The sequence below is a fragment of the Myxocyprinus asiaticus genome, chromosome 35, assembly GCF_019703515.2.
Source record: "Myxocyprinus asiaticus isolate MX2 ecotype Aquarium Trade chromosome 35, UBuf_Myxa_2, whole genome shotgun sequence".
In the NCBI taxonomy this organism is placed as follows: Eukaryota; Metazoa; Chordata; class Actinopteri; order Cypriniformes; family Catostomidae; genus Myxocyprinus; species Myxocyprinus asiaticus.
The window spans coordinates 42,149,387-42,221,475 of NC_059378.1; the positions used below are offsets into that span (position 1 = coordinate 42,149,387).

Genomic DNA, 72,089 nt, shown 5'->3' on the forward strand with positions numbered 1-72,089 from the left:
GAGCTACGCTTTATGTCCTGGTAAGGATTAACTTCCAGGCAAGACGGAATTTCCGGAGTGGGGCATCTGGAGGATGCTTAGTATGTATTGGCAATAAACCTGGTTCTGATTGTTAAATAAGTCTCCTTTAAATTATTCAATGCAATACTGCAGTAGTGAGAGCCAAAAATAATAAAATCTTCTAGCTGGAGGGTTTCTCTTCTCAGAAATCACGTGATTTTCTCTCTTCCACTCCTGTTTTTGACCCCATGGTTCTGACCAACACACAGCCAACCAGCAAACTTCTTATAAATACCAGTGCAATTCAAAACACTTTATCAGGCAACAACTACTGCAGATTATCACATTCAGAGAGAGACAGAGACACAGAGAGACACAGAGAGAGCGACACAGAGAGACACACACACACAGAGAGAGAGAGAGAGAGAGAGACACAGAGAGACACACACACACAGAGAGAGAGAGAGAGACACAGAGACAGAGAGAGAGAGAGAGTGCAGCACATTCAATACAGGACGACACATCAACTTGTTCACCTTCAAAAGGTAAGGGTGACTATTGATTGATTTCTGTTTGTGTTCCTGGGACAAATACAGTCAAATCCTCTTAATGTCATATTAACAGTGTTCGTACAAGGTGCTTGAAGTACTTGAATTGGCTTTTTCAAATTGAAATCCTGGAAAACCCTTGAAAATAGCTAATTTTACCAAGAGGTGCTTAAAAAGTTCTTGAATTATAGGAAATCTTAAAATACATTGCTTAAGTCATTTAATAAATGAAATGTATTTATTTTCGGAAAAAAAGGATGACAGACCACTAGACCACAGACGGTGCTGTCATGTGACACCTGTTACTTTTGGCAGCGCTGTTCAGAATGGGCCAATCACAATCAAGCGTTACTGGAGGATTTATAAATATATTTTATAGATACTGCTGTTGCGGATTTAACAAGTATGAATCTTTGCAACTATCAGTTTGAATTATGAATTACTCTCCAGAGTGAAAAAATGAGATGAGATGTAAAACGTTTTGAATGATTTGAATGCAGATCAATGGAGGATTCAGTTTTGTGAGTCGTCTAGCGCCCCCTTCTGTAAAGAAAGCTTTGTGTCTCACAAAATCGATTATTTCTGACAACATTTGGGTCAAAATCTAAATATGTTGACAAACATGTCCCTTGACTTTTTAGTCATGAAAAAGCTTTCAAATAGCCCAAAAATAATAATTAAAAGGTGTAATTTTATAACCTAACCTTTAATGATATGAAAAGGCTTAAATCTGTTTTGCATTTATAATTTGGTTCAGTTCCTCTCATAAATCTGTTGTGTGACTTTAGAAAACATGAAACAGCACATGAGTCGTATGGACTTCTGTTTACAGACACAGTTATTCACTTCTGTTGGAAAGTGAAGTGTGTTTTAATGAGCACGCTACAATAACACATCAATTTCATCATGAATGAACTGTGAGAATATGTAGTTAAAGATGCTCATTGTTGTACTTGTAATGAGTGGTGTTTTATCAAAATAAATGAACTGAATGCTTAAAATATTTGTATTTAAAAAAAAGAAAAAAAAAGAAATGTGTTTTAATGACATCTCGAGCATAGTTCTTGAAAACAAATACAAATGTGCTTGAAAATTCCTTGAAAGTCCTTGAATTTCACTTTGAAGCATCTGTACGAACACTGTATTAAAGGGACTGTGCAAAAACAGTGACAATAAGAAGAGTTGACATTATCAGAAGTTAGCCAATAGGGGGCCTGTGTAGCTCAGTAGTAAAAGACGCTGGCTTCCACCCCTGGAGTTCGCTAGTTCAAATCCAGGGTGTGCCGAGTGACTCCAGCCAGGTCTCCTAAGCAAATTGGCCCAGTTGCTAGGGAGGGTAGAGTCACATGGGGTAACCTCCTTGTGGTCACTATAATGTGGTTCTTGCTCTCGGTGGGGCGCGTGGCGAGTTGTGCATAGATGCCGCGGTGGATGGCGTGGGCTTCCACACACATCATGCCTCCGTGGCAATGCACTCAACAAGCCACGTGATAAGATGCACGGATTGTCAGTCTCAGACATGGAGGCAACTGAAATTTGTCCTCTGCCACCTGGATTGAATTACTACCCCACTTAGACTTAGAGCGCATTGGGCATTCCAAATTGGGAGAAAAAGGGGAGAAAAAAAAAAGTTAGCCAAAAATGTAGTAATATGATTATGCTTCAGAAGAAAACTCCATACAGCTTTAATAAGACTTCAAGTTTACTGTGTGCAAACTTTTAAAATATATGGCATAAATATACCATACTTATTTTATTTACTTCCAATCCATATACTGTATTTAACAATGATGAAAATGCTGTTAAAATATGAATGACATAAACAGGAAAGCATGCGTAAAAGTTGCAGATCCCGACAGTGTTTTATCACTGCACTAACAAACAGCATGCACAATCCAAAACATCCATCCATCCATTATCATAACCGCTTATTACTTTTGAGGGTCACGGTGCTGGATCCTAACCTGACAGACACAGGGCAATGCAAGGCAGGACTATACCCTGAATGGGACGCTAGTCCATCACAGGGCACCATGCTTACACAGAGGGCAATTTACAGTGACCAATCAACCTGAACAGCATGTCTTTGGACTGTGGGAGGAAACCAGAGTACCCGGAGAAAACCCACAATGCAAACATGGGGAGAACATGCAAACTCCATACAGACAGACCCCCTAGGGTCTCTACAGTCTAACCTTAATATTGCAGTGCAGATGCCTATTTAAAATAAAGGTATTTTAACAACAGTATATCCTTGAAGATAATGTTACAGAAACAAACTGGTTCTGGTGAACGCTCAGAATTGAAACACTTATTTGTCCAGCAGTCGGACTGAATCCTGTGTGTACATGTGCAGCAAATCCATGGGAAGAACTTCATTTTTATTTATTTTAAACAAATCCACAGCGTCTTATTTCCCAGTTACATGATATATACGTTCAAATATGATAAAATACATGTTGTCGTATTGGCAGTTGAAAGTGATATTTAATGGATGTGAAATTAATTGTATGGCTGTTAAATTTGACTGATGTTAATCGGAGTGTGATATGGCAGCAGTGTGGAGTAGTGGTAAGGGCATGTACATGGTTTTTGGTAGGGCTGGAAATCGATTAAAAAAAAATTAACTAATTAATCACACAATTTTTTTCCCCAGGCTTGTAATCATCAATATTGAAACGTAGAATCACCTAATTAAATTAATCAACACAAAGGAAGTATATTTTAAATAACATTTTTAATTTAACTGTAAACAGACTCTCCTCAGAACTAGAGTAGTCATTCCCATCAAATATATTACATGCAGCAACATTATAAACAACAAAGTGTTTAAGTGCAAGTTGGATATTAAAACCATCAAGGTTATCAAAAAGACTGGATCAACTTAGAACTTAAGGCAGTAGGCCAAAAAAAAGGCATTTCTTCATATGCACCAACAATATCAAAAACAAAATCTTAAAGTGCAAGTTGAAATTTAAAACCATGTTGAAACACACGCACACACATATAGAGAGAACACATATGACAGATAGAGGGGGATAAAACACACACGCACAGAAGACAGAGCAATAGAGCACCTACACACACACACACACACACAATACACACACAGATAAGACATAGGAAGAGAGGAGAAACACACACACACAAGACAGAGAGCAATAGAGCACACACACACACATAGAGAGAACACAGACAGAGAGAACACAGACAACAGATAGAGGGGGATAAAACACACACACAGAGGAGACGGAGACCAACAGAGCACCCCCCCACACACACACATAATACACACACACAAGACACAGGAAGAGAGGAAACAAACACACAAACACTAGAGAGAGAAATATTAACTAACATGCAAGGTTCAAGTAATTCCTCCAGCTTTTGCAGTTTAGCGAGCTCCTGTGCGGTCCACATGGCAATTTTGCGACATTTGGCCAGAACACTGTCGAATCCACAGTCGTGAAGAGAAACCGTGACTGTTCTTTGCACACTGTGTACTGTGCAGGGCAGGTGTTCAAATGGTAGTAGTCTTGCAGCTGCCGTCATGTTCCGAGCACTGTCCGTCCCAAGTGTTGTTAACTTTTGCTCTACTTTCCAATCTTTGGCGACTTCCAAAAAATGTTCAGGGCATGCCTCCGCAAAGTGGCGCTCTGTGGTTTGACTCACAGTAAGGGCAAACAAACGCAATCGCCACTCTTCATCTATGAAGTGTGCTGTGATGCCCAAGTAGTTGTCATTGCTCACCCTTGAGCAAAACTCCACTCTTGTCCTTCTCCATCATGCCAGGATGACTTGGCTCAGCACACTCACAGTAGCCGGCGCAACAGGAAGTCATTAAAACGGAGGCTTTAGTGTTTGTGATTGAGGCAAAAAAAAGTGCTACATCAATTGCTTTATTTTTTTAATGCGTTAATCATTTCAAATAATCGCAAAGATTAACGCGTTAATTCCCCCAGCCCTAGTTTTTGGACAAACGGCCATTCAAATACATTGCCATTGGGAGCATACATGGTGCGATGGATCGTATCATGATTTTGGATTTAATTGGATGTTTTCGCTTACTGATCGAGTCAGGGCCGAAACTCTCTGTATGGACACCTGTAGGGGGCTTCGCGCTCTACCCTGTGCACTCCGGTGCCATCCCACTTACCATGGATCGTCCATGGGGACTTAGTTCCCGTATTAAGTATCCTTAGGGCTAGTATTTTGTCCCCTTACCCTATAGTCTCCCCAAACTCTTCCTCATGTCCACGAATCCTATATAGTGCCCACTTACCCAGTATTCATCATTTGTAGTCTTCCTTACGTCCACAGACACAGCATTGTGCCCACTTACCTATTAGTCTTCCTCGGTGGTCTTCCTCTTGTCCACAGACCCAGTATTTGGCCCCTTACCAAGTAAAAAGTGCTTTTACATGCCTTTGGGCTCAGAGTGCCCCCTGATGCCATACATCACCACAATTGGTACCGGGCAGCACCCAGGCATCCCACAAGGTTATCCTGAGTGCTTTAACAGACCTTCGTGGCATTTGGCATTTTTTTTTGCTCTTTTTAACTCAAATTTGCCTCGGCGCACAAGGTGGGTGCCCGCTGTGCCTGCCGAGTGCCCTTTAAATGCATTTTTTGACCATCGACCAAAATGTCACCGGAATAATTTGCCCTCCTAGTATCTTATCAAGGGCCCCTCAGGGTGCCACCCTGTCAAATTTGGGGTCTCTGTGACCTCTGGGTGTGATACGGGGGCACATCCCACGTGCAATGTATTCCATTCATTTTTATACTGGTTTAGTGGATAGTGCTCAGAAAACTCCAAATGTCCCAAAATTGACATATGTGTCTCGTGGGGGTGACAGTGTCCAGAGTTATGTGACCCTTTGGCCTTTTTTGACACGAAATTTGCCGCTTTAGGGACGGCGTCCAAAAGTGTGAAAGTTACATTGGTTTACATGGCAAGTGGGACCTCTAGGAAAGAGGGGTCAAAAGGTCATAGGACCTTGAAAATTGAGTTCCTCAATTGTAGTATTAAAGCCTCTGATGAATGTAATGGTGCACATGGGCCTACGGGACTGGTAGATCTAATTGATTTCCTATGGCAGGCAGGGAGATCTATTGAAAATAATGAAAAATACTTTTTTTGCATCCCAGGCCTTAGTCCCCTTAGTATGTTGTTGAGGGGCACTGGACATGTCACCGTGTGAAATTTGGGGTCTGTCGGACCTACGGATGCGATGCCAAGCCTACGTCCACGTGTAATGTATACCATTCATTTCTATACTCTGTTTATGGACACCACTCAGAAACCTCAAAATTACTCCAATTTGAAATCTTTACCTTCTCAGGGGACCCCTAGACAGTGCGCAAAGTCTGAAGTCTGAATGAGTTTAAGTGCTAAATTGGCCAACTTGTGAATGAAAAGTGACAGTTATTTTTCCTGATTTTTTTTTTTCAAGCACTTGTCCAGCACCAATCGGAATAAAATTTCAATATGTTCTTCACAGGGGCTCAATTGGTGAGCATTCGAAGCCCCTAGTTGTTTGCACCACATTTAAGGGTGTTTTTACTCTGTTATGCAGGAACCAGCTGCAATGTATGTAATGACTGCCAAATACATGGTCTGTTTTATGCAAATTATACATATTAATGAGTTGTAAGATACATAAATGGGTTCTAGCTAGATGCATAAGTACCCTTAAAGTGGATGTATTCACAAATATCAGTATATATGTCACATTAAAGACTCTGATGAATGTTCTGCTGCACACAGGCCTACAGGGCAGGCTTTCTCGTTGAGTAGTGTAGTAGTGTATCACAGTGTAGATCAGTGCAATGTAGATGAGTGCAGTACAGTGTAGATCAGTGCGGTACCATTCAGATCAGTGCAGTACAGTGTAGAGCAGTGCAGTACAGGTGTAGCTCCGTGCAGTAGAGGATCAGTGCAGTACAGTGTAGATCAGTGTAGATCAGTGCAGTAGGATATTAGTGCAGTACAGTGTAGATCAGTGCAATACACTGTAGATCAGTGCAGTAGAGTATCAGTGCAGTAGATATGTCACATTAAAGCCTCTGATGAATGTTCTGCTGCACACAGGCCTACAGGGCAGGCTTTCTCATTAAGCAGTGTTGTGTAGAAGTGTATCACAGTGTAGATCAGTGCAATGTAGATGAGTGCAGTACAGTGTAGATCAGTGCAGTATAGTGTAGATCAGTGCAATACACTGTAGATCAGTGCAATGTAGATGAGTGCAGTACAGTGTAGATCAGTGCGGTACAGTTCAGATCAGTGCAGTATAGTGTAGATCAGTGCAGTACAGTGTAGATCAGTGTAGTAGGGTATAAGTGTAGTACAGTGTAGCTCTGTGCAGTAGAGGATCAGTGCAGTACAGTGTAGCTCCGTGCAGTAGAGGATCAGTGCAGTACAGTGTAGATCCATACAGTAGAGTATCAGTGTAGTACAGTGCAGATCAGTGCAGTAGAGTATCAGTGTAGTACAGTGCAGATCAGTGCAGTACAGTGTAGATCAGTGCAGTACAGTGTTGATCAGTGCAGAGGGATATCAGTGCAGTACAGTGTAGATCAGTGCAATACACTGTAGATCAATGCAGTAGAGTATAAGTGTAGTACAGTGTAGATCAGTGCAGTTGGAGATCAGTACAGTACAGTGTAGATCAGTGCAGTTGGAGATCAGTGCAGTACAGTGTAGATGAGTGCAGTAGAATATCAGTGCAGTTCTGTGTATATCATTGCAGTACAGTGAAGATAAGTGCAGTAGAGTATCAGTGCAGTGCACCAACACTGAACAAAAAACTGCTTTTGTATGAATTATGGAGGGAATTCTAAACCCAAAAGTCCAAAAATCCTAAATAAAGTCACTGAAAAGATAAACTGCCAGATTCCTCAAAGACAGGCAGAAAGTAAACTAAACAAACAGCACAAAAACAAGAATGGGCATTAATAAAATATATAAGTGATCCCAATATGAAAAGGAAAAGAATGAATCTGATTTAATCCAGGGTGTTCCCGATCAGATGCTGGTTCCTTGAATCTGTTCAGCAAAAAAAAAAAAAAGTCCTGAGACAAAACAAACTGACAAAATCAAAATAATCCCATCCAAAAGGATTGCAAGGGAAAAATGGCCAAATAAATTCATCTTAAAATATGCTTGATTATTTGTAATACAAAAGTGTGATATACTTTTAAGAAATAAGATAACAAAAGAAAGTGAAGGTGAAAGCACAGCCATAAACTATGGCTTCCCTCCCTCTTCCTTCCTCACTTTTAAATAAAAAAAAACAAGAAGAAACTGAAAAATAACAAGAAACAAGTAAAGCCCTTTTAAGCAATACATCTATGTAATGAGCATTGAATATAAAATGAATATACTTCATTTTAGTTTGTTATCTTAGTAGTAGATGCCCCCTCAACATAGGTCTAACTGACACCTGTTAATACTTTTACATTCCTGTATATACCTTTGGGATTAAGCTGACTGAACCAACAACTGGCTGACAACCTGAATGTGTTATACTGCAGATTTGAAAGGCCCAATCTCACACCCCACACCCACTCTGACCTTCACTTCACACAAACACCAACACCTCCTGGAAACTCCACCCCCTTCCCCCTCCTGCTACTCAACCTGCACTTAAGATCTGTGAAGATTATGTGAGCCGCGTCTTTCAGAAACAAAAGACGAGGAAAGCTTCAGGCCCAGATGGTATCTCACCAGCGTGTCTTCGATCCTGTGCTAACCAGCTGGCCCCCATCTTCACACAGATCTTCAATAGATCACTGGAGCAGTGTGAAGTCCCATGCTGCTTCAAACGCTCAGTCATTATTCCTGTCCCAAATAAACCAAAAATCACAGGACTTAATGACTACAGACCTGTTGCCCTGACGTCTGTGGTCATGAAATCATTTGAGAGACTGGTGTTGGCCCACCTGAAGAACATCACTGGACCCTTTCTAGATCCCCTTCAATTTGCTTAGAGCAGTCAACATGGGATTGCATCATATCCTGCAACATCTGGACAGACCAGGGACATGTGCAAGGATCCTTTTTGTGGACTTCAGTTCGGCTTTCAATACCATCATCCCAGCTATTCTCCAGAATAAATTACACCAGCTTTCTGATGGACAAGGCAACAGCTTGTGAGACAGGGGAAACTCACTTCCAGCACCTGTACAATCAGCACTGGTGCCCCCCAGGGATGTGTGCTCTCCCCACTACTCTTCTCCCTCTTCACCAACGACTGCATCGCCAAGGACCCCTCTGTCAAGCTCCTGAAGTTTGCAGACGATACTACTGTCATCGGCCTCATCTGAGATGACGATGAGTCTGCATACAGAAGGGAGGTTGAACAGCTGGCTGTCTGGTGCAGTCAAAACAACCTTGAGCTGAACATGCTCAAAACGGTGGAGATGATTGTGGACTTTAGGAGGAACACCCCAACACTGACCCCCCTCACCATTCTAAACAGCACTGTGACAGCAGTGGAGACATTCAGGTTCCTGGGCACTACCATCTCACAGGACCTGAAGTGGGAGACCCACATTGACTCCATTCTGAAAAAGGCCCAGCAGAGGTTGTACTGTAAACTACACAGTTTAGTCTTTTTTATATTTATCCAACACATCCAACCTCTTCTGCCATTTCATTCCTCTGGAAAAAAAATAAATAAATAAATAAAATATTTGCACTGTACATAACAGATAACAGATTTGTATTAGAATTGTACTACGTATGTGTGCATGTATATGTGTATGTATGTATGTATGTGTATAATTATTATTTTTTATTATTATCTATGTCTTGTTGCTGATTTTGTATTGTTTTTGTATTGTTGTACACTGGAAGCTCCTGTCACCAAGACAAATTCCTTGTATGTGTAAGCATACTTGACAATAAAGCTCATTCTGATTCTGATTCTGACTGTTGCAATATGTCCTAATAAGGATTTAAGACACACAGTTCAACATGTAATGAGGTGGTGCTTTTAATGCTATTTAAGAGGACATGCATTCAGAAGTGCTTTGTCTCTCTTTTCTGATACTACATTTATTTGCTCTGAGAGATAACCTATTTACTTGTACTTGTAAGTAACCAGCACTTGTACTTTGAAATAAAAGAAGAATACTGCTATGCAAAGAAACAGTTGTTTTTGAATCCTTCCTAATTATACTCGCATTATGAAGAACCAGAATTACCTACAGCCCTGCCCCTTTTAGAAAATAACAAAGGAAAGAAAGTTTACTGGGCATCCATCCATCGCTTAATCCTTTACAGCAGGTGTCGGCAACCTTTTTGACATGGAGTGCCGTTTTTTATTTTCCTGGTTTTATTACCCCCCCCCCCCCCCCAGTGAAACTGCACAATCGATCCATTTAGTGTATAGAAACTTTCACTTAGATATTTAAACACAAACTCAAACCTGATTGCTTCATTGATAGTTTAAGCACTTTTTTAAAATTCATATATAATAATGAGGATAATAATGAGGGTAAATTTGTAATATTCATAAAGTTTTCAACATTATAATTTGAGTATTTTATTTTCCTTATTATTACAAATAGGCCTAGGCTACATTATTATTCAAACATTCATCGCTCCCCCGGTTGGTTTGAGAACCACTGTGTTATGCTATTTTATTCTCTAATTATATTATGGAATAAATAACCCATGACAGGGTGTGCGATAAGACAGTTATCACCACTCATATTAGGTGCATTGTGAGGCACAACGCCGCAGGCTTCAACCACCCAAGAAGTGCAGTAATAATCATCTCTTGGAAATAATTATACAAACCAAGAAATGTATTATGTATCCTTGCACTGAGAAGAAAATAGCCCCCAAAGACTGATTTGAACATATACTGTATATATATATATATATATATATATTTACTTGGACTAGCCACATTTAGGACCGATATTGAGGGCGGGGCTTCCTCACATGAAGCCGTGTGTGAAGTCTTTTTGTTAGAAAGGATCCTGCTCCAGGTTTTGCTGTCTTCCAGAGAAGCTGACCAGTCATTTCTGAGGCTGTTTTCACACTGATGTCTGGTAACCGACATCATTTCCCGAGACTAAACCAGCATTGGATAGTATGTGGACAGCAGTGCTGACGATTAAGTGGTTTTTGTAACACACTGAAACTAAAGCCCAACTTTCTCTGAAATGTGAGGCATTCCGAGTTAATTCCAATTAATATTTTTTTATTGATTCAACCATTAAATATATACATAGCAGAACACACATATACAGAATCAATATACAACCCCCACTACCCCCTCCCCCCAATCCCCCACCCGACCCCCAACAACACCCCAGTGGTCACACAACCATAGACACACAACAAAAATAAATTAGTTAATAAAAAAATAAAAATAAAACAAATCACACACATAAAACCCCTACACCTCTCTCTCCACTGTCCCTCCCCGAGAGCCCTCCAAAAAAGACAGATATCTGCCCCACTTCTTCTCAAACATGTCCAGACTCCCCAGTCTTCTGGATACCCCTCTTCAAGAGCTGCCACTCTGGCCATCTCTGAACACCACTCCTGAAAAGGGGGCACTCCAGCCGACTTCCAACTCCTCAAAGTGATCTGTCTGGCAATCATAACACTAGATAGGACCCAGTTTTTCACGTGCTTATTCTCCAAATTAATGACTGCCCATCTCCCAAGATACAGTGTCTGGGGCAAAATAAAATTTGAGAGGCCAAAACCTCACACATAAAACTCTGAATCCTCATCCAAAATTCCTGCATCTTAACACATCCCCAAAAGACATGGGTTGTGTCTCCATCTTCTAATTGACATCGCTAGCAGGTGGGTGTGTCTTTAAGACCAAGCCTATGCAATCTAGAGGGGGTCCAATAGACTCTATGTAAAATCTTAAATTGCATGAGGCGAACCCTTGCGTCTCTGGATGCAGATTTGACATTTTTTAGAATCCCAGCCCACTGTCCCTCCTCCAATACCAAATCTAGGTCTTTCTCCCATAATCTCTTAAGAGAAGTTGAAGTTCCGTCTCCCAGACTCTGAATTAGTAGGGAGTAATACACTGATGCCTCATAACCTTTTCCAAAAGCAGTAATCACCTCTCCCAGAGTAGCTGCCACTTTAGGAGGGTGTAAACCACTCCCAAAAACAGTACAGAGCAGGTGGTGAAGCTGTAAATACTTATAGAACTGAGATCTAGGAATCCCAAAAGGTTGAACCAAATTTTGAAAGGATCTCAACACTCCATTCTCATACAGGTCACCAAGTGTAGTAACCCCCCTCCCAATCCACTCTGACCAGCAAAAAGGGGACTTGTTGATGCATAGTTTGGGGTTCAGCCATATGCTCGAGGCAACATTTTAAAAAATGTCAGAATTAAACAGTCTGGACACTTTAGTCCATACCGAGTTCAAGTGCGAGATAACGGGATGTACTTTAGCTTCTCCGATTAATTTGATAGAAAGGCTCTGCAGTGGCGAAATATGGGCAAGAACTTCCTGTTCTATACAGAACCAGGGAGGGGCTCTCTCAGGTGGAAGCGACCAATGAGCCAAATGTCTGAGACCGAATGCATAATAATAAAATAAAATCTTGGGTAGGCCTAGCCCACCTTTGTCAATCGGCCTATGTAACTTATTGAAATGTAATTTGGGACACTTACCATTCCAACTGAAAGACTTTGCTATGCTATCAAATTGCTTGAAATAAGAGAGGGGGACATCTACAGGGAGAGACTGCAGTAAGTAATTGAATTTTGGAATACAATTAATTTTAATAACATTAAATCATAGATAAATGTAATGAAGCCCACCTGCCCACATCGCTCGAAAACCATTTTATTAAGGGGTCAAAATTAACTCTAACTAAACCACACAAATTTGCTGGAAATAAAATACCCAAATACTTAATGCCCTGTTTGGGCCACTGGAAAGCACCCGGCTGGAAAGCCGTTTCTGGGCAGAACACTGTCAGAGCCAAAGCTTCGGATTTAGACCAATTGACTCTATATCCTGAAAACTTAGAAAAGGAATTAATAATTCTGTGGAGGCAAGGCATAGATCTACTAGGGTCAGAGACAAATAATAGAATATAATTTGCGTAAAGCAAGAGTTTATGCGCCATACCTCCCGCCACCACCCCTGGAAAATCATCCTCCTTTCTTATCGCGGCTGCTAATGGTTCCAGGGCAAGACAGAACAATAATGGGAAAGAGGCAACCCTGCCGGGTGCCCCTATCCAAAGTAAAATAATCTGAAATAACCATTTGTTTGTACCGCCGCTACTGGGTGTCTATAAAGTAACTTAATCCATCCAATAAACGTACTCCCGAACCCGTATATTTCCAAAACCTTAAAAAGATAATCCCATTCTACCATTTCAAACGTCAAGTGAGATGGCAGCGACTGGAGATTGTTCATTCGCTACTGACCACATGATATTGATGAGACACCTAATGTTATCAGAAGAGCTATGGCCTCGAATAAACCCCACCTGATCTATATGTATAAGTGATGTCATAACTTTACTTAATCGATTAGCCAAAATTTTGGACAAAATTTTTACATCTAACTGGATCAGGGAAATTGGATGGTAACTTTTACACTCACTTGGATCTTTGTTCTAACAAAAGTGGAGCCAGTTCTGTAGCATAAGATCTAAAAAATTCAGTAGCAAAGCCATCTGGCCCCAGAGCTTTGCCTGTAGGTGAGACCTTAATTACCTCGTCAAGTTCCTCCAAGTTTATCTCAGAATCAAGACAATTTCTTTACTCAGTCGTCAGTTTAGGAAGTTTTAATGTTTCCACAAAGTTTCTTATATTCATCAATAAACGAAGACGTAGAACTATAAAGATCAATATAGAATTCTTTAAAAGCATTATTAATATCAGTGGCAGAGGTAAATATTTTACCACCAGCAGATTTCACTGAGGGAATCGTAGAAAAAGACTCTCTCTGTTTTATATATCTAGCCAAAAGCTTCCCTGCTTTGTCCCCTGACTCAAAGTATGACTGTCTTGCCCTGAATAACCAAAACTCCACTTTCCGCGACAAAATAGTATTATATCTGTATTTAAATCTAGTCAATTCTCTTGAGGCCATCAGACGACATTCTGCACTTCAGCTCTGCCTCTGCACTTTTAATATTCTCTTCCAACTCCACAAGTTCTCGTACTTTGGATTTTTTGGTGAATGAGGCATACTGTATGATCCGACCCCTAAGAACTGCCTTAAGTGCCTCCCAAGACACGCCCACAGAGGATACTGAGGACCAGTTGGTCTCCATATAAACATTGATTTCGGTCTTTAACATTTGTTGGAAATCAGGATTTTGCAACAGGGATACATTAAAGTGGCAACTATATGATTTCTTTTTCTCTGTATATGGCAACACCTCTAAACTCACCAGGGCGTGATCTGAGACTAAGATGTTTCCAATTGAGCAATCCGCAACAGATGAAATGAGGGACTTAGATATAAAAAATAAATCTATTCTAGATTAAATCTTATGGACTGATGAAAAAAATGCATAGTCCCTACCAGATGGGTTCAAAAGTCGGCAAATATCCGCAAGACCAAGATTTTTACACATCTTGTGAAGTGTCACTGTTGCTCTAGGCGGTTTACACACTTTTGCTTCACTATGATCAAGGACTGTATCCATCAAAAGATTAAAGTCTCCTCCCAATATTATATCATGAGGGGTGCCAGCGGCTTGCAACAAAAGCCCTGATCATCAGCGTTAGGCGCATAAATATTAGCCAAAATCAACCTTTGCCCCTGAATTTCAGCTAAAACAATAATTACTCTTCCTAATTTATCTTTAATCTGTTTGAGACATTTGAATTGTAGATGTTTTTTAATCAATATAATGACTCCCCTACTCTTACTTGAGCCAACACTAAAGAAAACATGTCCACCCCATATCTTCCCAAATTTTTCAGCTTCCTGCGGGGAAAGATTTGTTTCTTGAAGAAACACAATATCATATTTCTTACGTTTAAGAAAAGAAATAACCTTCCTTCTTTATATGGGGTGCCCCAACCCATTCACATTCCATGTGGAGAGAGACAACTTATTCATAATTCAACATTTGACATATTGATATAATAAAAATAAATAAATTGTGTGTCAAAAACAAGATTACACAGAGCGCATTCCCCATTAATGCAACAATCAAACCCTGAACTCCTCCCCCCCCCCCCCCCCGAACAAAACAAACAGAAAAAAGAAAAACCTGCGCATTAACCCTGCGCACGACAGCGCCAACCGGCGTCAATCCCTTAAAACTCAAAGAGTCCATGTACACCTACGAGAGCCCCCGCAACAACTTTGCCATCGGATTGCTCAAAGCCGGTGCTTCTATACAAATTTTGTAAGGCAAAATTACATAACAGAAAATACTTTGTAAAACAGACCCCAGCCAACAGGCAGAATAACAGAAAAAACATGTAGACTCATTCACAGAACCGTCTCAAAGGTGTGTTCCTTCACAAAATAAACTTCAGCTGATATTAAGCCGTTCAGTTTCCTCTGACAGACAAGCAATTGTTCAGTTCAGCGGATGACATAATCATTCCAATGTCCTGTAAAATTTCTCAACAAAACAGACTCCAGGCAGCAGGACGAATAAGCACGAAGATTTATCCACAGCTGTTCCAAAGGAATGATATTCAACAGAACAAGCTCCAGCCGCTAGGCGGAGCCAGCACGATAAACAAAAAAGGCATCACGGTTCCTCGGATGATCAAGAGCCAAACTAAAAAAAAAAAAAAGAAAAAGAAAAATACACCATAACTTTCTCAGCCCGTCAACTTTATAAAAGATGTCCTTTATGTGAGCATGTAGATATTTTGCAGTCATCCATAGTGTCCATTTTCGATCTTTCCAGAAACTTAAGTGTAAAAAAGATCTTCCGTCAATGCAAAAGTTTTTGGAGACATGCCACAAAACAAACTCCAGCCGCTAGGCGGAGCCATCACAAAAAGAGAGTCTTTGAACTGCGAGTCAGTCCACTAATATAAGAAACATCAAATGGCTTACTCACTCCAATGTATTTATGAAGGAGAGTGCCTGTTTTGGACATGTAAATACTTTGCGACCATTCTTTGTTTCTATTCTCAGTTTGGCCGGGAACATCAGTGCAAAAGTGATCTTCTGCTGGTGTAAGAGTTTCTTACACTCCTTGAACCGATCGTGTTTCAATCTTGTCGAATTCGCAAAGTCCGGGAACAAGAAAATATTATGGTTCTTCCAAGAAAGCTTCCCTTTACTCCTCGCCTGGTGCAACACGAGATCTTTATTGGATGATCTCAGAAATCTGGCCAGAATCGATCGGGGCCTGTCTCCCTCAGCAGATCTGCGAGCCGGGCTCTGTGAGCTCGCTCGATTTCCAGTTTATGACCTATGTCGAGCAGACTCAGGAAGAGCTTGTCAAGGAATTTCACCATATCTCTGCCCTCTTCATGCTCAGGAATTCCAACTATTTGTATGTTATTCCTTTGGCTCATATTTTCAAATATTCCAGTTTTTCCGAAATTAATTCCAAATCTGTTTTGAACATGGGCGGATTAGCATATAATTCCCTTTCCGATGACTCAAGATAATCAATTAGTTTTTCAACTTCTGTCACTCTTGTAACCAATTCAGAGAATTTTGTTTCCATTGCCATGTTTACCTCAAAATGCAAGTATGTAATTGGGTGTATCGAATCTAACCAGATTATAACATGAAAATAATTAAAAAACTAGCAAAGTTCGCAGAGCTCGTGTCTCACATGTCTGCTTCTCGCATTGCGTCTCCGGAAACTCCCGGCATTCCGAGTTAATTAACACTAGTCGGTTTGTGAGAATCCATCCAGGGTGTAGTCCTGCCTTGCGCCCTGTGTATGCTGGGTTGGTCTCTGTCTCACCGCGACCCTGTAAAGGATTAAGCGGTAATGATAATGGATGGATGGTTAGTGGGAATACCAAATTAATGTTTTTGAAGGAAAGTACTGTAGAATGATCTAATGGACACTTGTTTAAATATTTCTTAAAACTGTTGACGGAGCACATATAGCAAACATATAACTACATATAAATACGAGTACCAGGTGTGGAAAGAGTACTGAAGTCATACTCAAGTAGAAGTTCTGTTACTTCCCAAAAAATGTAGTATAAGTAGAGTAAAAGTAGCTGTACTAAAAACTACTCAAGTAAGAGTAAAAGAGTAGCTCATTTAAAAGTACTCATGAGTAGTGAGTATTGAGTACCAAGTTGCAAAACCTATGCCCCATTATAATGAACACTGTATGCCAACTTTTAAAATACATCACTTATCTATGATAAACACTACATGAATCTGATTCCAAAAAATAATAGGGAGACATGATAACAGAAATTAAAAGATTAAAAAGTTATTTTCAATACACTGATCACCATTTTAAATCATAATGTATGAAACAATTACATTAAAATCAGTTTATGTGTAGGGTCTAAATTTCCCTTAATGCCGACAGAGCATCATTGTTGTGCATAAAATGTTCAAAAGAATGCAAGGAATGCAAAAAAATGCTAAATAAGCAGGATCACTTGGCACGTCATGTCCTGCACAATAGAGGAGGTAGAGCAGGTATGGGGAAAGTTGTTTGGTTCAGGGGCTACATCATGCTTAAAAAGGAATTAATCACCCCAAAATGAAAATTCTCTCATCATTTACTCACCCTCATGCCATCCTGGATGTGTATGACTTACTTTCTTCTGCAGAACACAAATGAAGATTTTTAGAAGAATATTTCAGCTCTTTTGGTCCATACAATGAAATCAGCATAAAAGCAGTCTAATCCATATGACTCCAGTGGTTAAATCCAAGTGTTCAGAAGCGATATGATAGATGTGGTGAGAAACAGAATAATATTTAAGTAATTTTTTACTATTAATTCTCCTCCCTGTTCAGTCAATCTCCACTTTAAATTTCACATTGTTCTTCTTGTGTTTTTGGTGATTCACATTCTTCATGCATATTGCCACCTACTGGGCAGAGAGAAGAATTTCTAGCAAAAAAGGACTTAAATATTAATCTGTTTCTCATCCACACCTGTCATATCAATTCTGAAGTCATGGATTAAACCACTGGAGTTGAATGTATTACTTTTTATGCTGCTTCTATGTGCTTTTTGGAGCTTCAAAGTTCTGGTCACCATTCACTTACATTGAATGGACCTACAGAACTGAGATGTTCTTCTAAAAATCTTAATTTGTGTTCTTCTGAAGAAAGAAAGTCATACAAATCTGGGATGGCATGAGAGTGAGTAAATGATGAGAGAATTTTGGTTTTGGGGTGAATTATTTCTTTGAGTAGCACATGGGGGGCCACATTGTCCTCCTTTTGAGATACAATATTCAACAATGATTTAGTTCTTGTATCTTTTAAGCCAAGAAATAGTTGTGTTCTCATTCTAATGCATGATGCACAATTTTCTGAAGTGTATTTGTGACTGATGGAATATTCTGCCTGAAGTAATGCTCTACAAATGTTGATCTTTATAAAGGCTAAGCATAATTATAAATTATTTTATCGTCTCTAATATCCTGGTAATTTATTATACCAATTAACACACTCTCTACATCAGGGATTGGTATTATTAAAAACAACTAACAATATTATTAAAAAATATCACTGTTTTATTCTATTACATTAATACTCAGGTTATTCAGCCAAAAGCAGAGAGTGGTTTTCTCGTTTCCTTGTTATTGTTTGATTAATAGCCTATATATGACACATTAGACAGTGCTCAATTCAGTTACATGTACACTTCAAGTCCGACATTTTGATGCAAATACGATTTTTGTCCCACTCTTTCAGTTCTCTTTAGACATAAACGACTGCGTTTACATTAAATCCTCATCAAGACGGGCATTGGTGGAATTATAAAGTGTATTTGATCATTTAGGCATTAGCGCACACACATTAGCCGCCTGTCAATCAAACAGCACGCAGCTACAGACCTCAGGAAATAAAAAGCCTAGATCAACCTACCAGTGGTGCCCTTGCTATTGCAATCGTTGTAATGAACACCCCTGATTTAGATGTATAACATAGGCTAAATATAAAAAATTACTCAAAAGTTTGATCGAGGACATCTCTCTTTTTTCCAATAAACATCTATATCATTTTATCGCCCAGCCCTATTGATAACATTGCATTAATCTCTCACATCAGCCCAATAATCTCAGCGATAGAAATTACAGGCTACATTATAGACACAGAATTTAGTAAGCAGAAATATGAAATTTACCTCGATATATTTCTTCAAATTAGAGGCAAATTTAATGCTAACATCTGGCTTGAGCAAGTTATACTCACATGACACAATCATGCAATTTGCCTTTTTTACTGCGAAAATCCCTTTCAGGTGCGGCCGTGATGTTCAGCTGTTGAACTGTTGTTTAATGCGTCCTCACTATCCTCCGCATTTGGCGCCAAATCTGCAGCTGCCATTCAAGTTTTTTTTTTTACATGTGATTTGATTTGATGGGAGTCACGAGACTCTCCCTAGCCAATCATGTTGATAGATAAAAATAAATTCAGGACAGGGAAGTAACGAACACAGACGGTGGGAAAATAGCACAGTAAAAGTACAGTTACAGCACTTAAAATGTACTCAAGTAAAAGTATTAAATTTTTAAACTACTTAAAGTACAATTCTTGAGGAAAAGTAGTTAATTACAGTAACGTGAGTATTTGTAATTCGTTACTTTACACCCCTGACAAGTACTTTCTTATTGATGTCTTTGTTTTTGTTTTTTTGTGTTTCCTCATTAAATTACATGCTCACAAAATCCAAACAAATTAGAGCAGTGTAGTCTTTGTCTAAACCAGACCTTGTTTAAAAGTGCAACAGCTGTTTTAACAAAGAGAGCAGAAGATTTTTGAATTTTATTGAAATCTGTTTACCCATTTTTCTGTATTTCTGAACACCAGAGATGAAAATGTTGTTTGATGATTTGAACTCTGTATCTGTTATTATGTTGATATTTCTACTAACAGAAATACTGTTAATATAGTGATTCATGCCAGCTCTGTATGAGGAAGTAATATAAATAGATCAGAAGTAAGTAGATTTATGATGTCATAGCTGTGTGGTAAGACAGGAATTACTGCATGGTCATGTGATCATGTTTAGCCAATCACAGCACCAAATTTATGTAAGTCATTTTATAAATTGCCTATAATGTCTGCGATGTAGATCCTATGATGACGTATATAGATTATATTTTATTTTGTATTTTTATCTTATTAAAATTGAATCCTATATATAATATAATTATAGTTTAAAGAAAGAACAAGAACGATAAATGTCTCAAAATATGTTTAAAGGGACATCGCAGGGTGATGAAAACCAGAATTACAGAACACAAAATATACAATAGTTGCAATCAGGGGTAATTAGTATTTGTATATAGTATTTGATATTGGCCCCGGAGCTTATTGGAGACCAGTCTGTTTGAGACTTGGTGTTTATTATGCAAGATCACAGACATCTTCTAATAATTCAGATTCAATCACAAAGAAGCCACTGACACACTGTCAGAAAAGGTTTGTGGAATTGAATGTTTTTTTTATTTTTTTATTGAGTTATTATAATAATTATTTAATGAACTATACGGGGAGATTTCTTCTTATTTTAATATCATTCATCATTTCTTATTATTTTTATGTTTTTGTTTCTTTTCTCAGGAAGGCAATTTTTGTGGATGTTGACGAGCCAGCATGAAGCCTGCAGGTCTCTCCATCTTCATAGCTGTCCTCTCAGCCTCTGTCCTGGGGTGCCACTCCATGGACAACTTCAACTTGTACCGGGAGTGGGAAGAGACTACCATTGATCAGCCAAATAAATTGGATATTCATTTAGTGTTGGGGCCGGACGATGTCTTTAACGAGGATAAAGCTTTTATCAGTTATAGAAGAAATTACTTCACAGGAAAAAGGGTTCGGGTGCTTGTTTGTAAAGCAAACATAGACCAAAATGGTCAATTAAGTTTTAAGGAGCTATGGAGGCCAACCGGGTTGTCCAATGAACACATACATAATGTTGATAGAGTCAAGATTACTGTGATATCTCATGGGAACATGGAGTTTACTGACAACAATAACCGCAAATTTAATATAATAAACTACAACATCAATCACTTGGAATACGACCAACTGGCTACCGTGGTGGAGGAATTGATGAAGAATATACAGAGCAAACCCCAAGTTGATATGCGATTCATCACGTGCAATGCTGGAACGAATATTGCAGGGAATTACATGACTAGATTCATGAAGGATGTAAATAATCGGGGCATCAACCTTCATCAGATGGTGGCGTACGACACCTTTGTGTCAACAACTGACACATTTAACGTTTTTCAAACCAAATATGAAAAAGTTCCTGAAAACATATTATTTCTATATAACAAACATACATTTCCTATTGAAGATTATTTGGAAAATGAAGGTACATGGGAATATGCAATTAATATCAAAGATGAAAGAAGAGTTTTGTTCACATATCAAAATGGAAATGTGAAACGCAGTAAATTCCGAAAAATTACTAATGATCATAATAGGGGAGACGTTAACATGGAATCAAACATAAACCAGAATAATGACCAAATAATCATAGAAGAACAGCTTATTGAAAGGATTTTAAATAGGCTTACTGATAAATTTAACGCTTGTACCTTGAACAGGCGTCGCCGGCGCAGGGCCCTGTGCAATGTGAAAGAGGGGAAGATTCAGGAGGAGTTTGTGGTGAAGGAGAAGTCGCTGCTCGTGAAGGATGGTCGAGTGGAGGTGGAAGTGGCAAGCAGGAGAAACCCAGAAGAGACTCACCTGGTGTCCTTCTCTCTTGATGAGTCCAGAACCTTCTACACCCGGCAGGTTGAAGAGAACGCAATGCACCAGGGGACTCGGGTGAAGAATGCAGCAAGTGGGACTGTCCTTGACCAGATTAACAGAGGCATGGCTGTGTATGGCATTGTGGCCGGCTTCATTGGAGCAGGGAAGTTTTTTGCAGAAAACGACACAGCCAGAGGAACCTTTACTCTCACCCAGTCTCTGCACGGACTTGGGGGTCTGACTGGTGTAAACAAACAGCTCTCCAGCATGTCACAGTATATATTCAAAAGCACTGTCCACAAGGGAGCAGAGAAATTGGGTCTGGAGAAGACTCTGGAGAGAGTCAGCAGTTCACTGGAAAGATTTGGGGAGACTACCGCTGGACAGTTCCTAAAGGCGATTCCTTTCGTTGGCCTGGGTTTCCAAATCTATTTTATTGCCGAAGACTCAATTGATATTCAGAGAAGTAACAACTCCTACCCAGAACAGAAGAAATATTATGGACTAAAAGTTACAAACCTTGTGCTAGATGTGTCGACTACCGTACTCACCCTCGCAGAAGTGGGTTTCCCTCCAGCTGCTTTCATTCTGGAGCCCATAATCATTGGCCTGACCATAGCAAGGATGGCTATCAGTGATTTTTACTGCGATGTTGTTAGTGAGCTGGACCGGCTGCCCAAGGGGGCTAATGACATACAGAAAATGGCCGCTGTTTTAAAAGGGTTAGAGGAAGGTGCTGTGGATTTTGTGACAGGAGGGCTTCTGAGAGAAATTCAAAAACTGGATGATGAATACAGGCAAAACCAAGAGCTTCTGCAGAACTTGTCCTCTCCAGGTGCCTATTACAAAATAGTGGCCAGTGACGGCAATGTCAGCACCATCGACCTGACTGAAGGGAGACTCTCTCAATATGGGGGTTTGATAACTGTCCGACTGTCCAACAATGGCGACATCACTATTCAGATCGGGGGCATCGACGATGGGCGAAGCGGGGTCAAAACCATCATCAAAACTTTCCACAACCCTGCGATTCAGAGTATAGTTCTCGGGGTGGGGGAGTCTCGCCAGTTCCTGTACACCCAGAAAGCCGCACACCTATGGTGGGTTATCCCAGTACACTATGAGAAGGTAATCTGTGGGGAACTCCTGCTCCACTCTTCCCTGTTTGGCACCTATTACGGGAACGACAAGGACAACTCCTTCTTTGCCCCCCAGCTGCCTGCAGCAGAGCAGCATCCCGCAGATCCCTCAGACCCCTGTGCTTACGGAGACCTCAACTTGGACTATGTGATTCGGAACTACCATTACACCATCCACGGCCACGGAGGGGAAGACAGCTTCTTTCTTGGTCAGCAGGCTTCATTGCTCTCTGGAGGGGAAGGGAGGGACCTCTACATCTTTCCCACAAATGGAACCATTTCTGAGATTGATAATTTCGCCCATGATTCATTTGAGGATCACCTCGTGATAAAAGCACCGTTCAGTCACATTGATTGCATTCGGAATCACACTGATCTTCTCCTGGTTTATGGACAACAGAAGAAGCACCAGATCACCATTGGGAACTGGTTTGCCCACAGCGACATTGACCACTACCAGCACATGACGTTTCAGTCTGCAGATGGTGTCATGTTTAAAATAGAGGACAGAGGACTTATAGAGCACAAGTTCCATGCTAACTGTGTCCCAGAAACTCTGGACAATACCAAATCTCAAAGTCCAGTGTCTCTCAGACTGGAGGGGGATTACCAAAGCGTAATCAGAGTTTTGGGCAGTAATTTTAGTGACATCATCGTGGGCAACAAGAGGGACAACGTTTTCAATGGTGGCCCGGGGGTAGACAGGCTGGAAGGAGGAGAGGGAGCTGACACCTATGAGATCTTCCCCGCAGAAGGCTGTGATATAATCAACAACTATGCCACGGACCAGAAAGTAGACTTGGTTGTGTTTCACGTACCTTTCCAGAGGATTCGTGCAGATCTGCAGGGGGAAGATCTCTGGGTTACAGATGAGGAAAAGCCCGGGTCGACGTGCTTGAAGTTACAGAAGTGGAACAATGACAGTCGATATCAGCATTTGGCGTTTCTGTCTTCAGATCATGTTACTTTTTCCATTTCAAACAGTGAGGACAGCGGGGTGGTGGAGACACCACTGATGGTGGACCTCAGCACAGAGAAACATGGCAGCATTGTCGAACTCAACAAAGCTGACCGACACCTCCACAGTGTGGTGACTGTCTTTGACTCCCCCTATGATGATGTCATTATCGGGAATGCGCTGGGAAACTTCCTCAGCTGTAGCGGAGGCACAGACTTCTTGAAGGGAGGAGGCGGCAGTGATAAATACATCATCAAGGCTGGGTGCAGAGGAGCTAACATCAGCAATCTCGCAGAAGACAAAATCAGTGACGTTTTGTTTATCCAACATGCCTGGGGGACAATCAAAACAGAGCATCGATTCCCGCACCTCGTGTTGAAGGTGGCAGACACTGACATTGAAGTCAAACTGCTGCACTGGTTCGAGGGTGAAAACTTCCACCACCTGGCTGTGCAGACTATTGACGGCATCATCGCCACCTTGCCACTCAATGCATCCGACCCTGAGGTCATGATTCCCATGGAGATTAACCTCAGCAAGGAGGAGTGTACAGACCAGAAACAGATGTTTGATTTGAGCAAAGATCCCTGGAGGAAAGTGCAAAGGTTCCAAGCCAAATCCAACAAGTGTTCATACACTGTGATTGGAAATGAGCTTGATAACTTCATCGACCCTGGCACTGGAAACATTAACAACTACCAGTACCTGCGGGGGGGCAATGGGTCAGACACCTATGTACTCGGCCACGCATATGGCTATGAGAACGAAATCGACAACAAGGCGGAAGACATGAAACCGGATAACCTCTTCCTCCAGGTGCTCTACGAAGACATTGAAGTTCTCCTGGAAAGACCCCACATCATCATGTTCTCCCGCTCCAGGAATGACTCGGTCCGTGTCCGCCTGCTGAAGTATTTGCAGGGGCTGGAGTTCCAGCACCTCCTGGTTCGTTCCTTGGATGGATTCCTATTTGAAATCGATGGTGACTCTTACCCCTATAAGTCTGTCCTCAGTATTGACATGACGTCCTCTTCCAAGAGCTGCAACATCAGTTGTGTCTCGTCAAAAAGCGAATACAGCAAAGTTTCTAAAATTCATGGCTCCACAGCCTTTAGTAACTACATCACTGGGAGCAGCTTCAGTTACCTCATCACCGGGGGCAACATGGCCGACTATATCCTCGGCAACCAGGGCAGTGAAAAGATTGAGGGCTTTGGAGGAAATGATGTCATCATCGGAGAAGGAGGGGATGACGTCCTGGAGGGAGGAGAAGGGGAAGACGAGATTCGGGGTGGAGAGGGAGATGACTTTATCTACGGAGGGGGTGGGGCTGATAGGATTGACGGGGGTCCTGGGGTTGACACTGTGTTCTTCAGCGGAGACGTGAGGACTGGCAGCGGGGTTACAGTGGACCTGGTCACTGGGAGAGGGGGGGGAGCGGACGCAGAGAACGACACCTTCACAGGAGTGGAGAGGGTGATCGGGACTGAGTTCAATGACCTGCTGATCGGAGACAACGAGGACAACCAGCTCATCGGGAAATTCGGAAATGACACTCTGGTGCCGGGACATGGGTCTGATCTGCTGTGCGGGGGTCCGGGAAGAGACTTCTATATCCTGGAGGACAGCAGCGGAGTGAAACACATCGACAACTTTGCCACTGACAGGATTGAGGATTGCATTCTCATTCGAAACTTTGCCCCAAAGGACGCCTGCTTCTTCACTCAAGAAGGAAACCTGGTAATTTCTCTGCACTACCAAGACCAAAATCCTCTTCTAAACCTGATGGGCAGAGACACACTCACTATCATTTTAGACAACTGGAGAAGCAACCACTCTCTTTACCAGCACATCAGCTTTGTGTTTGAAAACAACACATACATTGACCCATCCTACTTCAACTCAGCCACTGAGATTAGCCCCTCCCTCAAGGATTTCAACTCATCCAACATCTCCCTCCGCTTGACTCATGCTAACGAGACGGCTGTTGAGGTTGAGGGCATGGTGCTGGGGAGGGCAGGGAGCGAGACAGAGTCAATGTTCCAGTATTGGTTGAAAGTGTCAGACCAGCTTTTCCACTCAGACAGTCTCTCTTGGGGTAACAGCACCTCATTGGAAATCACTGGCCTCCTTTCCGGAGTCCTTTACACCTTTCAGCTTTATCTGATGAAATGTGAGGTTCCTGTTTTGGTTTTGCAGGAAGTGGTGCAGAGAACCAGACCCAACCCGCCGCTGTCTCTGAATGTGCTGCGTGTAACCCACAGCAGGGTGATGATAAACTGGTTAGCACCCACAAGAGACTCTGACCCCGACAGCGAGAGGTATGCTTACGTGGTGCGTGTGAAAGAACAGAGCAGCACCCAGGTTGTACACTTTAACACCAGCAACCCCAGACTGGAAATCCATGACTTAAAACCCAAATCTGTCTACATGGTCTCTGTGTCATCTGTAATGGAAGAGATGGAAAGCAGGGAGGCATTCTTCCCACCCATAGAAACTTCAAACTTGTGTCAAGAATTCATCACCCCCAGGGGCAGCACCGTCATTGAGGAGAAGATGACAGCGGACGGACCGGTGGCGGTGATTAAGTGCCTGGAGGGCTATCGGTTGATCTCTGTCTCTGAACTTCCATGCACGCCAGGTCTGTTTCTATCCCATGGGCCCTGTGTCCCCAGAGATTGCACCCACAGGGGCAGTATTGTTTCTCATGGAGGATCTGTAAATGTTCCCTGTCTTGGGTTCCACTTTGAAAGCCATTGTAACTTCAGCACTTTACAACCCAGCCCTCCACGGTGCTGCAGCAGCCTGTCGGAGATCGCCAATGGACAACTCCATTCCTTTCGGGACTCCAACTCAATTACAATGATCTACAGCTGCAACCCGGGGTACGATCTTTCAGGGGCATTCAGATTTACATGTCAGGTAGAATCTGGAGAGTGGTCCCCCTCCCCTACACTTGTGATGCCACACTGTGAGCCAATCCCCTGCCCCGACCCTCCCCAGGATCCACACGGTCAATTCCATTCACCTTCTGATCGCACAGGGAGTTTCAAAGAAGGCGACACTTTGTCCCTGAGGTGTGATTATCTCTACCACAGCTCCACTGAGGAGAGCAGTATAACCTGTCGCAGGGGTCACTGGGGATTGGTCCCATCCTGTGAGCCCAGCATTCGACTTGTCAATGTTCAAGATGGTCTTTATGACTTAGTAGGAATTCTCCAAGTGTGGAGGTCAGGCTCCTGGACATTTATGACTCACTTCAGAGATATTGATAATTTCTCCAGGCACTCCTGCAATGTTAGACAGTTAGAGCTTGTAAAGGTGACAAGGATGAGTTTCAGTATACAGGTAGAGTGTAGAAAAGTAAAGCTTCAGACTGCAGGCTCAGAGTACACAGGGATCGTTGAAGGGAATGTGGATGGGGAAGGCTGGAGGAAGATCTGCATTCAGGACTCAACTGCAGCTAAAGCTCTCTGTAGGAAATTATTTCCTGATCAGGGTAAGCAAGCATTTATATATATATATATATATATTACGTACAATTTCTTGCATAGGAAATAGAACAGATTGATGGCACAAACAAAGTGTTAATATTAAATACTGGTAGGTTCTTTATTGCATTTCTAAAAACACAGCTATCTACCACATTAAGAACAAAATCATTCAAATGAAAGTGTGTACAGTCTCATACAAGTCATACCTGTGATTATATTTATCTAGTTTTAGTATATAAATTAGGAGCAATAGTATAAATTGGCAGTAATAATATAAATTAGCAGGGAGAGTAGAGATCATCAAAAACAGTTGTTGGTGACTGCCAGTGTAGGTGAGTGCCAGTTAAATTGCCCTGCGTGTGTGTGTGTGTGTTGTGCATATTTACGTTGTATATCTAGGAGTTATGTCACAACTGTGTCCTCGACAATTATCATTAAATAAAATACCCATTATAGCTCATAATGTAATTATTAACTATAATAAACACAATACCTCAATAAGAACTAGCAATTCTGGCTTAAATTATTCCAAGATTCATGTTCTCAAGAGATTAACAATTAATATTATGTATGTTTCAGTATTTCAAATCAATCATAAATATGTATTTGTTTTAAGACAAAAAGAAACCCAACAATCCAAATTATTATTATTACATTTATTAATATTCTCAGATGAAGAAGAATAAAGGTTAGACTTCATAATTATAAAACATATATAAAGAAGAAACAAAATAAAACATTCAAGGAAAAGTAATGCATTGATAAATGTTATAGCTGAATCCTTGATGTGCTCTCTGATCATAGCGTTCTCCATTAGTGAAGCAGTCTTTGTTCATCACGCATATGTTAAGTTCAGTCACGCGTTACGTAGACTTGCACTAGCTTCCAAATGGCTAAGTACGCATGTGCAATGCTTCAGCATCTAGTTGAAGAGATGCACATAATTTATTGTGACGATATCAACTGCATGGATTCAGTTCAGTTACTGTAATCTGTAAATACTCAATATAAATATAATACTTATTCTGTTAGTGTGACGTTTAAAATAAAGTCTTCGTAATACAGTCATCCTCTCTGTTGAAGTTAGTTGTGTTGCAGCAGCACAGCACAGCATCTCTGAATATTGTAGGCAAAATCTTTTGTTGTTCCCGACAGAGAGCCTATCTTCTACGGGACAGCTTTGAAGATTACATCATCGTGTCTTTGTCAAGATGAAGAGCTTCGGAGGTTCAGGAAGATGAGATGTTTTGAAGAGATGCAATATATTTTAGGAGGATCAGATATGTTCAAGAGGAAGAGGGAGTTCAGAGAGCGGAAATCCTTGTTTTGAGTTTAAATAACACCATTTATAGGTGTTCCCTTGTATTGTAAACAAGTCCTTGTCGGTCCTTCCATTGGTTCACAGTATTTGATAGACGTCACCTCACACAAAAAGGGTGTGTTAGAAACGGAATATAACCCCCTATTGTGTTTCATTCTCAATGCAAATTTACAATTACAAGCATATAAAACACATCATAAAACAATCAAAAGATAATATTCAAAATAGTTATTAGTTTATATATTAATTTAAAACACAAACACTTTAGGGTAACTTAAAATAACTATTAAACTTTTGTCTAAAAGTTATGTAAATTATTATTATTAAATATTATTCTTTAAATCATTTTAAATAACTTTTAACAAAATAATAAGGTAACACTTTATTTGGATGGTCCCAAGTAGGTATTTAACTGACTATAAGTGACTTATCGACTGGCTTGCTATAGCTAGTAAACAGTGTTTCAACAAACATTCAGTAGACTTTCAGTAGCCTGTATAGAGATCTTTATTAATGACTTACATTATTGTTGAGAACATCAGTACATTAAAAGGTCATTAATAAAGATCTCTATACAGGCTACTGAAAGTCTACTGAATGTTTGTTGAAACACTGTTTACTAGCTATAGCAAGTCAGTCGATAAGTCACTTATAGTCAGTTAAATAGTCACTTATAGTCAGTTAAATATCTACTTGGGACCATCCAAATAAAGTGTTACCAATAATAATACAACTGCGTAGTCACTATACTGTAGCTTGGCTTGGTCAATTTTATGACACTTCAAAGCCAGACAGATCAGATAAGTATTTTGGAAGACAAGCTTCAAAGAGTTAACATTACTTGTGGCATGTGCCTTTGTCTAATTTAATAAGCTTTGAAGTAGATCTGGTTAGGAATTTTCTGGAATGTTCAAACCCCAATCACCACAGCAAGCCACACAGACAATAGTCTGTATTAAATTTTGTGTGAGTGTGCTTGTGTGTGTGTGTGAGTGTGTGTGGTGCCCTGTGATTGGACTGACGCCCCGGGGTGTAGTCGCACCTTGCATTGCCCTGTGTCTGTCGCGACCCCCTAAAGGATTAAGCAGTTATGATAATGAATGGATGGATGTTTTCATGTTATGTTTTTATATTGCTATTTCCATTTTGTTGTTGTGTGTACAGAATGGACAGCATCAGTGATTGACAGTGGACGGTTTGTTTCTCAACATACACACACCTGTGATTCATGGAGCTGCAGGTTTAAGCCAGAAACTCGACATTGCTACAAACAGATCCAGTGCAGACACAGCTGTGATCCCTATGCAATTTCCAACGGCGTTGTGTCTTGTGCTTCTCATTTCGAAGGAGAAAGTTGCTCTGTGAATTGCTACAGACTTTATAATCTCAAAGGCCCCTCCCGTATCCGATGTACCCGTTCTGGATGGTCAAGTTTTCCCTACTGCATCGGTGAGCGTATGTCTACATGATTATTATTGTTGTTAATGTGGCTGATGCGTTTATCCAAAGGGGTGACCTGAAAAAGTTTATACGTATAATACAATCCATTCTATACAAATAACTTTATATTTATTTTTAATATGAAATCGTCAATTATTTTACCCCCATTTTATATATATATATATATATATATATATATATATAATTTTAGTTGTTGCCAATTATGCACTGTTCACACTAGCACGCCCGTACCGTACAGGTGTGTTTAACCTAGCAAATAACCGAGCCGGAACCAAGCCGTGAAACTCCAGCCCTGCAACATATCTGAATCTGGCTCAGGGCCGAAGCAGGCTGTGGGCGGGGTTACTGCATTTCGTCATCACGCTCAAGCATCATTACAAGAAAAAGTGGCAAACCCCATGAACTCAAATGGTAAATGTTTTCGTAACTCCTTACTTTTACACTGCGGGACACATAACAACACACATCTGGCTGAAATACTAAATAAAATAAACCCCTTTCTATAATAAGCATAGTGAATATATATATATTTTTTTTACTTTCTGTGAATTAACCATGCATAAATGTAATGTAATCAACACTATATTTTTAGCAAACAAAAAAATAAAAAAGGTAACATTCCCACTATGATATCATTTTATATAATTTTATAAATTGTATAAAAATATAATTTTAATCAGCAGTTTTTAAACTATAGCCTGGCTAAACGGCAGCGGGGAGTTCATTTTGAAGCGACAGACAAGCAAACCAACAAAATGCAAGAAGGAGAGCGGGTTGGGAGAGGGGGAGAGGGGGAGAGGGAATGGACTCGCCCCGGGTTCGGCTGCCGGAGCAGGGCTGAAGCGTCTCGACTCAGCAAAAAAGTTAATAGATTAGGAAAGATAACCACGTTACAGACCTAATATTTATTTAGAAATGAATGCAGTTGTCTGTATTATAAAGTGTCAGTGCAGCTTTTCTCCAGTTCAGATACTGTATCAGAAGGGTGAGACAGAAATGGAAGTTAAACTGATAAGTTGTTTACGGTTTGAACAATGGTACTGTATTTACTGTAGAAATATTGCTCTTGTAAGTTGTATAGAGAATTGGGGAATATGATCATTATATCTGAGGCACGTTATTTTGTATACCTTTAATATGGTCCCCGGTCTTGGCTTTCTTTGTTTAGGTATGTATTGCAAGCCCCACCCCCAACCGCATTTTCAGTACTTCTCCGCTATAATAATAATAATAAAAATAAAATAAAAAAAAGAGTGAAAAGAGATTTTATTAAATTAATACTTAGTTCTGTTTTTGCAGTCTGTGTGATTTAATGTAATCGACTCAGCACGCTCATTATGCGTGACGTCTCTCAGCTCGGCTCACCTTTCTCTGGTGTAAACGCAACTCAAGCTGAATGTAAACGTAGCATTAGTTTTTATTATTTTCTCCCCAGTTTGAAATGCCCAATTATTGTTAAGCTCAGCTCACTGCTACCACCCCTGCGCTGACCCGGGAGGGGCAAAGATGAACACACGCTGTCCTCCGAAGTGTGTGCCATCAGCCGTCCACTTCTTTACACTCCGCAGACTCACCGTGCAGCCGCCTCAGAGCTACAGCGTCGGAGGACAACGCAGCTCTTGGCAGCTTACAGGCAAGCCCACAGGTGCCCGGCCAGACTACAGGGATCACTGGTGCACGGTGAGCCGAGGACACCCTGGCCGACCTAACCCTCCCTCCCCCTGGGCGACGCTCGGCCAATTGAGCGCCGCCCCCGGAAACTCCTGTCCACACCTGCTTTCTTTCACATTACAAGCCCAAAGTGACATACTTGGCAACTCCTTTATTTTTTAAACTTCTCCCAGGCATCTCCTGGGACCAACTTTCTCCCATATTTTAAACTTAATATTTTACTATAGTATTTTTATTTATTTTAATTTAAAATTTTTGTTTTGCAAATATTTAAAGCTCTAAAATGGCAGTGACCTCAATGTAATACTGGAAAAAATCTGTCATGGTTTAGGACCCAGGGGAAAGGCTACACTGGTGTGCATGAGGGTTGGGGACACAGACGAATTAGCAGTCAGGAGTGAGTTGAGAGTGGCAGCGGTAAACCACATAAATAAGTATTCTTGTAAATTCCAGTCCGATTGGACTACAACCTTTAGGGTTATGGGTGAAAGCAAGAAAAGGACACGCTTTTCTTGTGATTAACATTTTTATAAATGTTCAAAACAAAGAAAAACAAAACATATATACAATGATTCAACATTAACTCCCACTACTTCCCCTCCCCAATCAAGAACCCCACCCGACCCCAAATGAACAACCCAGTGGTCTTACAGAAGTACACACATATACAGAGAATAAAATAACATAAATATATATATATATATATATATATATATATATATATATATATATACACACATACACATACATATATACATACACACATACATACACACACACACACACACACACACACACACACACACACACATATATATATATATATATATATATATATATATATATATATATATATACAAATATACATACACATACACCTATAAAAAAAACATACAACTCTAAACTATACCTCTCTCTCCACAGACCCACTGCGAGAGCACCCCAAAAACGTCAAATATCTACCCCATTTCCCAGTAAAAGAATCCCATATCCCCAGCCTTCTACATGTTACCTCTTCGAAGGCTGCCACCCTTCCCATCTCCTCGCACCACTCTTGAATTGAGGGTGCTCCCACCGACTTCCAACCCCTTAAAACAATCTGCCTGCCTATCATCGCACTGGTGAGGACCCAATTGTTTATGTATTTGTCACCTACGTCGATGACCGCCCCATCACCCAAAACACAGAGTCTGGGGCAAAATGAAATCCGAATGCCCAACACGTCACACAGAACACTCTGTACCTTCAACCAAAATTCCTGAATCTCAGCGCACTACCAAAAAACATGGGCCATGTCTTCTTCCTCTGATTGGCATCGCCAGCAGGTGGGTGTGTCTTTAAGGCCAAACCTATACAATTTAGAGGGGGTCCAATAGAACCGATGTAAAATCTTGAATTGTATAAGGCGCACCCTTGCATCTCTCGATGCAGTTTTTATGTTTTTTAAAATCCTAGCCCATTCTCTCTCCTCCAATTTCAGGTTTAAATCTTTCTCCAATAATCTCTTGAGAGTGGTTGAGACTCCGTCCCCCAGACTCTGAATTAATAAAGAGTAATACACTGATGCCTCATGGCCCTTTCCAAAAGCAGATCACCTCTCCTAGAGTATCTGCCGCTTTAGGGGGGTGTATGCTATTCCCAAAAATAGTACAGAGCAAATGGCGTAACTGAAGATACCTAAAAAACTGAGATCTGGGGATCCCAAAATATTGAACCAGATTTTCAAAGGATCTCATCACACCGCTCTCGTAAAGATCACAGAGTGAATTAACCCCCCTTCACAATCCACTCTGACCAACAAAAAGGGGACTTATTAATGCATAGTTTGGGGTTTAGCCATAGGTTCGAGGCAACATTTAGATAAATATCTGAATTAAACACTTTGGACACTTTTGTCCATACTGAGTGCAAATGTGAAATAATGGGGTGTGATTTAACTTCTCTATTTAGTTTGATGAAAAGGCTTTGCAATGGCAAAATAGGGGCAAGAAGTTCTTGTTCAATGCAGAACCAGGGAGGGGCTCTTTCAGGTGGAAGCGACCAATGAGCCAAATGTCTGAGACTGAATGCATAATTATAAAACAAAATCTTGGGTTGGCCTAGCCCACCTTTGTCAATCGGCCTATGCAATTTATTGAAATGTAGTCTGGGGTGCTTACCATTCCAAATGAAAGACTTCGCTATGCTATCAAATTGCTTGAAATAAGAGAGGGGGACATCTACCGGTAGAGACTGTAGCAAGTAGTTAAATTTTGGAATACAGTTCATTTTAATAACATTAACCATCCCAATCATAGATAAATGTAATGAAGCCCACCTGTCTACATCGCTCGAAAACCGTTTTATTAAAGGGTCAAAATTAACTCTAACTAAATCAGACAAATTTGTTGGGAATAAAATGCCCAAATACTTAATGTCCTCTTTGGGCCACTGGAAGGCACCTGGCTGGAAGGCCGTTACTGGGCAGTACACTGTCAAAGCCAAAGCTTTGGATTTAGACCAATTGACTTTGTATCCTTAGAACTTGGAAAAGGAATTAATAATTCTGTGGAGGCAAGGCATACATCTAGTGGGGTCAGAGACGAATAAAAAAATATCATCTGCATAAAGCAGAAGCTTATGCTCCACACCTCCCACCGTCACCCCTGGAAAATCATCCTCCTTTCTTATCGCGGCTGCTAATGGTTCCAGGGCAAGACAGAACAATAATGGGAAAGAGGCAACCCTGCCGGGTGCCCCTATCCAGAGTAAAATAATCTGAAATTAATCCATTTGTTTGTACCACTGCTACAGTGTGTCTATAAAGTAACTTGATCCAACCAATAAACGTACTCCTGAACCCATACATTTCCAAAATCTTAAAAAGATAATCCCATTCTACCATATCAAACGCCTTTTCGGTGTCAAGTGAGATGGCAGCGACCAGAGTCTGATCATTTGCCACTGACCACATGATATTGATGAAACACCTAATATTATCAGAAGAGCTACGACCCCGAATGAACCCCACCTGATCTATATGTATAAGAGATGTCATAACTTTACTTAATCGGTTAGCCAAAATTTTAGCTAAAATTTTTACATCTAGCTGGATCGGGGAAATTGGACAGTAACTTTTACACTCGCTTGGATCTTTGTCCTTTTTAAGAATCAGACTGATCCGGGCTTGTGTCATGGTTGGAGGAAGTTTTCCCTTCTTTAATGATTCCGTATAAACTTCTAGCAAAAGTGGAGCTAGTTCTGTAGAATAAGATCTAAAAAATTCAGCAGCAAAACCATCTGGCCCCGGAGCCTTGGCTGTAGGTAAGGACTTAATTACCTCGTCAAGTTCCTCCAAGTTTATCTCAGAATCAAGAGAGTTTTTTTTTTTTTGCTCATTCATCAATTTAGGGAGATATAATAGTTCCACAAATTTTCGAATATCTTCATCAGTAGATGAAGACGTGGAACTATAAAGATCAAGATAGAATTCTTTAAAAGCATTATTAATATCAATGGCTGAGGTAAATATTTCACCACCAACAGATTTCACTGAGGGAATGGTAGAAAAAGATTCTGTCTGTTTTATATATCTAGCCAAAAGCTTCCCTGCTTTGTCCCCTGACTCAAAGTATGACTGTCTTGCCCTGAATAACCAAAACTCCACCTTCCGCGACAAAATAGTATTATATCTGTATTTAAATCTAGTCAATTCTCTGAGACCATCAGACGACATTCTGCGCTTCAGCTCTGCCTCGGCACTTTTAATATTCCCTTCCAACTCCACGAGTTCTTGTGCTTTGGATTTTTTGATGAATGAGGCATACTGTATGATCTGACCCCTAAGAACTGCCTTAAGTGCCTCCCAAGCCACACCCACAGAGGATACTGAGGACCAGTTGGTCACCATATAAACACTGATTTCAGTCTTTAAAATTTGTTGGAAATCTGGATTTTGCAAAATGGATACATTAAAGCACCAGCTATATGATTTCTTTTTCTCTGTATGTGGCAACACCTCTTAACTCACCAGGGCATGATCTGAGACTAAGATGTTTCCAGTTGAGCAATCGACAACAGATGAGGGACTTAGATATAAAAATAAAAATATATTCTAGAGTAAATCTTATGAACTGATGAAAAAAATGTATAGTCCCTACCGGATGTGTTTAGAAGTCGCCAGATATCTACAAGACGAAGATTTTTACACATCCTGTGAAGCGTCAATGTTGCTCTAGTGGGCTTACACACATTTGCTTCACTATGATCAAGGACTGAGTCCATCAAAAGATTAAAGTCTCCACCCAATATTATATCATGAGGGGTGCCAGCGGCTTGCAACATCCCTTCAAGATCTATAAAAAAGCCCTGATCATCAGCGTTAGGTGCGTAAATATTAGCCAAATTCAACCTTTGCCCCTGAATTTCTGCTAAAACAAAAATGACTCTTCCTAATTTATCTTTAATCTGTTTGAGACATTTGAATTGTAGATGTTTATTAATCAATATAATGACTCCCTTGCTCTTACTTGAGCCAGCACTAAAGAAAACATGTCCACCCCATATCTTCCCAAATTTTTCAGCTTCCTGCGGGGAAAGATGTGTTTCTTGAAGAAAGACTATATTATATTTCTTACACTTAAGAACAGAAATAACCTTCCTTCTTTTTATAGGGTGCCCCAACCCATTCACATTCCATGTGGAGAGAGACAACTTATTCATATTAAAATTTGACATATTGATATAAAAAAATAAATAAAAGTAATGAGTGTCAAAAACAAGATTACACAGACCACATTCCCCATTAGTGAAACAATCAAACTCTGAACTTCCCCCCCCGAACAAAACAAACATAAAAAAGATAAACGTGCACATTAACCCCACGCATGACAGCGCCAACCGGCGACAATCCGTCTAAACTCAAAGAGTCCATGTACGCATGCGAGAACCCCCGCGACAACTTTGTCATCGGATTATTATAAGTCCGGTGCTTCTGCACAAATTTTGTGAGGCACAATTACATAACAGAAAATACTTTGTAAAACAGACCCCAGCCAACTGGCAGAATAACAGAAAAAACATGTAGATTCATTCACAGAACTGTCTCGAAAGTGTGTTCCTCCACAAAATAAACTCCAGCTAATATAAAGCCGTTCAGTTTCCTCGGACAGACAAACAATTGTTCAGTGAGCCGGCTGTTATGAGTGCAGCAGATGAGGTAATCATTTTACTAGTAGGCATAAGCACAAAGTACAAACATATTTAACCACAACTGTCCCGAAGTAGTGTAATTCCACAAAACAATCTCCATCCACTAGGCAGAGCCAGCACGAGAAACAAAACCGGCATCCCGGTTCCTCAGATGATCAAGAGTCCTAACTCGGAGGCCGCGCCAAAAAAAAAAAAACACCATAACTTACTCAGCCCATCAACTTTACGTGCCATCCAAATTGAGTCCCTGGCTCGCTGTCCCGCCAGAGGCCTCAGCTTGAACACTTAAGTGTCTTTTAATGTCTCCAGAGTCTGAGGATTTTGACTTTTTTGCCATGTTTACCTTAAAGAGCAAATATGTAACTGGGTGTATCAAATCTCACCAGATCACAACATGAAAATAATTAAAATACTAGCAAAGTTCGCAGAGCTCGTGTCTCACACGTCTGTCTCTTGCATCGCGTCACGTGAACCCCAAGGACACGCTTTTCTTTTCAGAGCACTTGCATTATGATTTTACTTTGTACTTCAATTATATTTTTTTATGTGCACAGCAAATTCAGAGTTAAGGTATCAGTAAAATAGCTAACCCCCCCAAAAAAAACTCCCAGTTTTGTGTTTGTGTCCTATCACATTGGAGGACTAACGCAGATCTGGTTACAACACAGCCAGCTCACATAGGAGTCGCTATTGCATGATGAGATGAGCGTTAGCCTGCTGACTTCAACCCTCCTGGCCTGGAGCAGCATTTGGCCAATTCTGCGCCTCCCTCTGTGAGTTCCCGGCCACAGTCACAAATGGTGTAGCCCAGATTCAACCAGTGATCTGGAGGATATAGGGCACATCCTGCACTCTGGCGAGCACCTTTACTGGATGCACCACTAGTGAGCACCCCCAAGGAATGTTTCCAAAGTAGCTATAAATGCTGCAGTACAGTAGTCTACATGGCATGGTACAGGAGTTACACAGTGCAAGATGCAGATCCAGTAAAGTACAACAATGAAGGGCATCTAATAGAACAGCACTTTTCAACCAGGTAGGTCACCACAATTTAGCCATTGAGAAGATTACATTTAACAATTACTATTACTTTATAATTATAACATTTTAGTGCAAAAAAATGTCTGAATAATTTGTAAAAATATATTTTTTTACTGTTCTATAACTTTAAAACTACCACACAGATTTGCACATAATATACCAAAATAAATGTTCTGTGACCCAGACACTAAGCATGCTAAATGCTGTTCTGAACGGTTTTGAAATGGCAGAGAAAACATACCCCTCAAAATCAGGTATAAACAAGGTTGTGCGAGTCAATCTTATCTATACTGTGGTTGTTGCTAACAAAGGTGTTGCTGTATATAAAACATGACAAATAAACCTTCTGGCAGTGGATTTTTAACATGTTGACTCAAAATACTTGGTAAAGGATTTCCCCTGCTAAGTTGAAACCCTCTCAGCTGTGGTACTCAGGCTGATGGCAAAGAGCCTGAACATGTACTGAATGGCTCATCTGGTAAAAGTACATTCCTAACAGTAAATATTTATTTGACTAACTTGAAATACTCTGTCTCTCTTTCTCTGTTGCACATCCCCCCCCAACAGAAAGTGGAAATTGTGGCTATGACTTTGAGAGAGGACCCCATTTCATCCAGTGCTTGTCAAGGCTTTGGTTGGAGGCAGGTTGTAGCCTCAACACCAACGGGTCTCCTACCAGGAATCCCGATTTGGTCAGAAAATGGAACACCATGACTGTGGATGAGGTGAGGAGAGACATGGCCGAATACCCAAGGGATGGCCTATTTACTTATAACCCCTACTGTCAGGAAGATGAGGAGTGCTTCCCTGCCCATGCAACGGTGCTCACTAGTGATGGCTCGAGGAGGACCATGGCAGAACTGCGCTTGGGGGACAGGGTGTTGGCAGTCAATGCTGCTGGTCAGCCCACCTTCAGCGAGGTCCTCCTGTGGCTGGACCGGCGGAGCACAGGAAGGGAGCACTACCTCCTGCTGGACACGGAGGGCTCCGAGGAGACCCTGTACATCACCCCCGATCATGTTCTCTTCATCGCCCCCGACAACACAACTACTAGTGCCACAGCCACCCGCAGGGTCCCAGCGTTCGCCAAAGACATTCTCCCGGGACACCTTCTCTACCGACACAACCCCAGCACTGGATCACTGGAGGCCAAACGCGTGACCGACGTGCGTGAGTCAGAGAGCCTGGGGGCCTACGCCCCCCTCACTGTGGAGGGGAATCTGGTGGTGGACGGACACCTGGTATCCTGCTACACCTTGCAGTGCCGGCAGAATCTCGCTCATCTCCCCTTCGCCCCCTACAGGCTCCTCCACACTCTGCGCTCCTCCATCCCTTTCCTCGGGGACCTGCTGCTGCCCTCCCCATGGCAGGGAGAGGACAGAGAGGCGGGGGGGCAGGAAGGCATGCACTGGTACGCCAATGCCTGGTACCAGCTGGGGCTCTGGATGGGGTATCCATTTGGGGAGACGTGCTATCCCAGCGAGCTGCAGAGATACCACTACCCCAGACCTGCTACTGATCCACTGTGAAGGCTGGCCACCTACAACTCCTTCACAGTCTGATACTGATATCAAAATATATAGCAAGAAAAACTGATAATCACTGATAATCAATGCTTACCATTTATCGTGCAACATATTGCCTGTTATATAAATATTTACATGCCGCTGTAAAATTCCATGCACTCTAAATGCTGTTTGAGCTAGAGGGATATATAATCCCTGATATACACCTTCAGAATGTTTGTAACTGCATCACAAAAACAAATCAAGTAAGAAAACTACACCAGTTATTTGAAATAAACTGTTATTAAAAGTCAATCAAGGGATGGTTAAATAAAAAATAATACACCTAGCCTACCTTACATGTCCACGGACACTGAGAGAGATGTAGAGACTTACTTTAGTACAGAATTACTGTCGGGTAAACTGAACATAGACATATGGTTAAAAAGCGTGATCTAGAATTATTCAAATGAAAGCGTGCAAAACTTGGGACAAAACTATTAAATGATTATTTCCGGTTTCTTTTCCTGCACTGCCACCTTTTGGTTTTATAAGGCAACTGTTATTTTGTTTTAAGTTGAATAAGAATCAATTGAAAAAGAGATGCACTGTACAATTCTACAGAACTGTGCATCTTTGTCATTTGGCTAAATGTTATAATACAAATTAAAAAACAGACTGGAGCACTTGATTTCTTCATTAATTCTTGAATGTATTTATTTCAATATATTTTTAAATTTATTTGCAAGTCCTCCTGGTTGTTATAGTGGTTAGTATCACGGGGTTCAAATAAGAATAGTTTTTTATTTATTTAATAAATAAAAATAGAATGATAATGAATTACTTTCTCTTAGAATATTTAAATCTTTCATGTTACTTGTATTATTTGAATAAGCACAGGACCAGGATTGAGAACCACTGATCTAAGACATATGAGGATGTTAGAGAGAACTTTTGAATCCTCAGCAACCCATTGACCTACCTAGTGGTGGAGACTACCTATGTTTTCTGAAGTGAAGCCACCTGGTAGCAGTTAAGCAGTGTGTGCTGGAAAGCCTTGTCAGAACATGGGTTGAGTAACAGCGCAGTGGCAGTCTTACCGGTCAATTTCCCATCTACATTGCTTTTGTCCACTCTTACTGTCCCTTAAAACATGCAAAAGTATCATGCAGATACAGTTAAATTCCAAACAGAGCTGAATTGGGCCAATTCTCACTATTAATCAATATACAAAAAAGAGACGCTACATTTTGGCTCCATCTGAAAGATAATAACCAAAACTCTTTCCCCCATAAAGCAGCCCTGCAGTGCCAAGAGCAGAGCCCAAAGAAGAGTCCCCTCAGCCAGCTGGTCCTGAAGCTCACTGAGCAGAGCAACACTGACATCAGTCAGCTCCAGGACAGCACTGCAAAAATGATTCAAATCGATTAAACCAAATTCTAAAACACCTCAAACACTCCTATCTAAACCATTGAGGGGGTGAGAAAATTAAAAACATAGAGACAGGTTAAAGAGAGGGGGGAGAGAGAGGGCAGCAGTGTGGAATAGTGGTTAGGGCTCAGGACTCTTGACCGGAGGCTTGTGGGTTCAATCCCTGGTGGAACACACTGCTGCTGCACCCTTGAGCAAAGTACTTTACCTAGATTGCTCCAGTAAAACCCAACTGTATGAATGGGTAATTGTATGTAAAAAAATTATGTGATATCTTGTAACAATTGTAAGTCGCCCTGGATAAGAGCATCTGCTAAGAAATAAATAATAATAGAGGGTGAGAGTTAAATGGTGGGGAAGAGAGGGTGAGAGAGTGACATGGTAAAGGCAGAGAGAGAAAGGAGGGGTGAGAAGGGAAAGGTACAGGGGAGAAAGACATGATATAGAGGGGAGAGAGAGACAGAGGGGAAACATGGTAAAGAGAAAGTGTTAAATTGAGAGTGGAGAGAGGGTACAGGGAGAGGAAGAGAGGGTAAAGAAAGAGAGAGAGAGTATTAACAACACTGCATTTGTTCCATTTGCTTGTATTGAAAGAATGTTCAAAATGCTATATTTTGGCAGAAAATGAAGAAACACTCACTACGTTTCCATGCAGGCAGTATTTGGATAGCTGAGTATTCAGAATAGCAGTATTCACAATACAATATTGTTTCCATGAGTGTAGGTATAGCTGTTCCAAATGTATTCCACTGCATTTACATGATGCTTGGTTCACACTCCACACATGCGCACACAGCAATACAAAATATAGGAGCTTTCAGTAGCAATTCAAGAATTAAAAATGTGTAACTTCTTCACAGCTGTTTAAAGTATTTTAATGTTACTCAGTGCATACGGCACATCAGCAGCAACAACTAGAAATGCTTTACGTGCTGCTTCATCATAAAAAAAAAAAAAAAACTGGCCACAGAGGAACTCTGTATGAGAGTTGTAGCTACAAGTAGCCTACTATAAAAAATAAAAAAAATTTGGAAGATATTGCCGGAAGGTGGGGGTGTATCTGGATGATGAGGAGGGGGAGATTTCCTTCTACAACGCAGACACCAGAGCTCACTTCCACACTCTCATTGACACCTTCACTGAGACTCTCTATCCATACTTCTATACCCTTCACATAGGAGAAGGTGAAGCTGCATCACTGGTCATCTGCCCTGTCAGTGATGGAGTTCAATCTGGAGGCAGTACCTCATCAGAACAGAATCAAACCAGACGGGTTGGGGGAGTTAAATAAATACACCTAGCTTCATCTAGCTTCTGATCTCCCCATCATCACCATGTTCAATAATATCTATCTATAATGTTAAATTCAGTGCTTCAGGACAAACCCAGCACACCATTGACTGAAAATCAAATCCAGTTTATTAATGAGGTATGCAGGGGAGGAAACAACTAATTTGTCATTTCACCTGCTGGGAATGAAGATCTCATACCTGGCCGCGGGAGGAGGGTTTGTGAAAATGAAAAGTGAAATGCAGGGGGAGTACACAGAGGATTTATACTAGTAAGGAAATGTGGAGGTGATCATTCAATTTGGTGACGTAGCCAGTGGGGGTGTGTCTATCTCCCCACACCTAGTTCCAAATGTCATTAATATTCAATCTGTTTATGAACTTCAATGTCAGATGTTTTTGTCCTATCCTTATATGTTCAGTCCTGTGTTTGTATTTTAAAAGGGGAATTCTATCAGCCTTTTTATTACTTTGTCTACATCTAATTTGAATCCGTGCTTTTTAAAGTAATAATAATCATATCAGTTTTGGCTCATTCTCCAATACCGTGTACCAATACACACGGTGATATTTGACAAGTGTATCTTTATTATTAAAGCAATTTACCATATAGAGAGTCTTCAATCACATATTGGCACAAACACAAACCACACAGTCTAGCAAATACAAATTTGATAATTACCTACAAATAAAAGCCATGCAGCGAACCTCCCTGCCCTGCTCCCCTTTTGCCTTAGCGCGCTTGTGCATTCTGCTTTTTATTTCCTACAACACCTGTCCAACAAGACGTAAGCCTGGGCTTCTTTATTTCATATAAAGACTATAGAGACACCGTATCGATCTCAGAGCGAAACTCTACTGTCATCGGACAACAAGTGCTCTAAAATCTGTTGGAACTGGATTTGAGGTAATTTTCTGTACAGCAAAACGTTAACAGTGAATTGTTAATTTGAACGTTATTATAATAAATATTATATTATTGTCATTAATTGATCTAAGAATTGGCCAAATCAGACCATTTGACTTATTTTGAAAATCAAATCAAATCACTTTATCGTCACACAGCCATATACACAAGTGCAATGGTGTGTGAAATTCTTGTGTGCAGTTCCGATCAACATAGCAGTCGTGACAGTGATGAGACATATTCCAATTTACAATAACATCAAATTTACACAACACAATTTAAACATCTGATATACACATAATTACACACAACAATATACAAATAATAACATACACTGTACAGTATACAATGCGCACTATATAGATACACATTATTCAATAAAAATAAAAAATAAAAATATATAAACAAAAGTATATATAGAATGTACAGTAGGTTGTATTGTACTGTATTGACATTCAGGCTGTCGGTTGATAGTCAGTTGTTAAGAGAGAATATAATATAATAATAATATAATTTATGACAGTCCGGTGTGAGATATAAGAGTAAGAGTAATAAAGTGCAGTGCTGATGTATATTGATCATGGGAGATCAAGAGTTCAGATGTCTGATTGCTTGGGGGAAGAAGCTATCATGAAGTCTGCTGGTGCGGGTCCTGATGCTGCGATACCGCCTACCTGATGGTAGCAGTGAGAACAGCCCATGGCTCGGGTGGCTGGAGTCTCTGATGATCCTCCAAGATTTTTTCACACACTGCCTTGTATATATTTCCTGGAGGGAGGGAAGCTCACCTCTGATGATGTGTCTGGCAGTTCGCACCACCCTTTGCAGTGCTTTGCGGTTGTGGGCGGTGCTATTGCCGTACCAGGCGGAGATGCAGCCAGTCAGGATGCTCTCCACAGTGCAGGTGTAGAACCGTGTGAGGATGTGGCGGTTCATTCCAAACTTCCTCAGCCATCTCAGGAAGAAGAGGCACTGATGAGCCTTCTTCACAACGACTTCAGTGTGGACGGACCATGTGAGTTCCTCAGTGATGTGGACACCCAGGAACTTGACGCTGTTGACTCTCTCCACTGGTGCTCCATTGATGGTGATGGGACTGTGTTCTCTGTCTTTTCTCCTGAAGTCCACCACAAGCTCCTTTGTCTTACTGACGTTGAGGGAGAGGTTGTGCTCCTGACACCAGCGTGGCAGAGTGTGCACCTCCTCTCTGTAGGCTGTTTCATCATTGTCAGTGATCAGACCTACCACCATCGTGCCATCAGCAAACTTGATGGCATTGGAGCTATGTGTTGCCACACAGTCATGTGTGTACAAGGAATACAGTAGTGGGCTGAGAACACAGCCCTGTGGGGCTCCAGTGTTGAGGGTTAGTGATGAGGAGATGTTGCTGCCTATTCTAACCACCTGGCGTCTGCTTGACAGGAAGTCCAGGATCCAGCTGCACAGCGAGCTGTTTAAGCCCAGAGCCCGGAGTTTCTCATCTAGCTTGGAGGGCACTATGGTGTTGAATGCTGAGCTGTAGTCTACAAACATCATTCTCACATAAGTGTTCTTTTTTCCAGGTGGGAGAGAGCAGTGTGTATTGTAGATGCAATGGCATCATCAGTGGAGCGGTTGTTGCGGTAAGAGGCTGAGAGAGGCAGCACAGAGCAGATGTAATCTCTGATTAGTCTCTCAAAGCATTTGCTGATGATGGGGGTCAGAGCAACAGGACGCCATTGGTGTTTAACCTACATGTATAATTGTATAAATAGCTTGAAATCTCCCAACTTTTTATAATCTAACCATTGTATTATTATTTTAAAATGAAAAAAGCTAATTAAGAAAATTATTATTTTATTTTAATTAAATTATTATTAAATTATTATTTATTATTATTCACTGTCTTCAGTGCTACATTAGGAGGAGGTTTATCTAAGAGTCAGTGCAATATACTGTGTTTCGTTTACAAGCTGCCCAGAGACCATTATATAATAATGACAGTGCTTGGTTTGACACCACAGTGGTACTTTTGAAAAGAGCTGGTGGAATGGGACTTGATAAGCATTTGTTTCTGATGACACTAGAAGAGGCTGAGCTTACAGATCTTACTCCTTTCTACAAATCTGTTCTGGAAGCCTGGAAGGTTTTTGCTTTTTCAAGATCACCTGAAGTATCTGCTGGGATGTGGCTGTTGGAGGAACCATTGTTTTTTAACTCCTTCCTGCCTTCGAGACTTTTATCCTCAGCATTTTTGCATTCACGTTTACTGTCTGCTGGGTGCATAAAGCTGGGTCATATACTGCATACCAGTTTGGAATCTTTGGGCAAGAAAGCTGGGGTGAGGTCAACTCGACTATTACAAAAACTCACCACAGAGGTGCTTGGGGAACTGGATTTTAACTATCGTTCTTTCTTGGACAATCCAACTATAACTGATGAATGGAGAAGGGGATGTGAGTATTTTTTTCCCTCTCTAGTTGTAAGAGCTGTTGTGGGGGACTGGCAGAAAGAGGAGAGATGTATACTGTCTTTTAGAACTCCACAAATGGATGACTTTGAGTCAGTAGGAAAGAAAGCTCTTTATGTAACCTGCATAAATGTGTCTAATTTACATTCTTTGGCTGGGGTTCTTTCAAGGAGATGGACAGAAGTTTTTGGCACTGACTCTTCCCCTAATGGCAGTTGGCGTATCCTGAACAAACGTCCGATTGACAAGGGGACTGGTGACCTCAAGTGGAGGATTGTACACGGATCTATAGCTACAAACAGACGTGGTGCATCTTGATCCTAGTGTCAGTGCGGGTTGTCCTTCATGTTCAGAGATTGAATCTGTTTTTCATTTGTTTACGCAATGTACAAGGTTGATGGAACTTTTTTCCTTGTAAACACAACATGTTACATCTTTGGGTGAAACCTTTTCATTTCAGTTGTTATCTTTGGTCCAAAGTACACAGTCAAGCAAAATAATGTTTTGGTTTTACTTAATTTCTTATTTGGTAATGCCAAATTAGCTATCTGGAAAACAAGGAAAAATAAGATGTCAGGACAAGGTGCAGAAAATACAATTTTTATGTTTTTGGGCCTAGTGGTTTCTCGTCTTAGAGTGGAATATGCATATTACAAATTGGTTGGGTGTTTCCAATTTTTATGGAAATTTGGTCTTATGTACAGTTTGTTGAATTATTAGTCATTTTTTAATTTTTTATTTTTATTATTATTATGATTTTTGTGATTATTATTATCATCAGCATTACATTGTTGTGAACAAATATGATTGTTTATAATTTTTGCTCAAATAAAAGTGCATGTTAAACCTCTCTCCCCTGTCTTTCACTCCACCCTCTCTGCCTCTCTCTCCCCCCTCTCTACCATGTCTCTCTCCCCGTCTTTCACTCCACCCCTCTGCCTCTCTCTCCCCCCTCTCTACCATGTCTCTCTCCCCGTCTTTCACTCCACCCCTCTACCTCTCTCTCCCCCCTCTCTATCATGTCTCTCTCCCCATCTTTCACTCCACCCCTCTACCGTGTCTCTCCCCCCTCTCTTTAACCTGTCTCTATGTCTTTAATTTTCTCACCCCCTCAATGGTTTAGATAGGAGTGTTTGAGGTGTTTTAGAATTTGGTTTAATCGAATTTGAATCATTTTTGCAGTGCTGTCCTGGAGCTGACTGATGTCAATGTTGCTCTGCTCAGTGAGCTTCAGGACCAGCTGGCTGAGGGGACTCTTCTTTGGGCTCTGCTCTTGGCACTGCAGGGCTGCTTTATGGGGGAAAGAGTTTTGCTTATTATCTTTCAGATGGAGCCAAAATGTAGCATCTCTTTTTTGTATATTGATTAATAGTGAGAATTGGCCCAATTCAGCTCTGTTTGGAATTTAACTGTATCTGCATGATACTTTTGCATGTTTTAATTAATTAATTAATTAATTAATTTTCTTTATTTATCACACATTATACATTTGCACATATACGGTGAAATTCTTCTTTTTCACATATCCCAGCTAGGCTGGGGTCAGAGTGCAGGGTCAGCCATGATACGGCGCCCCTGGAGCAGATAGGGTTAAGGGCCTTGCTCAAGGGCCCAACAGTGGCATCTTGGCGGTGCTGGGGCTTGAACCCCCGACCTTCTGATCAGTAACCCAGAGCCTTAACCGCTGAGCTACCACTGCCCCTACAGTAAGGGACAGTAAGAGTGGACAAAAGCAATGTAGATGGGAAATTGACCGGTAAGACTGCCACTGCGCTGTTACTCAACCCATGTTCTGACAAGGCTTTCCAGCACACACTGCTTAACTGCTACCAGGTGGCTTCACTTCAGAAAACATAGGTAGTCTCCACCACTAGGTAGGTCAATGGGTTGCTGAGGATTCAAAAGTTCTCTCTAACATCCTCATATGTCTTAGATCAGTGGTTCTCAATCCTGGTCCTGTGCTTATTCAAATAATACAAGTAACATGAAAGATTTAAATATTCTAAGAGAAAGTAATTCATTATCATTCTATTTTTATTTATTAAATAAATAAAAAACTATTCTTATTTGAACCCCGTGATACTAACCACTATAACAACCAGGAGGACTTGCAAATAAATTTAAAAATATATTGAAATAAATACATTCAAGAATTAATGAAGAAATCAAGTGCTCCAGTCTGTTTTTTAATTTGTATTATAACATTTAGCCAAATGACAAAGATGCACAGTTCTGTAGAATTGTACAGTGCATCTCTTTTTCAATTGATTCTTATTCAACTTAAAACAAAATAACAGTTGCCTTATAAAACCAAAAGGTGGCAGTGCAGGAAAAGAAACCGGAAATAATCATTTAATAGTTTTGTCCCAAGTTTTGCACGCTTTCATTTGAATAATTCTAGATCACGCTTTTTAACCATATGTCTGTGTTCAGTTTACCCGACAGTAATTCTGTACTAAAGTAAGTCTCTACATCTCTCTCAGTGTCCGTGGACATGTAAGGTAGGCTAGGTGTATTATTTTTTATTTAACCATCCCTTGATTGACTTTTAATAACAGTTTATTTCAAATAACTGGTGTAGTTTTCTTACTTGATTTGTTTTTGTGATGCAGTTACAAACATTCTGAAGGTGTATATCAGGGATTATATATCCCTCTAGCTCAAACAGCATTTAGAGTGCATGGAATTTTACAGCGGCATGTAAATATTTATATAACAGGCAATATGTTGCACGATAAATGGTAAGCATTGATTATCAGTGATTATCAGTTTTTCTTGCTATATATTTTGATATCAGTATCAGACTGTTAAGGAGTTGTAGGTGGCCAGCCTTCACAGTGGATCAGTAGCAGGTCTGGGGTAGTGGTATCTCTGCAGCTCGCTGGGATAGCACGTCTCCCCAAACGGATACCCCATCCAGAGCCCCAGCTGGTACCAGGCATTGGCGTACCAGTGCATGCCTTCCTGCCCCCCAACCTCTCTGTCCTCTCCCTGCCATGGGGAGGGCAGCAGCAGGTCCCCGAGGAAAGGGATGGAGGAGCGCAGAGTGTGGAGGAGCCTGTAGGGGGCGAAGGGGAGATGAGCGAGATGCTGCCGGCACTGCAAGGTGTAGCAGGATACCAGGTGTCCGCCCACCACCAGGTTCCCCTCCACAGTGAGGGGGGCGTAGGCCCCCAGGCTCTCTGACTCGCGCACGTCGGTCACGCGTTTGGCCTCCAGTGATCCAGTGCTGGGGTCGTGTCGGTAGAGAAGGTGTCCCGGGAGAATGTCTTTGGCGAAAGCTGGGACCCTGCGGGTGGCTGTGGCACTAGTAGTTGTGTTGTCGGGGGCGATGAAGAGAACATGATTGGGGGTGATGTACAGGGTCTCCTCGGAGCCCTCCGTGTCCAGCAGGAGGTAGTGCTCCCTTCCTGTGCTCCGCCGGTCCAGCCACAGGAGGACCTCGCTGAAGGTGGGCTGACCAGCAGCATTGACTGCCAACACCCTGTCCCCCAAGCGCAGCTCTGCCATGGTCCTCCTCGAGCCATCACTAGTGAGCACCGTTGCATGGGCAGGGAAGCACTCCTCATTTTCCTGGCAGTAGGGGTTATAAGTAATTAGGCCATCCCTTGGGTATTCGGCCATGTCTCTCCTCACCTCATCCACAGTCATGGTGTTCCATTTTCTGACCAAATCGGGGTTCCTGGTAGGAGACCCGTTGGTGTTGAGGCTACAACCTGCCTCCAACCAAAGCCTTGACAAGCACTGGATGAAATGGGGTCCTCTCTCAAAGTCATAGCCACAATTTCCACTTTCTGTTGGGGGGGGTTGTGCAACAGAGAAAGAAAGACAGAATATTTCAAGTTAGTCAAATAAATATTTACTGTCAGGAATGTACTTTTACCAGATGAGCCATTCAGTACATGTTCAGGCTCCTTGCCATCAGCCTGAGTACCACAGCTGAGAGGGTTTCAACTTAGCAGGGGAAATCCTTTACCAAGTATTTTGAGTCAACATGTTAAAAATCCACTGCCAGAAGGTTTATTTGTCATGTTTTATATACAGCAACACCTTTGTTAGCAACAACCACAGTATAGATAAGATTGACTCGCACAACCTTGTTTATACCTGATTTTGAGGGGTATGTTTTCTCTGCCATTTCAAAACCGTTCAGAACAGCATTTAGCATGCTTAGTGTCTGGGTCACAGAACATTTATTTTGGTATATTATGTGCAAATCTGTGTGGTAGTTTTAAAGTTATAGAACAGTAAATAAATATATTTTTACAAATTATTCAGAAATTTGTTTTGCACTAAAATGTTATAATTATAAAGTAATAGTAATTGTTAAATGTAATCTTCTCAATGGCCAAATTGTGGTGACCTACCTGAGCATGCCTCACCACCCAGTGGTTGAAAAGTGCTGTTCTATTAGATGCCCTTCATTGTTGTACTTTACTGGCTCTGCATCTTGCATTGTGTAACTCCTGTACCATGCCATGTAGACTACTGTACTGCAGCATTTATAGCTACTTTGGAAACATTCCTTGGGGGTGCTCACTAGTGGTGCATCCAGTAAAGGTGCTCGCCAGAGTGCAGGATGTGCCCTATATCCTCCAGATCACTGGTTGAATCTGGGCTACACCATTTGTGACTGTGGCCGGGAACTCGCAGAGGGAGGCGCAGAATTGGCCAAATGCTGCTCCAGGCCAGGAGGGTTGAAGTCAGCAGGCTAACGCTCATCTCATCATGCAATAGCAACTCCTATGTGAGCTGGCTGTGTTGTAACCAGATCTGCGTTAGTCCTCCAATGTGATAGGACACAAACACAAAACTGGGAGGTTTTTTTTTTGGGGTGGGGGGGTTGGCTATTTTACTGATACCTCAACTCTGAATTTGCTGTGCACATTGAAGTACAAAGTAAAATCATAATGCAAGTGCTCTGAAAAGAAAAGCATGTCCTTGGGGTTCACATGACGCCATGCGAGAGACAGACATGTGAACACGAGCTCTGCGAACTTTGCTAGTTTTTTAATTATTTTCATGTTGTGATCCGGTGAGATTCAAGACACCCAGTTACATATTTGCTCTTTGAGGTAAACATGGCAAAGAAGTCAAAATCCTCAGACTCTGGAGACATTAAAATACACTTACGTGTTCAAGCTGAGGCCTCTGACGGGACAGCGAGCGGGGGACTCGATTTGGACGGCATGTCGGGAGAAGATATTCAGCGTCAATTGTCCAACATGCCGGTGATGTTGATGAAGGTTCTTGCTGACTTGGAGGATCTCGCTGTAATACGTCGATCGATTACTGCGATGGAAACTAAATTCTTGGAGTTGTTTACAAGAGTGACAGAAGTTGAAAAATGAATCGATTATCTTGAGTCATCGGAAAGGGAATTATCCGCTAATCCGCCCACGTCCAAAACAGATTTGGAAATAATTTTGGAAAAACAAGAATATTTCGAAAATATGAGCCGAAGGAATAATATACGAATTGTTGGAATTCCTGAGCATGAAGAGGGCAGAGATATGGTGAAATTCCTAGACGAGCTTTTCCCGAGTCGGAAATCGAGCTTTCCACAAGTTTTCCATTGCCACAAGCTGGAAATCGAGCGAGCTCACAGAGTCCCTGCTTGCAGATCTGCTGAGGGAGACAGGACCCGATCCATTCTGGCCAAATTTCTGAAATCATCCGATAAAGATCTCGTGTTGCGCTAGGCGAGGAGTAAAGGGAAGCTTTCTTGGAAGAACCATAATATTTTCTTGTTCCCGGACTTTGCGAATTTGACGAGAGAAATGCGATCGGTTCAAGGAATGTAAGAAACTCTTACACCAACAGAAGATCGCCTTTGCATTGATGTTCCCGGCCAAACTGAGAATAGAAACGAAGAATGGTCGCATAGTATTTACTTGTCCAAAACAGGCACTCTCCTTTATAAATACATTGGAATAAGCCATTTGATGTTTCTTATATTAGTGGACTGACTCGCGGTTCAGGTACTCAGGTATTATCTGAGGAGGCTGGGTCCCATTTTTGTTTCTTTTTGCGTTGGCTCTGCCTAGCGGCTGGAGTTTGTTTTATGGCATGACTCCAAGAAACTTTTGCATTGATGGAAGATTTTTTTTACACTTAAGTTCCCGCCCCGATCGAGAATGGACACTTTGGATGACCACAAAATATCTACATTCTCACATAAAGGACGTCTTTTATAAAGTTGATGGGCTGAGAAAGTTATGGTGTTTTTTTTTTTTTTTTTTTTTGCGCGGCCTCTGAGTTAGTTTGGCTCTTGATCATCTGAGCAACTGGGATGCCGGTTTTGTTTTTCGTGCTGGCTCTGCCTAGTGGCTGGAGCTTGTTTTGTGGAATTACACTACTTCGGGACAGTTGTGGTTAAATATGTTTGTACTTTGTGCTTATGCCTACTAGTAAAATGATTACCTCATCTGCTGCACTCATAACAGCCGGCTCACTGAACAATTGTTTGTCTGTCCGAGGAAACTGAACGGCTTTGTATTAGCTGGAGTTTATTTTGTGGAGGAACACACTTTCGAGACAGTTCTGTGAATGAATCTACATGTTTTTTCTGTTATTCTGCCAGTTGGCTGGGGTCTGTTTTACAAAGTATTTTCTGTTATGTAATTGTGCCTCACAAAATTTGTGCAGAAGCACCGGACTTGAATAATCCGATGACAAAGTTGTCGCGGGGGTTCTCGCATGCGTACATGGACTCTTTGAGTTTAGACGGATTGTCGCCGGTTGGCGCTGTCATGCGTGGGATTAATGTGCACATTTATCTTTTTTATGTTTGTTTTGTTCGGGGGGAAGTTCAGAGTTTGATTGTTTCACTAATGGGGAATGTGGTCTGTGTAATCTTGTTTTTGACACTCATTACTTTTATTTATTTTTTTTATATCAATATGTCAAATTTAAATATGAATAAGTTGTCTCTCTCCACATGGAATGTGAATGGGTTGGGGCACCCTATAAAAAGAAGGAAGGTTATTTCTGTTCTTAAGTGTAAGAAATATAATATAGTCTTTCTTCAAGAAACACATCTTTCCCCGCAGGAAGCTGAAAAATTTGGGAAGATATGGGGTGGACATGTTTTCTTTAGTGCTGGCTCAAGTAAGAGCAAGGGAGTCATTATATTGATTAATAAACATCTACAATTCAAATGTCTCAAACAGATTAAAGATAAATTAGGAAGAGTCATTTTTGTTTTAGCAGAAATTCAGGGGCAAAGGTTGAATTTGGCTAATATATACGCACCTAACGCTGATGATCAGGGCTTTTTTATAGATCTTGAAGGGATGTTGCAAACCGCTGGCACCCCTCATGATATAATATTGGGAGGAGACTTTAATCTTTTGATGGACTCAGTCCTTGATCATAGTGAAGCAAAAGTGTGTAAACCCCCTAAAGCAACCTTGACGCTTCACAAGATCTGTAAAAATCTTCGTCTTGTAGATATCTGGCGACTTCTAAACCCATCCAGTAGGGACTATACATTTTTTTTTCATCAGTTCATAAGATTTACTCTAGAATATATTTTTATTTTTATATCTAAGTCCCTCATCTCATCTTTGTCGATTGCTCAACTGGAAACATCTTAGTCTCAGATCATGCCCTGGTGAATTTAGAGATGATGCCACATACAGAGAAAAAGAAATCATATAGCTGGTGCTTTAATGTATCCATTTTGCAAAATCCAGATTTCCAACAAATGTTAAAGACTGAAATCAGTGTTTATATGGAGACCAACTGGTCCTCAGTATCCTCTGTGGGCGAGGCTTGGGAGGCACTTAAGGCAGTTCTTAGGGGTCAGATCATACAGTATGCCTCATTCATCAAAAAATCCAAAGCACAAGAACTCGTGGAGTTGGAAGAGAATATTAAAAGTGCAAAGGCAGAGCTGAAGCGCAGAATGTCGTCTGATGGTCTCAGAGAATTGACCTGATTGAAATATAGATATAATACTATTTTGTCACAGAAGGTGGAGTTTTGGTTATTCAGGGCAAGACAGTCATACTTTGAGTCAGGGGACAAAGCAGGGAAGCTTTTGGCTAGATATATAAAACAGACAGAATCTTTTTCTACCATTCCCTCAGTGAAATCTGTTGGTGGTGAAATATTTACCTCAGCCATTGATATTAATAATGCTTTTAAAGAATTCTATCTTGATCTTTATAGTTCCATGTCTTTGTCTACTGATGAGGATATTAGAAAATTTGTGGAACTATTAGAACTCCCTAAATTGACAAATGAGCAAAAAAAAAAAAACTCTCTTGATTCTGAGATAACCTTGGAGGAACTTGACGAGGTAATTAAGTCCTTACCTACAGCCAAAGCTCCGGGGCCAGATGGTTTTGCTGCTGAATTTTTTAGATCTTATTCTACAGAACTAGCTCCACTTTTGTTAGAAGTTTATACGGAATCATTAAAGAATGGAAAGCTTCACACAAGCCCGGATCAGTCTGATTCTTAAAAAGGACAAAGATCCAAGCGAGTGTAAAAGTTACTGTCCAATTTCCCCGATCCAGCTAGATGTAAAAATTTTAGCTAAAATTTTGGCTAACCGATTAAGTAAAGTTATGACATCTCTTATACATATAGATCAGGTGGGGTTCATTCGGGGTCGTAGCTCTTCTGATAATATTAGGTGTTTCATCAATATCATGTGGTCAGTGGCAAATGATCAGACTCTGGTCGCTGCCATCTCACTTGACACCGAAAAGGCGTTTGATATGGTAGAATGGGATTATCTTTTTAAGATTTTGGAAATGTATGGGTTCAGGAGTACGTTTATTGGTTGGATCAAGTTACTTTATAGACACACTGTAGCAGCGGTACAAACAAATGGATTAATTTCAGATTATTTTACTCTGGATAGGGGCACCCGGCAGGGTTGCCTCTTTCCCATTATTGTTCTGTCTTGCCCTGGAACCATTAGCAGCCGCGATAAGAAAGGAGGATGATTTTCCAGGGGTGACGGTGGGAGGTGTGGAGCATAAGCTTCTGCTTTATGCAGATGATATTTTTTTATTCGTCTCTGACCCCACTAGATGTATGCCTTGCCTCCACAGAATTATTAATTCCTTTTCCAAGTTCTAAGGATACAAAGTCAATTGGTCTAAATCCAAAGCTTTGGCTTTGACAGTGTACTGCCCAGTAACGGCCTTCCAGCCAGGTGCCTTCCAGTGGCCCAAAGAGGACATTAAGTATTTGGGCATTTTATTCCCAACAAATTTGTCTGATTTAGTTAGAGTTAATTTTGACCCTTTAATAAAACGGTTTTCGAGCGATGTAGACAGGTGGGCTTCATTACATTTATCTATGATTGGGATGGTTAATGTTATTAAAATGAACTGTATTCCAAAATTTAACTACTTGCTACAGTCTCTACCGGTAGATGTCCCCCTCTCTTATTTCAAGCAATTTGATAGCATAGCGAAGACTTTCATTTGGAATGGTAAGCACCCCAGACTACATTTCAATAAATTGCATAGGCCGATTGACAAAGGTGGGCTAGGCCAACCCAAGATTTTGTTTTATAATTATGCATTCAGTCTCAGACATTTGGCTCATTGGTCGCTTCCACCTGAAAGAGCCCCTCCCTGGTTCTGCATTGAACAAGAACTTCTTGCCCCTATTTTGCCATTGCAAAGCCTTTCCATCAAACTAAATAGAGAAGTTAAATCACACCCCATTATTTCACATTTGCACTCAGTATGGACAAAAGTGTCCAAAGTGTTTAATTCAGATATTTATCTAAATGTTGCCTCGAACCTATGGCTAAACCCCAAACTATGCATTAATAAGTCCCCTTTTTGTTGGTCAGAGTGGATTGTGAAGGGGGGTTAATTCACTCTGTGATCTCTACGAGAGCGGTGTGATGAGATCCTTTGAAAATCTGGTTCAATATTTTGGGATCCCCAGATCTCAGTTTTTTAGGTATCTTCAGTTACGCCATTTGCTCTGTACTATTTTTGGGAATAGCATACACCCCCCTAAAGCGGCAGATACTCTAGGAGAGGTGATCTGCTTTTGGAAAGGGCCATGAGGCATCAGTGTATTACTCCTTATTAATTCAGTGTCTGGGGGACGGAGTCTCAACCACTCTCAAGAGATTATTGGAGAAAGATTTAAACCTGAAATTGGAGGAGAGAGAATGGGCTAGGATTTTAAAAAACATAAAAACTGCATCGAGAGATGCAAGGGTGCGCCTTATACAATTCAAGATTTTACATCGGTTCTATTGGACCCCCTCTAAATTGTATAGGTTTGGCCTTAAAGACACACCCACCTGCTGGCGATGCCAATCAGAGGAAGAAGACATGGCCCATGTTTTTTGGTAGTGCGCTGAGATTCAGGAATTTTGGTTGAAGGTACAGAGTGTTCTGTGTGACGTGTTGGGCATTCGGATTTCATTTTGCCCCAGACTCTGTGTTTTGGGTGATGGGGCGGTCATCGACGTAGGTGACAAATACATAAACAATTGGGTCCTCACCAGTGCGATGATAGGCAGGCAGATTGTTTTAAGGGGTTGGAAGTCGGTGGGAGCACCCTCAATTCAAGAGTGGTGCGAGGAGATGGGAAGGGTGGCAGCCTTCGAAGAGGTAACATGTAGAAGGCTGGGGATATGGGATTCTTTTACTGGGAAATGGGGTAGATATTTGACGTTTTTGGGGTGCTCTCGCAGTGGGTCTGTGGAGAGAGAGGTATAGTTTAGAGTTGTATGTTTTTTTATAGGTGTATGTGTATGTATATTTGTATATATATATATATATATATATATATATATATATATATATATATATGTGTGTGTGTGTGTGTGTGTGTGTGTGTGTGTGTGTGTGTGTATGTATGTGTGTATGTATATATGTATGTGTATGTGTGTATATATATATATATATATATATATATATATATATATATATATATATTTATATTATTTTATTCTCTGTATATGTGTGTACTTCTGTAAGACCACTGGGATGTTCATTTGGGGTCGGGTGGGGTTCTTGATTGGGGAGGGGAAGTAGTGGGAGTTAATGTTGAATCATTGTATATATGTTTTGTTTTTCTTTGTTTTGAACATTTATAAAAATGTTAATCACAAGAAAAGCGTGTCCTTTTCTTGCTTTCACCCATAACCCTAAAGGTTGTAGTCCAATCGGACTGGAATTTACAAGAATACTTATTTATGTGGTTTACCGCTGCCACTCTCAACTCACTCCTGACTGCTAATTCGTCTGTGTCCCCAACCCTCATGCACACCAGTGTAGCCTTTCCCCTGGGTCCTAAACCATGACAGATTTTTTCCAGTATTACATTGAGGTCACTGCCATTTTAGAGCTTTAAATATTTGCAAAACAAAAATTTTAAATTAAAATAAATAAAAATACTATAGTAAAATATTAAGTTTAAAATATGGGAGAAAGTTGGTCCCAGGAGATGCCTGGGAGAAGTTTAAAAAATAAAGGAGTTGCCAAGTATGTCACTTTGGGCTTGCAATGTGAAAGAAAGCAGGTGTGGACAGGAGTTTCCGGGGGCGGCGCTCAATTGGCCGAGCGTCGCCCAGGGGGAGGGAGGGTTAGGTCGGCCAGGGTGTCCTCGGCTCACCGTGCACCAGTGATCCCTGTAGTCTGGCCGGGCACCTGTGGGCTTGCCTGTAAGCTGCCAAGAGCTGCGTTGTCCTCCGACGCTGTAGCTCTGAGGCGGCTGCACGGTGAGTCTGCGGAGTGTAAAGAAGTGGACGGCTGATGGCACACACTTCGGAGGACAGCGTGTGTTCATCTTTGCCCCTCCCGGGTCAGCGCAGGGGTGGTAGCAGTGAGCTGAGCTTAACAATAATTGGGCATTTCAAACTGGGGAGAAAATAATAAAAACTAATGCTACGTTTACATTCAGCTTGAGTTGCGTTTACACCAGAGAAAGGTGAGCCGAGCTGAGAGACGTCACGCATAATGAGCGTGCTGAGTCGATTACATTAAATCACACAGACTGCAAAAACAGAACTAAGTATTAATTTAATAAAATCTCTTTTCACTCTTTTTTTATTTTATTTTTATTATTATTATTATAGCGGAGAAGTACTGAAAATGCGGTTGGGGGTGGGGCTTGCAATACATACCTAAACAAAGAAAGCCAAGACCGGGGACCATATTAAAGGTATACAAAATAACGTGCCTCAGATATAATGATCATATTCCCCAATTCTCTATACAACTTACAAGAGCAATATTTCTACAGTAAATACAGTACCATTGTTCAAACCGTAAACAACTTATCAGTTTAACTTCCATTTCTGTCTCACCCTTCTGATACAGTATCTGAACTGGAGAAAAGCTGCACTGACACTTTATAATACAGACAACTGCATTCATTTCTAAATAAATATTAGGTCTGTAACGTGGTTATCTTTCCTAATCTATTAACTTTTTTGCTGAGTCGAGACGCTTCAGCCCTGCTCCGGCAGCCGAACCCGGGGCGAGTCCATTCCCTCTCCCCCTCTCCCCCTCTCCCAACCCGCTCTCCTTCTTGCATTTTGTTGGTTTGCTTGTCTGTCGCTTCAAAATGAACTCCCCGCTGCCGTTTAGCCAGGCTATAGTTTAAAAACTGCTGATTAAAATTATATTTTTATACAATTTATAAAATTATATAAAATGATATCATAGTGGGAATGTTACCTTTTTTATTTTTTTGTTTGCTAAAAATATAGTGTTGATTACATTACATTTATGCATGGTTAATTCACAGAAAGTAAAAAAAAATATATATATATTCACTATGCTTATTATAGAAAGGGGTTTATTTTATTTAGTATTTCAGCCAGATGTGTGTTGTTATGTGTCCCGCAGTGTAAAAGTAAGGAGTTACGAAAACATTTACCATTTGAGTTCATGGGGTTTGCCACTTTTTCTTGTAATGATGCTTGAGCGTGATGACGAAATGCAGTAACCCCGCCCACAGCCTGCTTCGGCCCTGAGCCAGATTCAGATATGTTGCAGGGCTGGAGTTTCACGGCTTGGTTCCGGCTCGGTTATTTGCTAGGTTAAACACACCTGTACGGTACGGGCGTGCTAGTGTGAACAGTGCATAATTGGCAACAACTAAAATTATATATATATATATATATATATATATATATATATATATATATATAAAATGGGGGTAAAATAATTGACGATTTCATATTAAAAATAAATATAAAGTTATTTGTATAGAATGGATTGTATTATACGTATAAACTTTTTCAGGTCACCCCTTTGGATAAACGCATCAGCCACATTAACAACAATAATAATCATGTAGACATACGCTCACCGATGCAGTAGGGAAAACTTGACCATCCAGAACGGGTACATCGGATACGGGAGGGGCCTTTGAGATTATAAAGTCTGTAGCAATTCACAGAGCAACTTTCTCCTTCGAAATGAGAAGCACAAGACACAACGCCGTTGGAAATTGCATAGGGATCACAGCTGTGTCTGCACTGGATCTGTTTGTAGCAATGTCGAGTTTCTGGCTTAAACCTGCAGCTCCATGAATCACAGGTGTGTGTATGTTGAGAAACAAACCGTCCACTGTCAATCACTGATGCTGTCCATTCTGTACACACAACAACAAAATGGAAATAGCAATATAAAAACATAACATGAAAACATCCATCCATTCATTATCATAACTGCTTAATCCTTTAGGGGGTCGCGACAGACACAGGGCAATGCAAGGTGCGACTACACCCCGGGGCGTCAGTCCAATCACAGGGCACCACACACACTCACACACACACACAAGCACACTCACACAAAATTTAATACAGACTATTGTCTGTGTGGCTTGCTGTGGTGATTGGGGTTTGAACATTCCAGAAAATTCCTAACCAGATCTACTTCAAAGCTTATTAAATTAGACAAAGGCACATGCCACAAGTAATGTTAACTCTTTGAAGCTTGTCTTCCAAAATACTTATCTGATCTGTCTGGCTTTGAAGTGTCATAAAATTGACCAAGCCAAGCTACAGTATAGTGACTACGCAGTTGTATTATTATTGGTAACACTTTATTTGGATGGTCCCAAGTAGATATTTAACTGACTATAAGTGACTATTTAACTGACTATAAGTGACTTATCGACTGACTTGCTATAGCTAGTAAACAGTGTTTCAACAAACATTCAGTAGACTTTCAGTAGCCTGTATAGAGATCTTTATTAATGACCTTTTAATGTACTGATGTTCTCAACAATAATGTAAGTCATTAATAAAGATCTCTATACAGGCTACTGAAAGTCTACTGAATGTTTGTTGAAACACTGTTTACTAGCTATAGCAAGCCAGTCGATAAGTCACTTATAGTCAGTTAAATACCTACTTGGGACCATCCAAATAAAGTGTTACCTTATTATTTTGTTAAAAGTTATTTAAAATGATTTAAAGAATAATATTTAATAATAATAATTTACATAACTTTTAGACAAAAGTTTAATAGTTATTTTAAGTTACCCTAAAGTGTTTGTGTTTTAAATTAATATATAAACTAATAACTATTTTGAATATTATCTTTTGATTGTTTTATGATGTGTTTTATATGCTTGTAATTGTAAATTTGCATTGAGAATGAAACACAATAGGGGGTTATATTCCGTTTCTAACACACCCTTTTTGTGTGAGGTGACGTCTATCAAATACTGTGAACCAATGGAAGGACCGACAAGGACTTGTTTACAATACAAGGGAACACCTATAAATGGTGTTATTTAAACTCAAAACAAGGATTTCCGCTCTCTGAACTCCCTCTTCCTCTTGAACATATCTGATCCTCCTAAAATATATTGCATCTCTTCAAAACATCTCATCTTCCTGAACCTCCGAAGCTCTTCATCTTGACAAAGACACGATGATGTAATCTTCAAAGCTGTCCCGTAGAAGATAGGCTCTCTGTCGTGAACAACAAAAGATTTTGCCTACAATATTCAGAGATGCTGTGCTGTGCTGCTGCAACACAACTAACTTCAACAGAGAGGATGACTGTATTACGAAGACTTTATTTTAAACATCACACTAACAGAATAAGTATTATATTTATATTGAGTATTTACAGATTACAGTAACTGAACTGAATCCATGCAGTTGATATCGTCACAATAAATTATGTGCATCTCTTCAACTAGATGCTGAAGCATTGCACATGCGTACTTAGCCATTTGGAAGCTAGTGCAAGTCTACGTAATGCGTGACTGAACTTAACATATGCGTGATGAACAAAGACTGCTTCACTAATGGAGAACGCTATGATCAGAGAGCACATCAAGGATTCAGCTATGAACATTTATCAATGCATTACTTTTCCTTGAATGTTTTATTTTGTTTCTTCTTTATATATGTTTTATAATTATGAAGTCTAACCTTTATTCTTCTTCATCTGAGAATATTAATAAATGTAATAATAATAATTTGGATTGTTGGGTTTCTTTTTGTCTTAAAACAAATACATATTTATGATTGATTTGAAATACTGAAACATACATAATATTAATTGTTAATCTCTTGAGAACATGAATCTTGGAATAATTTAAGCCAGAATTGCTAGTTCTTATTGAGGTATTGTGTTTATTATAGTTAATAATTACATTATGAGCTATAATGGGTATTTTATTTAATGATAATTGTCGAGGACACAGTTGTGACATAACTCCTAGATAGAGGGGGACCACTCTCCAGATTCTACCTGACATGTAAATCTGAATGCCCCTGAAAGATCGTACCCCGGGTTGCAGCTGTAGATCATTGTAATTGAGTTGGAGTCCCGAAAGGAATGGAGTTGTCCATTGGCGATCTCCGACAGGCTGCTGCAGCACCGTGGAGGGCTGGGTTGTAAAGTGCTGAAGTTACAATGGCTTTCAAAGTGGAACCCAAGACAGGGAACATTTACAGATCCTCCATGAGAAACAATACTGCCCCTGTGGGTGCAATCTCTGGGGACACAGGGCCCATGGGATAGAAACAGACCTGGCGTGCATGGAAGTTCAGAGACAGAGATCAACCGATAGCTCTCCAGGCACTTAATCACCGCCACCGGTCCGTCCGCTGTCATCTTCTCCTCAATGACGGTGCTGCCCCTGGGGGTGATGAATTCTTGACACAAGTTTGAAGTTTCTATGGGTGGGAAGAATGCCTCCCTGCTTTCCATCTCATCCATTACAGATGACACAGAGACCATGTAGACAGATTTGGGTTTTAAGTCATGGATTTCCAGTCTGGGGTTGCTGGTGTTAAAGTGTACAACCTGGGTGCTGCTCTGTTCTTTCACACGCACCACGTAAGCATACCTCTCGCTGTCGGGGTCAGAGTCCCTTGTGGGTGCTAACCAGTTTATCATCACCCTGCTGTGGGTTACACGCAGCACATTCAGAGACAGCGGCAGGTTGGGTCTGGTTCTCTGCACCACTTCCTGCAAAACCAAAACAGGAACCTCACATTTCATCAGATAAAGCTGAAAGGTGTAAAGGACTCCGGAAAGGAGGCCAGTGATTTCCAATGAGGTGCTGTTACCCCAAGAGAGACTGTCTGAGTGGAAAAGCTGGTCTGACACTTTCAACCAATACTGGAACATTGACTCTGTCTCGCTCCCTGCCCTCCCCAGCACCATGCCTTCAACCTCAACAGCCGTCTCGTTAGCATGAGTCAAGCGGAGGGAGATGTTGGATGAGTTGAAATCCTTAAGGGAGGGGCTAATCTCAGTGGCTGAGTTGAAGTAGGATGGGTCAATGTATGTGTTGTTTTCAAACACAAAGCTGATGTGCTGGTAAAGAGAGTGGTTGCTTCTCCAGTTGTCTAAAATGATAGTGAGTGTGTCTCTGCCCATCAGGTTTAGAAGAGGATTTTGGTCTTGGTAGTGCAGAGAAATTACCAGGTTTCCTTCTTGAGTGAAGAAGCAGGCGTCCTTTGGGGCAAAGTTTCGAATGAGAATGTAATCCTCAATCCTGTCAGTGGCAAAGTTGTCGATGTGTTTCACTCCGCTGCTGTCCTCCAGGATATAGAAGTCTCTTCCCAGACCCCTGCACAGCAGATCAGACCCATGTCCCGGCACCAGAGTGTCATTTCCGAATTTCCCGATGAGCTGGTTGTCCTCGTTGTCTCCGATCAGCAGGTCATTGAACTCAGTCCCGATCACCCTCTCCACTCCTGTGAAGGTGTCGTTCTCTGCGTCCGCTCCCCCCCCTCTCCCAATGACCAGGTCCACTGTAACCCCGCTGCCAGTCCTCACGTCTCCGCTGAAGAACACAGTGTCAACCCCGGGACCCCCGTCAATCCTATCAGCCCCACCCCCTCCGTAGATAAAGTCATCTCCCTCTCCACCCCGAATCTCGTCTTCCCCTTCTCCTCCCTCCAGGACGTCATCCCCTCCTTCTCCGATGATGACATCATTTCCTCCAAAGCCCTCAATCTTTTCACTGCCCTGGTTGCCGAGGATATAGTCGGCCATGTTGCCCCCGGTGATGAGGTAACTGAAGCTGCTCCCAGTGATGTAGTTACTAAAGGCTGTGGAGCCATGAATTTTAGAAACTTTGCTGTATTCGCTTTTTGACGAGACACAACTGATGTTGCAGCTCTTGGAAGAGGACGTCATGTCAATACTGAGGACAGACTTATAGGGGTAAGAGTCACCATCGATTTCAAATAGGAATCCATCCAAGGAACGAACCAGGAGGTGCTGGAACTCCAGCCCCTGCAAATACTTCAGCAGGCGGACACGGACCGAGTCATTCCTGGAGCGGGAGAACATGATGATGTGGGGTCTTTCCAGGAGAACTTCAATGTCTTCGTAGAGCACCTGGAGGAAGAGGTTATCCGGTTTCATGTCTTCCGCCTTGTTGTCGATTTCATTCTCATAGCCATATGCGTGGCCGAGTACATAGGTGTCTGACCCATTGCCCCCCGCAGGTACTGGTAGTTGTTAATGTTTCCAGTGCCAGGGTCGATGAAGTTATCAAGCTATCAAGTTATCACAGTGTATGAACACTTGTTGGATTTGGCTTGGAACCTTTGCACTTTCCTCCAGGGATCTTTGCTCAAATCAAACATCTGTTTCTGGTCTGTACACTCCTCCTTGCTGAGGTTAATCTCCATGGGAATCATGACCTCAGGGTCGGATGCATTGAGTGGCAAGGTGGCGATGATGCCGTCAATAGTCTGCACAGCCAGGTGGTGGAAGTTTTCACCCTCGAACCAGTGCAGCAGTTTGACTTCAATGTCAGTGTCTGCCACCTTCAACACGAGGTGCGGGAATCGATGCTCTGTTTTGATTGTCCCCCAGGCATGTTGGATAAACAAAACGTCACTGATTTTGTCTTCTGCGAGATTGCTGATGTTAGCTCCTCTGCACCCAGCCTTGATGATGTATTTATCACTGCCGCCTCCTCCCTTCAAGAAGTCTGTGCCTCTGCTACAGCTGAGGAAGTTTCCCAGCGCATTCCCGATAATGACATCATCATAGGGGGAGTCAAAGACAGTCACCACACTGTGGAGGTGTCGGTCAGCTTTGTTGAGTTCGACAATACTGCCATGTTTCTCTGTGCTGAGGTCCACCATCAGTGGTGTCTCCACCACCCCGCTGTCCTCACTGATTGAAATGGAAAAAGTAACATGATCTGAAGACAGAAACGCCAAATGCTGATATCGACTGTCATTGTTCCACTTCTGTAACTTCAAGCACGTCGACCCGGGCTTTTCCTCATCTGTAACCCAGAGATCTTCCCCCTGCAGATCTGCACGAATCCTCTGGAAAGGTACGTGAAACACAACCAAGTCTACTTTCTGGTCCGTGGCATAGTTGTTGATTATATCACAGCCTTCTGCGGGGAAGATCTCATAGGTGTCAGCTCCCTCTCCTCCTTCCAGCCTGTCTACCCCCGGGCCACCATTGAAAACGTTGTCCCTCTTGTTGCCCACGATGATGTCACTAAAATTACTGCCCAAAACTCTGATTACGCTTTGGTAATCCCCCTCCAGTCTGAGAGACACTGGACTTTGAGATTTGGTATTGTCCAGAGTTTCTGGGACACAGTTAGCATGGAACTTGTGCTCTATAAGTCCTCTGTCCTCTATTTTAAACATGACACCATCTGCAGACTGAAACGTCATGTGCTGGTAGTGGTCAATGTCGCTGTGGGCAAACCAGTTCCCAATGGTGATCTGGTGCTTCTTCTGTTGTCCATAAACCAGGAGAAGATCAGTGTGATTCCGAATGCAATCAATGCGACTGAACGGTGCTTTTATCACGAGGTGATCCTCAAATGAATCATGGGCGAAATTATCAATCTCAGAAATGGTTCCATTTGTGGGAAAGATGTAGAGGTCCCTCCCTTCCCCTCCAGAGAGCAATGAAGCCTGCTGACCAAGAAAGAAGCTGTCTTCCCCTCCGTGGCCGTGGATGGTGTAATGGTAGTTCCGAATCACATAGTCCAAGTTGAGGTCTCCGTAAGCACAGGGGTCTGAGGGATCTGCGGGATGCTGCTCTGCTGCAGGCAGCTGGGGGGCAAAGAAGGAGTTGTCCTTGTCGTTCCCGTAATAGATGCCAAACAGGGAAGAGTGGAGCAGGAGTTCCCCACAGATTACCTTCTCATAGTGTACTGGGATAACCCACCATAGGTGTGCGGCTTTCTGGGTGTACAGGAACTGGCGAGACTCCCCCACCCCGAGAACTATACTCTGAATCGCAGGGTTGTGGAAAGTTTTTATGATAGTTTTGACCCCGATCTGAATGGTGATGTTGTCATTGTTGGACAGCTGGACAGTTATCAAACCCCCATATTGAGAGAGTCTCCCTTCCTTCAGGTCGATGGTGCTGACATTGCCGTCACTGGCCACTATTTTGTAATAGGCACCTGGAGAGGACAAGTTCCGCAGAAGCTCTTGGTTTTGCCTGTATTCATCATCCAGTTTTTGAATTTCTCTCAGAAGCCCTCCTGTCACAAAATCCACAGCACCTTCCTTTAACCCTTTTAAAACAGCGGCCATTTTCTGTATGTCATTAGCCCCCTTGGGCAGCCGGTCCAGCTCACTAACAACATCGCAGTAAAAATCACTGATAGCCATCCTTGCTATGGTCAGGCCAATGATTATGGGCTCCAGAATGAGAGCAGCTGGAGGGAAACCCACTTCTGCAAGGGTGAGTACGGTAGTCGACACATCTAGCACAAGGTTTGTAACTTTTAACCCATAATATTTCTTCTGTTCTGGGTCAGAGTTGTTACTTCTCTGAATATCAATTGAGTCTTCTGCAATAAAATACATTTGGAAACCCAGGCCAATGAAAGGAATCGCCTTCAGGAACTGTCCAGCGGTAGTCTCCCCAGATCTTTCCAGTGAACTGCTGACTCTCTCCAGAGTCTTCTCCAGACCCAATTTCTCTGCTCCCTTGCGGACAGTGCTTTTGAATATATCCTGTGACATGCTGGAGAGCTGTTTGTTTACACCAGTCAGACCCCCAAGTCCGTGCAGAGACTGGGTGAGAGTAAAGGTTCCTCTGGCTGTGTCGTTTTCTGCAAAAAACTTCCCTGCTCCAATGAAGCTGGCCACAATGCCATACACAGCCATGCCTCTGTTAATCTGGTCAAGGACAGTCCCACTTGCTGCATTCTTCACCCGAGTCCCCTGGTGCATTGCGTTCTCTTCAACCTGCCGGGTGTAGAAGATTCTGGACTCATCAAGAGAGAAGGTGACCAGGTGGGTCTCTTCTGGGTTTCTCCTGCTTGCCACTTCCACCTCCACTCGACCGTCCTTCACGAGCAGCGACTTCTCCTTCACCACAAACTCCTCCTGAAACTTCCCCTCTTTCACATTGCACAGGGCCCTGCGCCGGCGATGCCTGTTCGAGGTACAACCGTGAAAGTTATCAGCAGTACTCCCAAGCTGTTCTTCAATGCTCATTTGGTCATTATTCTGGTTTATGTTTGATTCCATGTTAACGTCTCCCCTATTATGATCATTAGTAATTTTTCGGAATTTACTGCGTTTCACATTTCCATTTTGATATGTGAACAAAACTCTTCTTTCATCTTTGATATTAATTGCATATTCCCATGTACCTTGGTTTTTTAAATAGTCTTTGAGTAATGCATTGTTACTCTCATAAAAAAAAAGTTGTTCTTCAGAAAGTTCATAATTTGCTTGAAAAACATAAAATGTGTCAGTTGTTGACACAAAGGTGTCGTACGCCACCATCTGACGAAGGTTGATGCCCCGATTATTTACATCCTTCATGAATCTAGTCATGTAATTCCCTGCAATTTCCCTTCCAGCATTGCACGTGATGAATCGCATATCAACTTGGGATTTGCTCTGTATAATCTTCATCATTTCCACCACCACGGTAGCCAGTTGGTCGTATTCCAAGTGATTGATGTTGTAGGTTATTTTATTAACTTTGTGGTTATTGTTGTAAATAAACTCCACGTTTTGTCTGTTCCCATGAGATATCACAGTAATCTTGACTCTATCAACATTATGTATGTGTTCATCAGACAACCCGGTTGGCCTCCATAGCTCCTTAAAACTTAATTGACCATTTTGGTCTATGTTTGCTTTACAAACAAGCACCCGAACCCTTTTTCCTGTGAAGTAATTTCTTCTATAACTGATAAAAGCTTCATCCTCGTTAAAGACATCGTCCGGCCCCAACACTAAATGAATGTCCAATTTATTTGGCTGATTAATGGTAGTCTCTTCCCACTCCCGGTATAAGTTGAAGTTGTCCATGGAGTGGCACCCCAGGACAGAGGCTGAGAGGACAGCTATGAAGATGGAGAGACCTGCAGGCTTCATGCTGGCTCGTCAACATCCACAAAAATTGCCTTCCTGAGAAAAGAAACAAAAACATAAAAATAATAAGAAATGATGAATGATATTAAAATAAGAAGAAATCTCCCCGTATAGTTCATTAAATAATTATTATAATAACTCAATAAAAAAATAAAAAAAACATTCAATTCCACAAACCTTTTCTGACAGTGTGTCAGTGGCTTCTTTGTGATTGAATCTGAATTATTAGAAGATGTCTGTGATCTTGCATAATAAACACCAAGTCTCAAACAGACTGGTCTCCAATAAGCTCCGGGGCCAATATCAAATACTATATACAAATACTAATTACCCCTGATTGCAACTATTGTATATTTTGTGTTCTGTAATTCTGGTTTTCATCACCATGCGATGTCCCTTTAAACATATTTTGAGACATTTATCGTTCTTGTTCTTTCTTTAAACTATAATTATATTATATATAGGATTCAATTTTAATAAGATAAAAATACAAAATAAAATATAATCTATATACGTCATCATAGGATCTACATCGCAGACATTATAGGCAATTTATAAAATGACTTACATAAATTTGGTGCTGTGATTGGCTAAACATGATCACATGACCATGCAGTAATTCTTGTCTTACCACACAGCTATGACATCATAAATCTACTTACTTCTGATCTATTTATATTACTTCCTCATACAGAGCTGGCATGAATCACTATATTAACAGTATTTCTGTTAGTAGAAATATCAACATAATAACATACAGAGTTCAAATCATCAAACAAATACAGAAAAATGGGTAAACAGATTTCAATAAAATTCAAAAATCTTCTGCTCTCTTTGTTAAAACAGCTGTTGCACTTTTAAACAAGGTCTGGTTTAGACAAAGACTACACTGCTCTAATTTGTTTGGATTTTGTGAGCATGTAATTTAATGAGGAAACACAAAAAAACAAAAACAAAGACATCAATAAGAAAGTACTTGTCAGGGGTGTAAAGTAACGAATTACAAATACTCACGTTACTGTAATTAACTACTTTTCCTCAAGAATTGTACTTTAAGTAGTTTAAAAATTTAATACTTTTACTTGAGTACATTTTAAGTGCTGTAACTGTACTTTTACTGTGCTATTTTCCCACCGTCTGTGTTCGTTACTTCCCTGTCCTGAATTTATTTTTATCTATCAACATGATTGGCTAGGGAGAGTCTCGTGACTCCCATCAAATCAAATCACATGTAAAAAAAAAAACTTGAATGGCAGCTGCAGATTTGGCGCCAAATGCGGAGGATAGTGAGGACGCATTAAACAACAGTTCAACAGCTGAACATCACGGCCGCACCTGAAAGGGATTTTCGCAGTAAAAAAGGCAAATTGCATGATTGTGTCATGTGAGTATAACTTGCTCAAGCCAGATGTTAGCATTAAATTTGCCTCTAATTTGAAGAAATATATCGAGGTAAATTTCATATTTCTGCTTACTAAATTCTGTGTCTATAATGTAGCCTGTAATTTCTATCGCTGAGATTATTGGGCTGATGTGAGAGATTAATGCAATGTTATCAATAGGGCTGGGCGATAAAATGATATAGATGTTTATTGGAAAAAAGAGAGATGTCCTCGATCAAACTTTTGAGTAATTTTTTATATTTAGCCTATGTTATACATCTAAATCAGGGGTGTTCATTACAACGATTGCAATAGCAAGGGCACCACTGGTAGGTTGATCTAGGCTTTTTATTTCCTGAGGTCTGTAGCTGCGTGCTGTTTGATTGACAGGCGGCTAATGTGTGTGCGCTAATGCCTAAATGATCAAATACACTTTATAATTCCACCAATGCCCGTCTTGATGAGGATTTAATGTAAACGCAGTCGTTTATGTCTAAAGAGAACTGAAAGAGTGGGACAAAAATCGTATTTGCATCAAAATGTCGGACTTGAAGTGTACATGTAACTGAATTGAGCACTGTCTAATGTGTCATATATAGGCTATTAATCAAACAATAACAAGGAAACGAGAAAACCACTCTCTGCTTTTGGCTGAATAACCTGAGTATTAATGTAATAGAATAAAACAGTGATATTTTTTAATAATATTGTTAGTTGTTTTTAATAATACCAATCCCTGATGTAGAGAGTGTGTTAATTGGTATAATAAATTACCAGGATATTAGAGACGATAAAATAATTTATAATTATGCTTAGCCTTTATAAAGATCAACATTTGTAGAGCATTACTTCAGGCAGAATATTCCATCAGTCACAAATACACTTCAGAAAATTGTGCATCATGCATTAGAATGAGAACACAACTATTTCTTGGCTTAAAAGATACAAGAACTAAATCATTGTTGAATATTGTATCTCAAAAGGAGGACAATGTGGCCCCCCATGTGCTACTCAAAGAAATAATTCACCCCAAAACCAAAATTCTCTCATCATTTACTCACTCTCATGCCATCCCAGATTTGTATGACTTTCTTTCTTCAGAAGAACACAAATTAAGATTTTTAGAAGAACATCTCAGTTCTGTAGGTCCATTCAATGTAAGTGAATGGTGACCAGAACTTTGAAGCTCCAAAAAGCACATAGAAGCAGCATAAAAAGTAATACATTCAACTCCAGTGGTTTAATCCATGACTTCAGAATTGATATGACAGGTGTGGATGAGAAACAGATTAATATTTAAGTCCTTTTTTGCTAGAAATTCTTCTCTCTGCCCAGTAGGTGGCAATATGCATGAAGAATGTGAATCACCAAAAACACAAGAAGAACAATGTGAAATTTAAAGTGGAGATTGACTGAACAGGGAGGAGAATTAATAGTAAAAAATTACTTAAATATTATTCTGTTTCTCACCACATCTATCATATCGCTTCTGAACACTTGGATTTAACCACTGGAGTCATATGGATTAGACTGCTTTTATGCTGATTTCATTGTATGGACCAAAAGAGCTGAAATATTCTTCTAAAAATCTTCATTTGTGTTCTGCAGAAGAAAGTAAGTCATACACATCCAGGATGGCATGAGGGTGAGTAAATGATGAGAGAATTTTCATTTTGGGGTGATTAATTCCTTTTTAAGCATGATGTAGCCCCTGAACCAAACAACTTTCCCCATACCTGCTCTACCTCCTCTATTGTGCAGGACATGACGTGCCAAGTGATCCTGCTTATTTAGCATTTTTTTGCATTCCTTGCATTCTTTTGAACATTTTATGCACAACAATGATGCTCTGTCGGCATTAAGGGAAATTTAGACCCTACACATAAACTGATTTTAATGTAATTGTTTCATACATTATGATTTAAAATGGTGATCAGTGTATTGAAAATAACTTTTTAATCTTTTAATTTCTGTTATCATGTCTCCCTATTATTTTTTGGAATCAGATTCATGTAGTGTTTATCATAGATAAGTGATGTATTTTAAAAGTTGGCATACAGTGTTCATTATAATGGGGCATAGGTTTTGCAACTTGGTACTCAATACTCACTACTCATGAGTACTTTTAAATGAGCTACTCTTTTACTCTTACTTGAGTAGTTTTTAGTACAGCTACTTTTACTCTACTTATACTACATTTTTTGGGAAGTAACAGAACTTCTACTTGAGTATGACTTCAGTACTCTTTCCACACCTGGTACTCGTATTTATATGTAGTTATATGTTTGCTATATGTGCTCCGTCAACAGTTTTAAGAAATATTTAAACAAGTGTCCATTAGATCATTCTACAGTACTTTCCTTCAAAAACATTAATTTGGTATTCCCACTAACCATCCATCCATTATCATTACCGCTTAATCCTTTACAGGGTCGCGGTGAGACAGAGACCAACCCAGCATACACAGGGCGCAAGGCAGGACTACACCCTGGATGGATTCTCACAAACCGACTAGTGTTAATTAACTCGGAATGCCGGGAGTTTCCGGAGACGCAATGCGAGAAGCAGACATGTGAGACACGAGCTCTGCGAACTTTGCTAGTTTTTTAATTATTTTCATGTTATAATCTGGTTAGATTCGATACACCCAATTACATACTTGCATTTTGAGGTAAACATGGCAATGGAAACAAAATTCTCTGAATTGGTTACAAGAGTGACAGAAGTTGAAAAACTAATTGATTATCTTGAGTCATCGGAAAGGGAATTATATGCTAATCCGCCCATGTTCAAAACAGATTTGGAATTAATTTCGGAAAAACTGGAATATTTGAAAATATGAGCCAAAGGAATAACATACAAATAGTTGGAATTCCTGAGCATGAAGAGGGCAGAGATATGGTGAAATTCCTTGACAAGCTCTTCCTGAGTCTGCTCGACATAGGTCATAAACTGGAAATCGAGCGAGCTCACAGAGCCCGGCTCGCAGATCTGCTGAGGGAGACAGGCCCCGATCGATTCTGGCCAGATTTCTGAGATCATCCAATAAAGATCTCGTGTTGCACCAGGCGAGGAGTAAAGGGAAGCTTTCTTGGAAGAACCATAATATTTTCTTGTTCCCGGACTTTGCGAATTCGACAAGATTGAAACACGATCGGTTCAAGGAGTGTAAGAAACTCTTACACCAGCAGAAGATCACTTTTGCACTGATGTTCCCGGCCAAACTGAGAATAGAAACAAAGAATGGTCGCAAAGTATTTACATGTCCAAAACAGGCACTCTCCTTCATAAATACATTGGAGTGAGTAAGCCATTTGATGTTTCTTATATTAGTGGACTGACTCGCAGTTCAAAGACTCTCTTTTTGTGATGGCTCCGCCTAGCGGCTGGAGTTTGTTTTGTGGCATGTCTCCAAAAACTTTTGCATTGACGGAAGATCTTTTTTACACTTAAGTTTCTGGAAAGATCGAAAATGGACACTATGGATGACTGCAAAATATCTACATGCTCACATAAAGGACATCTTTTATAAAGTTGACGGGCTGAGAAAGTTATGGTGTATTTTTCTTTTTCTTTTTTTTTTTTTAGTTTGGCTCTTGATCATCCGAGGAACCGTGATGC

The 72,089-nt window shown here is 41.0% G+C and overlaps 2 protein-coding genes across 3 annotated transcripts; one reads left to right on the plus strand and one right to left on the minus strand.

Moving 5' to 3' along the window:
* Window positions 1-325: 325 nt before the first annotated feature.
* On the plus strand, window positions 326-39,885 carry LOC127426464 (uncharacterized). Of its 2 annotated transcripts, none has more exons than XM_051673296.1 (4): window positions 326-545; window positions 20,274-27,015; window positions 29,496-29,786; window positions 38,262-39,885. In XM_051673296.1, the coding sequence occupies exons 2-4, from the start codon at window positions 20,307-20,309 to the stop codon at window positions 39,221-39,223; spliced, it is 7,962 nt and encodes a 2,653-aa protein (XP_051529256.1). In that variant the 5' UTR covers window positions 326-545; window positions 20,274-20,306; the 3' UTR covers window positions 39,224-39,885. The 2 variants fall into 2 exon arrangements, with proteins under 2 accessions (XP_051529256.1, XP_051529257.1); XM_051673297.1 differs by having other exon boundaries at window positions 29,496-29,780.
* Window positions 39,886-48,107: 8,222 nt separating this feature from the next.
* LOC127426414 (sonic hedgehog protein-like) lies at window positions 48,108-59,341 on the minus strand. Its single transcript, XM_051673196.1, has 2 exons — window positions 58,587-59,341; window positions 48,108-49,069 (listed from the first exon to the last, which is right to left on the minus strand). The coding sequence occupies exons 1-2, from the start codon at window positions 58,933-58,935 to the stop codon at window positions 48,108-48,110; spliced, it is 1,311 nt and encodes a 436-aa protein (XP_051529156.1). The 5' UTR covers window positions 58,936-59,341.
* Between the last annotated feature and the right edge of the window lie 12,748 nt (window positions 59,342-72,089).

Bases quoted from the DNA above. Each gene is read 5' to 3' on its own strand.
- LOC127426464 (XM_051673296.1), top strand. From the start codon at position 20,307: ATGAAGCCTGCAGGTCTCTCCATCTTCATAGCTGTCCTCTCAGCCTCT. The intron at 27,016-29,495 runs GTAAGCAAGCAT...TTGTGTGTACAG, and splicing joins GAAATTATTTCCTGATCAGG to AATGGACAGCATCAGTGATT. The intron at 29,787-38,261 runs GTATGTCTACAT...CCCCCCCAACAG, and splicing joins TCCCTACTGCATCGGTGAGC to AAAGTGGAAATTGTGGCTAT.
- LOC127426414 (XM_051673196.1), bottom strand. From the start codon at position 58,935: ATGGATGGATGTTTTCATGTTATGTTTTTATATTGCTATTTCCATTTT. The intron at 49,070-58,586 runs GTGAGCGTATGT...CCCCCCCAACAG, and splicing joins AAGTTTTCCCTACTGCATCG to AAAGTGGAAATTGTGGCTAT.